This window comes from Sorex araneus, chromosome 8, assembly GCF_027595985.1.
Source record: "Sorex araneus isolate mSorAra2 chromosome 8, mSorAra2.pri, whole genome shotgun sequence".
In the NCBI taxonomy this organism is placed as follows: Eukaryota; Metazoa; Chordata; class Mammalia; order Eulipotyphla; family Soricidae; genus Sorex; species Sorex araneus.
The window spans coordinates 49601183-49669654 of NC_073309.1; the positions used below are offsets into that span (position 1 = coordinate 49601183).

The window sequence follows — 68472 nt, forward strand, 5'->3', positions numbered from 1 at the left end:
ACCCCAGGCAATGCATCTGGGATCATATTAGGTGCTGGGGATAGAACCAGGGTTGGTTGCTTGCAAGGCAAATACCTTTTCTGCTGTCCAATCTTTCTGGCCCTGGGTCTGACTCTCTTGAGATGCTCACATATAACAACAATAACAAAAACAAAAACGTCCATCAAGCAAGACAGAGGGAAGACAGTTCATTTTCTTCTGTGTAGATAAGGGTATTATGAAATGGGTGCATGTAGCCAAAAAAGTAGGAAACAACAGAGAGGTGTGTCAGGCAGTAAATTAATAAAAACATGACGTGATCTGGGGATTTTGCAATGTTCATGGTATTTGTCAGCTCTTATAAATATGTAGTTTGTCACTGGTTCATATTTGAAGTAAACACTCATGATCATACTCAAGTTTGGGTTTGTGACTTGTGGACTCTTTTTTTAAATTTATTTTTATTTTATTTTTTTAATTATTATTTTATTTTATTTTTGCTTTACCAGCCCCTGGACTCTTTTTTTAATCCAACCAAGTATTTATCAGGTGCAACCCCACTTAGCTTTAAATTATGCAGCATTCTGGGTAATATGGTCAGAGGTGTATTCCTTTTCTTCACCCCCTCACCCCCACCGTGTTTGGACCACACCCTGCGGTGCTCAGGGCTTACTCCTGGCTCTGCCCTCAAAGATCACTCATGCCAGGCTGGAGGGGGCGGTGGAAATTATACAGGGTGCCGAGGACCGAACCTGGGTCCCCCGCACGCAAGGCAAGTACCCCACCCACTGTACTACTTCTCCAGCCCCTGTATTCATTTTTTTTTTTTCTCTTTGGATCACACCCGGCGATGCACAGGGGCTACTCCTGGCTCTGCACTCAGGAATTACCCCTGGCGGTGCTCAGGGGACCATATGGGATGCTGGGAATCAAACCCGGGTCAGCCGCGTGCAAGGCAAACGCCCTACCCGCTGTGCTATTGCTCCAGCCCCTGTATTCATTTTCTTTTCTTTTTTTTTTTTTTTGGTTTTTGGGTCACACCCGGCAATGCACAGGGGTTACTCCTGGCTCTTCACTCAGGAATTACCCCTGGCGGTGCTCAGGGGACCATACGGGATGCTGGGATTAGAACCCGGGTCGGCCGCGTGCAAGGCAAACGCCCTACCCGCTGTGCTATCGCTCCAGCCCCTGTATTCATTTTCTTAAAGAACGTTCTTCTCCCTCCTCCACTAAATTCTATAAACTGTAGAAGTCCAATCAATGACTCATTCTTTAAAATAGTCTTTTCTCAAGCTGTGTGATCTTGGCCCTCGGCTTCTCTGAGCCCGTTTTCTTAAATGACAAAAGGAAGATCAGAGTCGCGCTCATATGTCTTGGGGTTGTTCAACACCGGAAAAGTGCTTACTGCAGGTTTGGAACACACAGATTGATGACAAATCTCTATCCATCTTCCAGGGGAACTTCTCCGCAGCTTCCGGGTCTGCGGCCAAGATCTTCCAGGGCGCAAGCGCGTCCGACTTTCTTTTCCCCGCCTTCCCTCCCGTGGGGCGCGGTCTACTAGCCGCCAGGAGTAATAGGCGGAGTCAAGGATTACTTCCGGGATCCGCCCCCTCTGGGTGACTGGCAGCATTGAGTAGCCAGTAGCGATAGGAGAGGGGACCGTCGGCCCAACCTACTTCGGAATACGGGGCGGGACAGGGTGACGAACGTCTACTTTAGCCAGTAGAAACGTGAACGGGAGTCAGTAAAAACCAATTATAAGGGAGAAGGCCGGATCCTGGGGCGGGGCTGGAGCTTCGGCAGTTGAACCGCTCACGAGGAGGGGTGTCTGTCGAGACGGTGAGACGCGGCGAGAGCTGCGGGTGCGCGGGCGGAGGTGGCGGACCTTGGGGGAGGGGATGCACCCGGGGAGGGTGGGCTGCGGAGGGCAGCTGACCCGGCTATTGTGGGACCAGTAAGGGGGCAGCCCTTTAATACGGATAGACGCGTTAGTGAGGAATGGAGGGGCAGAGCGCGGCATTGTGGGGTCGGGGGCTGCGTTTTGTATTTCGCGGAAGTGTAAAAAGTAAAGAGACAGAAGATGGCACCCTGGGCTCAGAGTAGATGTGCTCTGGTAATCAGGCCTGGCGATGGAATGGGGACGTTTTAAGGCAGAGGTGCTTCCAAACGCAGTGTATTGGGGCGAGGGTCCCTGCAGTGAGTGACAAGCTTTGATTGGGGGCAGCGCAGGTGAAACATCGGTATTGGGGGAAGGATGGAGAGGGCGTTAATATGGGCTGAAGGCATAGGCGCCCTCCAGGTGTTGGATGCGAGTTAACCCTCCAGTTTCCTAACGGCCCAAGGATGGTGCAGGAGACCTTTAAGTCTGGACCTCATATCAGTTCATTTTGGAGAGAGGGCACCTTTTTTCCCTTCTCTGGACGCAGCTCAGGGATCACCCCATGACTTGGCTTCCGGGCCGTTTTGGGGGGGTTATGTTCATCTTCTATATACATCTCTTCTGGACTCCAGACCCTCCAGCCAGTGGCTAGTGCCTTCTCTCCATGGAAACCCCCACACCCCACCCACTTCAGCTCTTTTTTCTTTTCTTTTTGGGTCACACCCGACGATGCACAGGGGGTTACTCCTGGCTCTGCACTCAGGAATTACTCCTGGTGCTGCTCAGGGAACCATATGGGATGCTGGGAATCAAACCCTGGTCGGCCGCATGCAAGGCAAACGCCTTACCCGCTGTGCTATTGCTCCAGCCCCAGCCAGCACCTGTTCTTACCTGTAGTATCAGCTGTTCCATCTGCTTCTACCACTGTGGGCTGATCCAATAATACGCCTGTCTTTGTACTATGTTCCCTCTGGAACATTCCCCCTATTTATCCCCCACAGCTTCTTCCTCACCTCTTCAGGTCTCTGGTTCAAATGTCTGTTCCAAAGTTTGAGATATAGAATAGCATGGGGAGGGCACTTGCCTTGCAAGCAGTTGATCCTGGTTCATTCCCCAGCACTGGAAGCAAGCACAGAGCAGCCCCTGCACCCCACTGGGTGTGATAGCGAAAACAAAAATAACAATAGTCCATTCACGGATAGGCCCCAGCTGACCACCCAGCTGGTCCTCTCCACCTGTGTCCACAGTGCTTGCGTTCACTGTATCTCGAAAGTGCCACTGGTGCTGGCTCTATGTGGGTGGGAGATGCAGCCTCAGCATGCCCCAGTGGCACTTAAAGGGTATTACTTCTGGGCGGGAGTGATGGTACATCAGGGACTGCATTTACTTCGCAACTGACCATCCTGGGTTCGATCCCCGACATCCCATATGGTCTCTTGAGCACAGCCAGGAGTAACCCAGGTGTAACCCCCCCCCACAAAAAAGGGGGAAGTATTCTACTAGACTCACTGTCTGTTTCTCAGGGGCTCTCAAGGTTGTTGAGCTGTGTTGGAAGGGACTTGGGTTGGTGTGGGGATCAGGATAGGTAATAAGCTGGATACAGGGCTGGAGAACATACACCAGGTAGGGTGCTTACTTTGTATATGGCTGACCCGGGTTCAGTTCCCAGCACCTCAGATGGTTACACAAGTATGGCCAGGAGGGAGCCCTAAGGACCGCATTATGTGACCCAAAATGAAATTTTAAAAATCTGAGCACGTCATGATGCCAAGGGCAAAAGATGTACACTCTTGCTTGGGGATGGGGGAGGGTCATGTCTAGGAGGTGCAGGTTTTGGGGCCAGACGACACAGTTCCTCCTTGGTAAATGGGGCGACACTCAGGATTCTGCATTTTCTTTGAGCACCCAGGCAGGCTTTGCTGAAGGTCTGTGGCCCCAGGCTGCTTTAGAACTGAGCAGAAGCTTGGTCACTAAGCACTCTGTTGGTCAGTGATGGCATCACTGGTAATAGAAACAGACCTTTCTCCCATCCTGGGAGTCAGGGAGGGCTTCCTGAAGGAGGGGCCATTGGAGCAGACACCTGGAAGTGTTTAGGATGAACTGGTGTTGGGGGAGAACCTTGCTTCCATGTCTAGGACCCCATTTCTTACTATTCCAGTACCTGAATCTCCATGTCTCCAGCATTCAGCAAGTTCCACGTTGAAGGCATGAGACCCCACTTGATTGGCACTGGAGGGACAGGCATAGAGCTTTTTGGGTGACTAGACCAGTCACCTTGGGCAGGGAATGGCAGTGAGTACCGAGTTGGGGAGACGGTGGGTTCCAGGGTGACCCTATGTAGTTGTCTATAAAATGGGACATGGTTCTGCTTACCTAATGGTGTGTCTGCTTGTATCTAAGGCAAAAATCATTTGAGGGCCAAAGAAATGGTACAGTGGGTAGGGCTTTTGCCTTCCCTTTGACCTAAAGGTTTTTTTTTTTCTCTTCACTTTTTGGGTCATACCTAGCAATGCTCAGGGTTTACTCCTGGCTCTGCACTCAGGAATTACTCCTGGCGGTGCTTGGGGGACCATATGGGATGCTGGGAATCGAACCCGGGTTAACTGTGTGCAAGGCAAACACCCTACCCTCTGTGCTACTCTCCAGCCCCTGACCTAAAGGATTTTGATGTGTGTACCATTCTGGGGTCTGCACAAGGCTGGGGGATTCTGTCTGACTAGTTTCCCCACATGGTACAGATAATGCACTAAAAATGGGATCAAGAATGCATCATTTTGGCTCAGGCAGTTTGTATATTGGGGGGCATTACGCCCATTGGGGAGAATCCAGGATGTTTATGGATGGGCTGGAATATGTGGGGGAGGGGCACAAACTGGTGGGGACTTCAGTGTGTGTGTGTGCAGATTGTACCCTAGAGGGGGAGATGATGATGTGTATTTGTATTTGGGGACCCCCCCACCAAGGCAGGAGACTCAGCTCTGTCTTTAGGGGGAGGGCTGTGAACTCTGCCATTTCTGGGGTCTGCAGTTTCAGGCGGCAGTGATGGTACCTTGGAGATGAGAGGGGGGTCACCTTACTGATAAATGAGGTGCAGTGGGTTGGAGATTGAGGTCAGGTGTACAGAGAAGGTGGGGTCAGGTGTACAGAGGTTGGGGGACACTCAGGGCTGGAGGGGTGGGCTGGCGGGGGCGGGGCCTCAAAAACACCTTGGCAGGTTGGCCAGCTGGTCTGTCAGAGAGCGTGATGGGTGCAGGTAGCAGGACTGAATGAGCGGGTGGGAGCTGATGTGCGTGGTGTGGGGAGGCAGTTAGTTCCAGGGACCCCAGACCTGGGAAGAGGGGCCCCAGGAACGTTTTCCCTTTGGGTTGAAAGTATATGTCGAAGGCCCCGGGCGTGGGGGCTTCTAATTTGAGAGGATAGGGGCCGGAGCGATAGCACAGTGGGTAGGGCATTTGCCTTGCATGCGGCCGACCCGGGTTCGATCCCCGGCATCCCATATGGTCCCCCAAGCACCGCCAGGAGTAATTCCTAAGTGCAAAGCCAGGAGTAACCCCTGAGCATCGCTGGGTGTGACCCCCCCCCAAAAAAAAACTGATTTGAGAGGATACTACCAGGTGTGGTAGGCTGAAGGGGGTGCTAGCCCAGAGGCTGAAAATAGAGGTGTGAATATGCAGGCAGAGTTCAAGCCCAGAACTCAGGTGGACGATGGGGAGAACTTGGGGGGCTGCTATGGGAGCAAAGGAGAGTGGTTGGGAGCAGGCGAAGTGTGTGGATTGGGGGAGGGTGTGTAAAGGGAGCGGTGAGTTCAGGACTCAGTGTCTGGGGGCCTCGGGAGGCTGATAGCAACTCGTAAAAGCGCTATTAGCGAAAGTCTGAATGGGGACGGGAAGGGGGGCAGGGCCGGGTCGGTAGTGGGATCCCCTTACTCCTAGATCTCCTCCGAGAGTGGAGCGCACGCTTGCAACGTGGGGGTAGTGATGAAGCCGCGGGGAAACGAACGCGTCCTTGCAGCCTTGGTAACCGGGACGGCGCCCCGCTGATTGGCTCGCGGTGTCTTCGGGGCAGGGCTTGGGCCTCCATGGGGTGGGGCCTGCGCTGCCTGGCACCCAGAGCGGCGGATGCGTGGACATGTGTAGCGATTTGTTTGCCCACTGCGCGGTTATTGTGAACCCCGATCTCGGGGTCCCCAGAGAATGAAGGCTCAGTCTCCAGAGAACGAAGGCTCAGTTGTAGGGCTCCCTTCACTTCATCTGCTCTCCCCAAGCACGGAGACCACTCCCCCAAATAAAGTTGAGTTCTTTTTTTTTTGTTTTTGGGTTCTTTCTTTTCTTTCATTATTATTATTATTAATTATTATTATTATTATTATTATTATTATTATTATTATTATTATTATTACTACTTCGGGTCCCACTAGGCGATGCTCCTGAGTTACTCCTGGCTCTGCACTCAGGAATTATTCCTGACAGTGCTCAGGGGACCCTATGGGATGCTGAGGATTGAACCCGGGTTGGCTATGGGCAAGCCCTAAATGCCCTCCTTGTTGTACTATCGCTCCCTAAAGTTCAGAGTTTAGATTTTGAAACTGAGAGGGGCTTGACAGGGTGACTGGACCGCAGGCAGGCAGTTGTCCTTGGACCAGTTCAGTGGGCTGGTCTTGGGGGTGGTAGTCTGGGAACCCCAGAAATTATTTCAACTGGGGCCAGACGGATAGCACAGTAGAGAGGGCGCTTATCTTGTACCTGGCCCACCCTGTTTTGATTTCCGGCATCCCCTGAGCCCTACCAGGAGGGATCCCTGAGTGCAGAGCCTGGAGTGAGCCCTGAGCAACGCAAAGAAAAAAACAAAGAAAAGAAAGGAATTCCTTAGGTGATACACCTGCTTGTTTCTTTGATTGCTCAGAGGACTTCTTAGATTGTTCATTTTTAGAGGTTGCTTTGGTGCTCTGGTGCTATTCCCAGCTCTGTGCTTTGAGGTCGCTCCCAGCATTGATCAGGGACTATGGCAAGAGAGGGGGCATGGAGTGACAATCAGGGGTCAGCTCTCTGCAAGGCAAGCACCTTAACCCTGGCACTATCTCTCTGGGCCCCATTTGTAGGCTTGGTTACTCATCTTTGGGTCTCCCAAGCAGTGCTCAGGGGAGCCTGGGGGCCACTCCTGCTAATTTTGAGGGGGGAAGGACATACCTGGCAGTGTTCAGAGGTTACTCTTGGCTTTGCACTGGTGGGCTCAGGGGACCCTGTGGGATGCCGGGGATAGAACCTGGGTTGGCCACATGCAAGACAAGCGCCCTCCCCAGGTGCCATCGTGCTTGCCCATTGTACATGTGTAGTTGTGCTGCTTGCCTGGGCTGTGCCCTCTAGTCAGAGCCCTTACACACCTGGCTGCATATTGGGGGCATCCTCTGTGGCACAGGGGGCTCCAGGCCAAGCTGCAGGAACTGGGCTTGGTGCATGTGGGTGGCACTGAGTGTTGAACTTGAGGCCTCACATATGCAAGGCAGGCACTCAGCCATCCCCTGGGCCCTGCTTGACAGGTGGGTACCTAACTGTCCCACTTGAGAGGAGGGGTGTACCCTTCCCCAGCATACAGGATGGAACATGCTTTGTAGACAAAGAACCTGGGGACCGAAGCAATTAATACAGCAGGGAAAGGCATTTGCCTTGCACGCAGCCAATCCAGGATCTGTCACTGGCATCTCATATGGTCCCCTGAGCACCCCCAGGAGTTCCTGAGCACAGAACCTGGAGTAACCCCTGAGCATCGCCAGGTGTGTGGCCCCAAAAGACAAGGCATCTGGTTCAGAGAGAGACAAAGTTGCTGGGTTTCTGTGTGCAGAGAGCAGCACCTGGATCTGAACCCGGGCAGTAGGGGTGCCCATTCTGGATGCCCCTAGAATCCAGACTGAGGGAAGAGGTCCTCTCCTTCTTCCATTCCTCTGAACTTAAAGATCTCAGCTCTGTTGGCGGAGGTGGGCCCTGATGGACCGTTATTCACTCATCCTGAACGATGCAGAAGACTCACTGATCACACCATAGCACCATCTTTCCCAGAGACCCTCTGAGAGGGGCTGCCTGTCCCGCTGCTTACAATCCCTGTCCCAGGGGCCGGAGCAATAGTACAGTGGCTAGAGCATTCACCTTGCACACTGCCAACCCAGGTTTGATTCCTGCCATCCCATGTGGTCCCCCGAGCTCGCCAGGAATGATCCCTGAGCACAGAGTAAGGCGTAAGCCCCAAACACTGCCAGGTATGGCCCCAAAACAAATAAATAAGCTAATGATAAAGATAAAAGCCCTACCTCTCCTGACCTTAGTTAAGCCTTCTACCATGGTTTCCCCCCTCCACAGATATTTGCTGAGTAGATGTGCAGATAATAACTAAAGGGTCTGGAGAGATGGTTCAGAGGTTAAGGCGCTTGCTTACCTTGCATGCGCCAGAGCCAGGTTCGATCCCTGGCACTGTGTATGGTCTCTTAGGCATGGCCAAGAGTGATCCCTGAGTACAGAGCCAGGAGTAGAACTTGAGCACCACTGGGTATGGCCCAAAGCTCTTTCCATGACAAAATATACATCAGAAGCCTGAGGATCCCTAAGTTACCAATAACAGAGAAAGAGCGATAGTATACAGGGCTTATACGCAGCTGACTAGGTTCAATCTCCGGCATCCCATACAGTCTCCCAAGCACCATCGAGTAGTTCCTGAGTGCAGAGCCAGGGGTAACCTCTGAGCATCAGGGTTATAAATAAAATAAAAATAAAATAGCACCGTAACTCTGTTGTCCCATTGCTCATCGATTTGCTCAAGCGGGTACCAGTAACATCTCATTGTAAGACTTGTTACTGTTTTTGGTATATCAAATATGCCACTCGTAGCTTGCCAGGCTCTGCTCTGTGGGCGGGATACTCTTGGCAGCTTGCAGACTCTCTGAGAGGGACGGAGGAATCGAACCTGGGCCAGCTGTGTGCAAGGCAAATGCCCTACCCGCTGTGCTATCGCTTCAGTCCAATAAAATAAAATAAAATAAATAAAAATAAAATAAATAAAAGTTACTCATAGCACCATCACGACACTTTGGCCAGTGATGACATATTTCAGTGGCTTGTTCCACACATGGTAACATGCAGGATACAGTTCTGAGTGTTTTTACTTGAGGGGTCACACCTGGTAGTGCTTGGGAATTACTCCCAGGGGGACTCAGGGAACCGTGCGGTGTTGGGGGGTGAAGCTGGGGCTCCTGCTCCTTTAATTCTTTTACCCATCTCCTCAACCTCTAAATTATTTATTTAAACAGAAATGGGGGGCCAGGGCCCTGGAGAGATACCGTAGCTATAGGGTACTTGCCTTGTACACAGCTAATCGGGGTTTGACTTCTGGCATCTCATATGGTCCCCTGAGTCCCACCAGGAGTGTTCCCTGAACAGAGCCAAGAATGATCCCTGAGCACTCTCAGGTGTGGCCCCAAAACAAACACTGGGAGGAGCTGTAGGGAGGCTGGAGAAATAGTGCAAAAATTAAGGCACATGGGGGCTGGAGCGATATAGTACAGTGGGTTTGCCTTGCACGCGGCTGACCCGGCTTTGATTCCCAGCATCCCATATGGTCCCCTGAGCACCGCCAGGAGTGATTCCTGAGTGCATGAGCCAGGAGTGACCCCTGTGCATCGCCGGGTGTGACCCCCCCCCAAAAAAAAAAAAATTAAGGCACTTACCTGCCTTGCATGTAGCTGACCCTGGTTTAATCCCTGGTGCCACACAGGGCCCCTCTGGCATTGGCAGAACTCTAGCCGCCCCTCTCCCCACACACATCTCCAAGTGCTTTTAAGTGCAGTGTCCTGTTGATTCTTGGTGACACGCACCAGTCACACTGGTGCCATTGTTATAGCCATTTTCCCGAAGAAGAAGAAGAGGTGGAGGCCTAGAAAAGTGGCGTTTCTTCCTGAAGGGGCCACCACTGGTAAGTGTGGGCACCGGGCACTGAGTTTCGACTTTCCAGTGTCCAGCCTGGGCTGTCAGTCTCAAGGGCTCTCTGTTGCCCCCTGGCCCTCACAGCGATACTGGCCATGGAGCAGCCGGCCAGCCTGCAGGTGGACTACATGTTCCGGGGCGTGGAGCATGCCGTGCGCGTGGGCGTTTCCGGCCAGGTGCTGGAGCTGGAGGTGGAGGACCGTATGACAGCTGACCAGTGGCGGGGACAGTTTGACGCCAACTGTGAGTGTGCCTCCCGCGGCGCTCCCCTCCCTGGGATCTTGCCCGCCCGCCCCTTCTCTTTTCGTTTTTGTTTTGGGGTCACGCCTAGTGGTGCTCAGGGCTTACTCCTGTTTCCGTGCTCAGGGATCACTCCTGGCGGGGCTCAGGGAGGGGACCATGTCGGGTGCCAGGGATTGAACCCGCCTCAGCCATGGGCAAGGCAAGCGCCCTCCCCGCTGCCTGATCACTCCGGTCCCCCCCTTCCCCCCTTCCCCTTCTACCTAGCTGGAAGCTCTCTGATGTGGGGGTGGGGTCTGACAAGATGTGGGGAACCACCCCCCTCAAGGATGCCTCTCCCTACTCAGTCATCGAGGATTTGACGCACAAGACAGGGAACTTCAAACAGTTCAACATCTTCTGCAACATGCTGGAGTCCGCCCTCACCCAGGTACGTGCCCCTGCTGGGGCTGGGGGAGTCTGCCCGCTGGGTTCCCGCTGTGGGGGGTAGATGCCCATGTGAAGCCAGCCCGACCCTTTACTTTCTCAATCAGGGATGGCTCAGGGTCATCCCCATTTCTTTTCCAATTGTCCCAATGTAAAGGGTTTGGGGCACAGAGAAATAGAACAAGGGTCAGTCCATTTTTTGCATGCGGCCAATGGCTGGCCCTGCATACATCTGGTCCCCTGAGCCCTGCCAGGGGTCACTCCTAAAAGAGTCCCTGAGCCCCCATGGGGTGTGGCACAAATTCTCCCCTCTCCCTCCCCCAAAAAAAGTCAAGTCAAGGTAAAGGGCATATTCTCATTCATATGATCATTCTGCTGAGGCAATTCAAGAGGCCAGAGAAAAGTAAAAATCACTCCTCATCTTCACACCTGGTAATATTTTTTTTATATCTGGGTGAAAAATTAACCCAGTGTTTCTCCATTTATTTGTTTGAACCATGTGTACGTGTGTGTGTTTGCAATTTTATATAGTTGATGTCTGCCCTCCGACATCCTATAACCTGCCTTTGTGACAGGGCCAGAGGGATAGTACATGGGTAGGATACTTGCCTTGCACAGGGCCAACCCAGGTTCAATCCCTAGCACCCTATATGGTCCTCCTAGTTCACCAGGAGTGATCCCTGAGCTTAAAGCCAGGAGTACCACCGAGCACCACCGAGTGTAGCCCAACACCCATTCCCCACCCCACCCCCCAAAAAAAAAGATGCGACAGTATTTCAAGAAAATGCTGTCATGTGAAGGATTGGCTGCTTGTCGTTTCCTGCATGTCAGTGGTGTGGATCAGAACGACAGTTCCCTGTCCTCTTGCTTATTTAAACATGCTTTTGTTTTTGTGGGTTTATTTGTTGATTTTGGGTGAATGAATGTTTAGGATCTCCTCCCAGCATGGTGTTTGGGGGTCCTTCCTGGCAGTGCTTGGGGGATCATGCGGTACCAGGGATTGAACCCTGTTTTTCCACATGCCAAACCTGTGCTCTGGCTTTTTTGAGCCACCTTCCTGGTCCTGGAGATACAATATAGACATCATTTAGAAACTCCGAACTCCAGTGCCTTTCTGGTGATACACTGAAGATGCATCCATGAGATCAGGATGATACAGCAGGGAGGGTGCTTGGCTTGCACATGGCTGTTCTGTTCACACCCCTACGGCACCCCCAAGCTAGCCAGTAGTAAGCCCTGAGCACCTCAGGGTGTGGCCCAAAAGCCAAAACAAAACAAACTCATGTTTGATGTAGAAAATGAGACTCTGGGCGGCTGGAGCCATAGCACAGCGGGTAGGGCGTTTGCCTTGCACGTGACTGACCTGGGTTCAATTCCCAGCATCCCATACGGTCCCCCTGAGCACCGGCAGGAGTAATTCCTGAGTGCAAAGCCAAGAGTAAGCCCTGTGCATCGCCAGGTGTGACCTAAAAAGCAAAAAGAAAAAAAGAAAATGAGACTCTGGGTTGGGGAGATATCCTGGCATGCATGAGGCCCTGAGTTCGATCCCTCCCCCATACTGTCTGACCCATCACTGCCGGGTGTGACCCTGGCAGGGTCCCCAGCACCAGTGGGCTCAAACAGCACTGCATTGCAGGGCCTAACCATTGAACTGTGTAGCCAGATTAACAGAGTATCACCTTGAGTGGCCCCCTGGGTTCCCTGAGCATTGCATAGGTGCCCCTACCCCACAAAATAACTCATATCCCCTTTTTTTTAATTTGGTGGTATCAAAAATCAAACTCATGACCTCACAAGTAAAAGGCAAATGCTCCAGCTCCAAGCCACACCATTATCCCCTACCATTATCCCCTTTCTATTCCCTACGAAAGTCTGTTAACACTCGACTGTCTAAGAGCCCTGGGGCCTGTTACAGCTCTTCCCTGCCTTAGTTTCTCTGTTCGTGATGTAGAGACAATAGTGTGTCCCATTTCATAGTGTTATAGAAGATGAGGTGAGTGGTTTGTGGAAAGTATACAGAAACTGCCTCCTAGTAGCTTCTGTAAGGCTTTTTTTTTTCTTTTTGGGTCACACCCAGTGATGCTCAGGGGGTACTCCTGGCTTTGCACTCAGGAATTACCCCCTGGCGGTGCTTGGGGGACCATATGGGATGCCGGGGATCGAACCCGGGTCGACCGCGTGCAAGGCAAACGCCCTACCCACTGTGCTATCGCTCCGGCCCCCCCCCTTTTTTTTTTTTTAATTAAAAGCTGGACATTTGTGGGGCCGCAGAATATGTGCAGGGCACTTTTTTTTTTTTTTTTTTTTTTTAGTCAGGACACTTTTCCTTGCACGTGGCTGACCTAATTTGATCCTCTGCACCCCATAGGGTCCCCTGAGCCCTGTCAGGAGTCATTCCTGAGTATAAACTCAGGAGTCAGCTCTGAGTATCACTGGATGTGACCCCAAAACCAAAAATTAACAAGCAAAACAAAAGAGCGGGGCTTTTGAGTTTATTGTCTTTGTTAGTGGTTGCCTAGTATTCCACTGTACATAGATGTTTGTTAGTGGTTGCCTAATATTTCACTGTACATGTGCTGCATGATTTAATTCATTGTTTGGGGCCTGCCTGCTCATTGGGGCCTGGGCTTCTGTCCCAATGATTTCTGGCTAATTGGACCAACAGTTCAATGCAAGGGCCCTAGGATGAAGTGCTGCTTGGGTCCCGTGATGCTAGGGAATGATCTGGGTCACCCAGTTGTGCTTGCGGACCTCCAGGGCTGCACTCACCTGTACCTCTAACCCCTATACTATCACTTTGGCCCCATAATTTATATGTTGAACTCAGTGCTTCCCAAACTTTTTATTTGGTGACTCTGTGATGCTCTTAAAAATTATTCAGGGGCTGGAGTGATAGCACAGCGGGTAGGGCGTTTGCCTTGCGCATGGCCAACCCAGGTTCGATCCCCAGCATCCCATATGGTCCCCTGAGCACTGCCAGGAGTAATTCCTGAGTGCAGAGTCAGGAGTAACCCCTGTGCATCCGCCGGATGTTAAATTCAACACTTAGGGCCAAAGCAGTAGTACAGCTGGTAGGGTGCTTGCCTTGCATGCAGCTAGCTGACCTGGGTTTGATCCCTGGCATCCCATATGGTCCCTCAAGCACCCCCAGGAGTGACTGCTGAATGCAGAGCCAGGAGTAACTCCTGAGCACTGCCAGGTGTGCGCAAAAAAAAAAAAAAAGCCCAAACAAAAAAGGCACTGAGGAGTCCAAAGAGCTTTTATTTTGCCAGTGCTATTATTGTTGGCTATGATCTATATTAAAACAAAAGTTTTTAAATATTTATGAACTCATTTAAAATTACAATAAGGGCTGGAGCGATAGTACAGTGGGTAGGGTGCTTGCCCTGCATGAAACTAACAGGGTTCAGTCTCTGGTACGACATAAGGTCCCCCAGACCCCACCAGGAGTGAGCACAGAGCCAGGAGTCAGGCCTGAGCACTGCTGGGTGTGGCCCCAAACTGAACAACAACAACAAACCAAAAGAAAAAAATCCTAAAAAACTATAACCTAATAATAGCAGGTATAAACTTGTTCTTGATTATCTAAGTATTCCTTTTATGAGTAATATGTTTTTCTAAAATGAAAGGAAGTGACATCCTGTTGTTTTCCATGTTTGCAAATCTGTGTCTTATCTGACTCCAGAAGGACCCAGTGGATTCTCACAGGCACTGCTGCATCAGGTGCTGAGATGGAAAATCCGTTTCTCCCCACGCTGTGTGGCTAGACAGAAGGCGAGGCCGCCCAGTCAGTGGCTCCTCTGCCGCAGTGTAGAATCAGCAGGCACCATTGCTAGGTCTTGTGTCTTCCGTGGCTCTTTACCTTTCACCCGTTTTCGTATCAGTATGGCTTTTGCTATCTGTGTGCATCAGCCAAGTGGGAATTCCCACTCTCAGAGGGGTGGAGTCCCTGCAGATGTTGGCACCCGAAGATCTATTTTTTTAATATCCTTATGTCAGTATCTCGGGGAAAGGCTGGGACTTTCAGAAGCTTCAGTGGCAGGTCTAAGTTAAACTTTTCCATAAGTCTCACTTTGACTTTGGGTTATTTTTGTTTCTTTGTCTTTGGGGGGAAGGTGTCACACCTGGCTGTGCTCAGGGCTTATTTCTGGCTCTGCACTCAGGAATTACTCCTGGGGGTAGGACTCTATGGGGTGCTGGGGATGGAACCTGGGTCTGCGGGTGCAAGGCAGCACCCTCCCCACTGTCCTATGGCTCTGTCTCCTGTCCCAGTTGCGTCTCCAGTCAGTTCTTCCCCTCATCTCCTAACAGAGCAGCGAATCAGTCACCCTTGACCTGCTGACCTACACGGACCTGGAGTCCCTGCGGAACCGGAAGATGGGGAGCCGAGCAGGCCCCCTGCCCACCAGGTCATCCCAGCTCAACTCCAAACGCTACCTGATCCTCATCTATTCCGTGGAGTTTGACAGGTGGGGCCCTAAGGCTGGCTTCCGAGCCTGAGAGGTGGGCAGAGGGAGGAGAAAGTGGTTGGTCCCCAGGTGGGGAGAGTATGAGGGCTTGCCTCGGGAATCCTCAGCTTTGGCATGTGTTTCATTAGAGATGCTTCTGGTTTTTGTTTTTTTTCCCCCCTTTGGTTATCCTAAAGTTCTGACCATTTGGCTTCATCCTTATTGCTTCTTGGTCACAAAATAACTGCAGGCTTCCAGGCATTGCATCTGAATCCAAACAAGAAGAGGGGCAGGACTGTGCTTGACTGTGGTGGCTCCCCATTCCATCAGGAAAGCAGAACTATTCCCAGGAGGCTCCTAGCCCCATTTCCCATGATCATAGGCCAGAGGCTAGTTGTGCCGGCTTGTGAACCTGTAATGGGGGTTGCTACCAGGGAGGAGGTGGGAATGGCCGTCTGGTATCAGGGAGACGGCGTCTGCCCCATCTGTGCGTTGCTCCTGGATTTTCTGATCCATCCTCTGAATAGTATCGTGTGGGGCAGTTCATCACGGTGCCCTACTTTTTCTCAGTCCAGAGATGACCCAGGTCAGGCCCCTGAGAGTCTTGAGTTTGAGAGGTGCAGCTATTGGGAGACTAGTGACCCCCCCTTGGGGTGAAGCAGGGGGCTTGGGGCCTGGGGCCTGGGAGCTCGCTCGCAGCTGCCCTAGAACCTGAACCCCAAGGCACAGGAGGACTGCGATGGCCAGAAGGTGGCCATGGCCTCCGGATGGACTCTGGCCTCTGAGACTTCGCGGTTCTAACCCTCCCCAGGATTCACTACCCGCTGCCCCTCCCGTACCAGGGCAAGCCCGACCCAGTGGTCCTGCAGGGCGTTATCCGCTCCCTTAAGGAGGAGCTAGGCCGCCTTCGAGGGCAGGACGGCCAGGACACTCGGGACAGCCGTGAGACGGAGATCTGGCACCTCCGAGAGCAGTAAGTGTTGAGGGACTGGAGGGTGGACAGGGGCATTTCCCAGCGTGCACCCCAGGGTTGCGGCTCTGTGATGCTGGGGACCAGGCATCCTTCATTTCTTTGGGACTTCTCTGCGCCTGCCTTGTGCTGGGGACACAGCCGCAACCAAGACAGCCCCAACCCCGTGCACAGGGAGAGACAGGACTCCCGTGACGGCTCAGGAGTTGGGGAGCCCAGAAGGGAAGAGTTGCGGGAGTCATGCAGTGCCGAGCCCCCGACCTCCCCTGCCTGGCACACTGTTGGCCGCTGCCAGCTCAGGACTGTGGGCTCTCTCTTCACTTTTAGATTGTACCCTAAGTGTTGGGGCCGAGGTCCAAGTGGAGAAGGGAGAGGGACGGAAGGGGGTGTGTGTCTCACACTAGCCACGAGGTGGCGCCCGCCGCCCAGCCGCTCAGGTCGCCCAGGGCTCTGACATCCCACGCTGGATCCCTGCTCTGTCTTCTTCTGAGTGAGCATCCTCAGCAGGAGGCAGCAGATATGAGGTGCTCCTCCCGCTGACGAGCCGGCTAGGAGGGCCAGGAGAGCAGACTTGGGACTGGCCCCTGGGGGGACTGTTGGAAGGCTGAGTGGAGCCATTCCCAAGGGTGGGGAAAGAGGACAGGCCAGATTGCATTTTGCATGGAGGCATGGCTGGGTGGCAAGAATGGGTAGAGGCAGGCAGGGTACCTGGGGGAGGCCCTTAAGGGCCCTAGAGAGCATGGCAGCCAAGGATGACAGGAGATATTGCCAAGGGGGCCGGAGCGATAGTACGGCAGGTAAGGCATTTGCCTTGCATGTGGCTGAGGCAGTTTCGATCTGTAGCATCCCATAGAGTCCCTGAGCACTGCCAGAAATAATTCCTGAGTACAGAGCCAGGAGTAATCCCTGCGCATCAACAGGTATGCCCCCCTCCCCCATTTTGCCATATCCTCCCCCTCAGTAAAGAGATTATAAGAGGCATTATCAGGGAACCTGAGCATCGAGAAAGTGGTGTGGTGCTCTGGGACCAGCACCCCGGCATCAGGCCTTAACCATCTAGCCCACCTGGTTTGGTATCCACTGAGGGGCAAGCCCCAACACCCCCTCGCTCCTCTGCAAACACTTCAGTGACTATCTGCAACATAGGAGGCCATCTCAAATTGGTTTCTTTTTTTTTTTTCTTGGGTCACACCAGGCAATGCACAGGAACTACTCCTGGCTCTGCACTCAGAATTACTCCTGGCGGTGCTCAGGGGACTCAGGGATGCTGGGAATTGAACCCAGGTCGGCTGCGTGCAAGGCAAACACCCTACTCGCTGTGCTATCGCTCCAGCCCCCCATCTCAAATTGGGGGAATCATTTCTTCTAGTTTCTCTCCCCTTCCTGCTTCCCCTTCTTGCTGCAACAATGTGTGTGGAGCCGGATGGGTTCACACACTGGGCCGTGTTACTCCTCCTCATTTAGCCTTAGTGCTCGCATATCCACCAAGTGCTCACCGAGGTATGCACACTTTAGTGTGGTGTACGCACACATGCTCCCAGGGATCACGTTTCGTTGAGGCACAAGCTGGGGTGGTAGTGCTCCCGGAGCAGGGGCAGTTCCTGCCGTGTGCACCCGTGTGGCTACACTTCCCAACCATGCTGCTCGCCTGGCTTTTTAGCCATAGAGCTCGTGGTGGAGAAGGCTACCCCCCCTATTCGGGATGCTCACACACACCTGGCTGTGATAACGCCAGAAATTGTTGGCAGTGCTGGAGATCCCAGACCTCAGGGCTTCCAGGTTCCAGTAGCGGAGGCGGGAGCAGAGGCCGGGCACATGTGGGGCTCCGGGGAGTTGAGCCTATGACCACACACTCCCAGGGCAAGCACTTGAACCCAGTTTACCATTCCACGTGGCCAGTGTCAGTTCATTCCCTTCCTCTTCCCTTTGTAGCCATGATGCCACGCCTGGCTGTGGTGTGAAGAGAGAGCGCACTTGGTTGTGGCCTGAGGGTCTCGAACAGCAGCGCACTTGAGATCAGCTTGGGCTTGAGGGGCGGTGACAGGGGCTGAATTCATGGCCTCACTGGCCTTAGCAAGGCAGGACCTTTTGTCACTGAAACCCTGTTAGAATACTTTCATTTTAACTTTTGTTATTTTATTTTATTTTGCTTGTTTTTGGGTCACACCCGGTGATGCTCAGGAATTACTCCTGGTGGTGCTCGGGGGACCACATGGGATGCTGGGAATTGAACCCGGATCAGCCACATGCAAGGCAAACGTCCTACCCGCTGTGCTATCTCTCCAGCCCTTAACTTTTGTTATTTTATTTTTATTTGGGTGGGTACTAGATCCAGCAATACTCAGGGGATAGTGTGGTGCCAGGGATCAGATCTAGGGCCCCTGTATACAAAGCACATATTTCCGGCCCTTTGAGCAGTTTCTCTAGCCCTATTCTTGCCTTATAAAGATTTGGGGGGGGGAGGTCCCATTGAGTGCTGTTCAGGACTTACTCCTGGCTGGGGTGTTCAGTGGACCATAGAGGGTGCTGGGAATTGAACCTGGGTCAGCCACATGCAAAGCAAGCGCCTTCCCTACTGTCCGATGCCCACTGTGGGAGCGCTTTGAACAAGTCCACCCTTTGGATATACAAATTGTGCTGCGGTGTATAACCTTGTGTGCACATTGTACTTTTGGTTTACAACTTGTAAGTGCTGAGGTGCTGCATTGTCCTCCTCTGAAAGCACTGCTCTAGGTATGCCATTGTCTCAGACAGGTGGCAGCGACCTGACCTGATTGGATTTGCATTTTATTTTATCATTGGGGGTGGGGAGGGCAGCAGGGGAGTCGAGGCACACTCTGTTCCTGCGCAGGAGCTACTTGGAGTCACTCCTGGGGACTGAATCCACAACAGGCAAGGCAAGAGCCATAACCCGGTTCTGCGTCTCTGCCCGGGTCTTGCAGGGGAGTTAGGGCCAGGACCCCTCCAGCTTGGCCATGAACGGGGGTGATGTGGCTATACCTAGGCTCAGTGGAAGAGATAAAAAAGGGGAGATGATGGAGGGCAGCGAAGTGCCCTTGGCCCCGGCCCCCCAGCGCTCTCTCTTCTCCCCAGGGTGTCCCGACTGGCGTCTGAGAAGCGCGAGCTGGAGGCGCAACTGGGCCGCTCGCGCGAGGAGGCGCTGGCGGGACGCGCGGCGCGCCAGGAGGCCGAGGCGCTGCGCGGGCTAGTGCGCGGCCTGGAGCTGGAGCTGCGGCAGGAGCGCGGCGCCGGGGCCCGCGGGTCCGGCCGCCGCAACCCGGAGTGCCGCCGCCTGGCCAAGGAGGTGAGGGGCCGGCGGGGATGGCTGACAGCTCGCAGGCCTGGGGCTCGGCCCAGACCTCTGCACCCCTGTCTGTCCTCTCCCGGCAGCTCGAGGAGGTGAAGGCGTCGGAGCGGAGCTTACGCGCGCGGCTGAAGACGCTTAATAGCGAGCTGGCGGCTTACAAGAGGGGGTGAGGGACCCGTGGGAGGGGAACCCTCGGAGAGGCGGACCCCAGCCGCAGGTGGGAGGGGGCTGCGGAAGGGCCTGGGTAAGGGGGGTGGGGCTCTGGGGTAGAGAGAACCGGAGGGAGGGCGGGGCCCGATTAAGGGGCGGGGCTCGGGTCTAGGTAATACGGGGGCGGGGCTAAGGTGCTTCTGGGCTTTAGATTGGGCGGCTAGGAGGGGAAGGCGGGGCCTGTGGAGATGGGCGTGTAGGTCGGAGCCCTAGGAAAGGATTAGGCCGGAGGCGTTAAGCGGAGGCAAAGGTGTGCGGCTGCCGCCCTGGGGAGGGGGGGCGGGGAGCTGGGTTATGTCGCCGACTTCCCAGGGACTGTAGGGCTCCCTCGGTGAGGCGGATCCGGTTAAGCGGGCATGTTTGGCCGTGCTGCAGGGCAGTGATCGAGGGATTATTGGTGGGGGGGTGCAGCCTGGGGGGTGCCTGTGCCGGTGTGCGGGGCTTGAGACCAGCTGTTCTGACGGGACCAGGGGGCCCTTTGCTTGCAGGAGACGGACCTCGCCCATGGTGCTGCCCCCGGCCCGAGAAGATCGCGCGTCCTCTTCCCGGGAGCGCTCCACCTCGCGTGGCCGCGGCCCTGCCCGCTCCTCGTCCCGGGAGAGTGGCCGCCGGCAGGGCCGCCCTGGCCGCCCCTCGCCCTCACCCACAGGTCTGTGCCCACCGAGCCTGCTCGTGCGAGGGGGTATGGCCGCGGGATATGAGGGCCCGATGTGTGATCCCAGCTGCCGCTCTTCCCCAAAACCCTCTCATCTTAGGTGGTCGCGCGCCCCGCTTCGACCCCACAGCCTTTGTGAAAGCCAAGGAGAAGAAGCAGCGGGAGCTCAGGATGAAGTTAGTGCCCTCGCCCTCTGCCCTGCCCACTGCCCACCCTGCACCTGGCCCGCAATCCCAGCCCGCTTCCTCTCTGTCTAGCCCTGGCACCTCCTTTTTGGTTTCTGGGTTACATCCAGTGGTGCTCAAGGCTTACTCCTGGCTCTGCACTCGGGGATCACTCCTGTGGGTGCTGGGGGACCCTCTGGGATGACGAGGATCGAACCTAGATCGGTTTTGCCTTCTGCACTGGAGCCCATGGCACTGCTTTCAGCTCTTTCATTTCTCTCCTTCCCTCTCCCTCCTTTCCCCCCTGCCTCCCCCATGATGGGTGGTGGGGGGGTCTCCTCGAAGCACCTCTCCCCTCCCCCTCCATTAGTAGGATGCACAGGGGGCATCTCCTTTTTCACCCTACAGGCAGCAGCAGCGGAACCGATTAGGCAGCGGTGGAAGCGGGGACGGCCGTGGGGACGGCCCAGTGGTCTCCTGGTCCCGCCAGACTCGGGGCCCTGCAGCCGGCAGTGGCCGAGGGGACAGAGGGGACACGGCTAACCGCTCCCGGCACCGCAGCTCCTCGGGTAACAGGGCTGGAGCACTGGGGCGCACGGGGAGTGGGGGGCGCAGGGTGTGGGACGGGCTTGGCATTTGAGGTGGGCTTGGGATTCGGGGCGGGGCGTGTGGGGCTCCGGGGGCCCACAAGCTTCTCCCTGTCCCCCCTGCCTTCCCCCAACAGTGGACAGTTTCCGCAGCCGCTGCTCGTCCATCAGCTCCTGCAGCGAGTTCGAGGATTTCTCGGAATCCCTCCCCAGAGGGTAACACTTGAGCAGGGGAAGGGAGCCCCAGGAGGCAGCTTGGGCTGGGCCTTAGAGCAGGGGCAGGGGGGCGCCCACAGAGGCCCCGCCCCCACCCGCCTTCTCTGTGATTCCTTCCTCTCCTCAGCTTGGGCCGCCACCGCCGAAAGCCTCCCAGCCCCACTCCCTGGTCCAGGTCCAACATGGTGAGTGCGGGAACCATCAGCAGCGCCCCCCCAGCCCCCCACCCTGCTGCCTTTGGGGGCTATCAGGCCACGGAGCTGCACCTGGACAGCATATGGAGACCACTGGGTGGTGGGTGGGGAGGGCAGAAGCAGAAGACGCTGGTCAGTAATAGCCCCTCTCAGCGGTGTGCCTCTCCCGTTCCTTTTTCTCTTTTCTTTTGGTTTTGGGGCAACACCCAGCGATGCTCAGGGGTCACTCGTAGCTCTGCACTCAGGAATTGCTCCTGGCGGTGCTGGTGGAACCCTGCGGGTTGCGGGGATCAAACCCCAGTGGTTTGATCCCCAGGGTGCGTGCCAGGCGAGCACCTTACTCAGGTCCCTTCCTTGACGCTGTAATGGCACCAAAGGGCAGCAGTGAAGGACGCGGTTATTTGCAAACTGGAGGAAGCGCAGGTGTCAGCCCTTAGTCCTGCGTTTCCCGTGGGCTTGCGGGGCGGGAAGGGGGGAGGGTGCTCGACCCCCTCTGTCTTCCCCCCCCCCCCCCGCAGAAGTCCACACCCACAGAACGGGGCCGCCAGCAGAGGCGCCTGGCCAGTTCGGGAAACTGGTTCCCCATGAAAGGTGAGTCGCACCCCCACATTTACCCCCTCCGCTGCCCGGAGCCTGAGGCTTCAGCCCTCTCCCTCCTTCCCCTCCCCCCAGAGTACAGCGCCGACCACCAGGTGGCTGACATGGCCGAAATTGACGCCCGCCTGAAGGCCCTGCAGGAATACATGAACCGCCTGGACACACGGTCATGACCCGCCAGGGGATGGACCAGCCAGGGCCCAGTGCAGCTGGACTTGACCTGGGGTGGGGCCGGCGTGACTTCCGGCCCCCCCCAACTGGTGCTCTTTGGGGTCTTGGGGTCTGACCCCCTGACCCTGCCCATCCTGTAAATAAATGTATTTACCTTTGGGATCCCAGCTCTAGACCAAAGGGTGGGGGAGGAATGGGGGGTGGGGGTATCCATTTGGGGCCTGGGTGTATTTCTGGGCACTCCCGTGACTGACAAGATTGGGGTTCAGACTCAGGAAAGAGGGGATGCTCTATTTTTTTTTTCTTTTTGGGTCACACCTGGCAATGCACAGGGGTTACTCCTGGCTCTGCACTCAGGAATCACCCCTGGCAGTGCTCAGAGGACCATATGGTATGCTGGGAATTGAACCCGGGTTGGCCGCATACTATGCTCCAGCCCCAAGAGGGGATACTCTAAAGTGGTGAAGAGGGGAGGGGAGGGCCTGGGTGATGCCTGGATGGTGCCTCTGAGCAGCCCTTCCTCAGAGGCTGTGTGTGAAGTGGGGGTGTCTTGCTGCATCCCACTGTGTGGGCAGAGCCCCCCAGCCGCCGTTGGTGACCTGTGGGGCGGGCACTACCCAGTTTTAGGGGTCGAGAGGGCCTGTGCCCAGACTCAAATCAGACCTGTGCGTGGGTGCCCGGGCGAGATCCCCAGCACCATGTGGTCCCCGGAGCTCCACCGAGGGCCCCAGACCAAGGAAACACGCGAGTCTGCTCTGCACTGTATTGAGTCCGGGCAGGGGCTCCCGACCTCACTCGCGGTAGTGCTTCCAGTTCCGGATGATCTCGTAGAGCTGGTCGCCTGGGGACAGCGTCGCCAGCACATCCCGGTGCCCCTTGACCTCGTAGTTCTTGCTCAGGGCCCCTCGGGCCACACCACAGTCCAGCAGGCTCAGGGCCGCCCGGATTGCCCGGGCTGGGGGTGAGCGCTCTGTAGAGACGGCGGGGGTCAGGGTGCTTATGCGTCTGACTGCCCCCGCTGCGCTGGGGTGCAGGACCCAGGGCCACTGCGAGCACTGCCCTCTGGGTAAGGGCTGCCTCACGCGTCCCGGCACCAGCTGTCCTTTAGGAGCGCTGGGCAGTGAGCTCTTAGCCAGTGCTCACAAGGAGCCTTGGGTTCAAAAGGGTCCCGAGCAGGAGGCAAGGCCCTGAGAAGCCTCTTGGTCAAGGCCACCAGCTGGTCTGTCCCGAAGCGAATGCACCAAACCCACCCCAGCAGCTGCCTCCACTTACCCATGTAGTTCCCCATGAAGGAGATGGCGATGGAGCGGGAGTTCCAGGTGGGCCCCGAGTGGTCACCCTTGTAGTTCCAGCCTCGGCCCTCGTACACAAGCCCATCTTCTCCGATCAGGAAGCTAGGGGTGCAGCAGAGGAGTGAATCCTGAAGGCCTTCCTGTAGGAGGAGACCTGGCCCCCCCCTCTACCAGCGCCGCCCTGATCCCTGACACTGTCACAGCTATTCCCGGCTCCAGCCCCCCTGTCCCTTGGTCCTCCACTGGTCTTGGGCCAGACGCAGCCCAGCTGGTGCCTTTTTTGTCATCAAAGCAAAGCTGCATGCCAGGACAGCCCCTACTCTAGGTGGGGAATGAGACATGGCACAGCCAGGGGACAGGAACATACACACACACACACACACACACACACACACACACACACACACACGCCCGCTTGCCCCTGCTGGCTTCCTGTGCCCCATTCCCAGCTGGTTGGGGGGACACTCCCATGATAGAATCAGGGACCCGACTGACATCATCTGCAGACATATCCAGCAAGAGCCCCCAGATTCCTATGCTGTGGGGCCTGATGGGGGGGGGGGGTGATACTTGGCCCTTGGATGCAATTAACATCCATTAATGGGGTGTCTGAGGGTAGAAGCAGACCTGTCAATTCCTTTTTGTTTGGGGGCCACACCCAGCGATGCTCAGGGGTGACTCCTGGCTCTGCACTCAGGGGTTGCTCCTTAAGGTACTCACGGGGCTCTTGTAGGGTGCCGGGGATCAAGCCTGAGTCTGCTGCGTGCCAGGAAGTGCCCTTCCCGCTCGGTCATCCCCCTAGCCCTGCTGTGAGTCACTGAGGCCCGGGTCTGCCCCTTCTACCCCCCAACTAACCCAGAATGTCCCGTGGGAGTGGGGTTTCAGCTGGGCAGCTTTGAGCCCCTCAACCAGAGAGATTCACTCCGTTCCCCACACAGTGCAATTCTGGGGGGCTCTGAACTACCACCCCCGCCCTCCAGATGGCAGCCTAAGTGCTTGGGTGATCCTGCATGGGAGGAGGAAGTTGGAGAGGGAAAGAGAGTGGGACCTAGGCTAGCAGGGAGGGTTGGGGGCACTGGAACCCCTGACCTCCCACCCCACTAGCCTTTTTTTCTGTCAGGTGACAAAGGTACCTTGCAGGACTCTGAAGGGACCACAGGAATTTCCAGGGTGTTGGGCCACTGCCCCTTCCTCCAGGGAGCCCCCCTGGACTAAGCCTTAAAGGGAACTCATTTTCATTCCTGCCTATGCGTGGCCCTTCCAGGTGACCCGGGGGAGAAAGGCAGACTGGGGGCTCGGGGAGGGGAGTTGAGGACTCTTCTTGCTCCTTCCCGGCCCGGCCCCTCTCCCCAGCTCCAGCCTGGGGGCGCTCGACACTCACTTGTAGCTCACGTCGCACCAGCCTTTCGTGCGCACGTGGTAGTTCTGCACGTTCCGGACCTGCTGCCCGCACAGGCTCGGGGAGTTGCAGTGGCTCCCGGCCGTGTGCGCCACCACGACGTAGCGCGCGGGCAGCTTCAGGCGCTGGGAGCACGTGGACGCCTGCGCCCCCCACTCCCTGCGGGGCACGATGGGGCCGCAGCAGCCCCGCGCCTCCTTCGCCTCGCAGAGCGCCAGGAGCGCCAGGAGCGCCAGGGCCAGCAGCGCGCGGCAGGGGGCCATGGCCGTGGGGTGTGCAGGGACGATCAGGGGCGCTCCGGGCTCTCTGCCTTTATGGACCCGAGGTGGGGGTGGGTGGGACCTGACGCCCCAGCCCCAGCCAAGCGCGACACTTCCCGGTTGGGTCCAGGAACGGGGGGGGGGGGGGGGTGGGGGGGAGGGAGGGGGAGATTCCAACTCCACTTCCTTCTGGGCACGGCTCCAACAGGATGAGGTAAGGTCGGGTCAGGTGCCAGGGGAGGTGGGGAAGGCCCCCCTGTAGCTCTGACCAGAGGCGGGGTGGGGATGGGGGGAGGTTGCTTGCAGGGCACTTCTGAACTGGTTCCCTCCTCTCCCGCCCACCTGGGGACCCCCCAATAGCGCAGAGGGGTGGTTTACTTGCACCTTGTTTCCTCTGCCCAGGGGGTTCAGGCTTGAACACCCCTTCATCCCAGGGAGCGCCCAGCGGCGTCCCCAGACGCCCAGGATTCATCAGTGATCTCATCACACGGTCCGGATGTTAGAATGTCTTAAATGCCATTCTAATTCATTTTATTGGCATTTGATTTTATTGATTTGGGTTTGGGTGCCACACCTGGTTTACTCCTGGCTCTGTGCTCAGGGGTCACTCATGGCGGGGCTTTCCAGGAGAGTCCAAGGTGCCTCCCGGGTTGTACTCGCTCTCCAGTGCCCGTTGCTTTTTTTTTTTTCCTTTTGGGTCACACCCAGCGATACTCAGGGGTCAGTCCTGGCTCTGCACTCAGGAATTACCCCTGGCCGTGCTCAGGGGACCATACGGGATGCTGGGAATTGAATCTGGGTCGGCCGCGTGCAAGGCAAACACCCTACCCGCTGTGCTATCACTCCAACCCCCCCCCCGCCCCCGTTGCTTTTTTTTTAATGTCTTTGGAGGGTTGGGTCAGGCCACATGCCGTCCTGCTAAGCAGCTGTTCCCAGCTCTTTGCTCAGGAGTGACACCTGGCAGTGCCCGGGCGGTAGACTTTAGACAGCTCGGCAGGTTTGAACATAGGTGGGCCACCTGCAGGGCAAATGCCTTCCTCCCTGGCCTCACCACGTTAGTATTAACTACAGTTTAGGGCAGAACATGAGAACGGGGGGCGGGGGGCCGCCTCAAAGCCACGAAAGAGTCACTCTTGCAGGAGCTCGTTGCCTTCAGAGGTTAAACTCTAGGTACAGTGGGCACACTGCCTGCTGCTTAGAACCTGCTTCTCCCTTCTGTGGTTTCTCTGTTTCCTCTATCACCTTCAGCAGATCTTTCCACACTCGGATAACAAAACCTCTGTTTAATAAAATCCACAATAGGGCAACAGTACAGCGAGGAGGGCGTTTGCCTTGCACACGGCTGACCCGTATTCGATCCCTGGCATCTCAGGTGATCCTCCAGCACCACCAGGAGTGATTCCTGAGTGCAGAGCCAGGAGTAACCCCTGAGTATCACTCGGCATGGTCCCCGCAAAAAAAAAAAAAAAAAAAAAAAGGTTTCCCAGTTGTTCTAGTGCGGTAATGAGGTTTGAGTCTGTTGTCAATTTCAACCCTGTCCCTAAGTAGCTGGATGGCCTTGACAGTATCTGATACCAGTGGCCACTTCCTTCCGGAAATGCCCCGTCCCTCTCATCCGTGTCTTAATACCTTTCTTGCTGTTCCTTCTACTTCTCTGGCTAGTCTCTGGCTATAATTTTCAGACTCTTTCTTCATTTTGTTTTTTGTCTTTTGGGTCACACCCGGTGATGCCCACGGGTTACTCCTGGCTCTGCACTCAGGAATTACTCCCAGCAGTGCTTGGCAAACCCTATGGGATGCCAGAGATCAAACCCAGGTCTGCTGCGTGCAAGGCAAGCAACCCTCCCCACAGGACCACCTCTCCGGCCCATTTCCTTTCTTGGTGACTGAACGGTACCCTTGCTTCGCCAGATGCTCGTATCCAGGTCACTGCCCCAGCCGGCACCAGAATGGAGATCCTGTGTGTGTTCTGTCCAGGGCGGAGATGAAATTGTGGGATTCTGGTTCTGTGTTTCCTCCTGCCCACGGGCACCCTTAAGGCAAAAATCCCCCAAATGCTCCAGAAAGCACGAACCATGCACCCTCAGCCCTCTCCCCTCTTCGAGTAAGGCAGACACGGAGTGGCCCTCTGGCTACCAATATTGGGCAACCAAATGGTGCCTTCAGCAACCCTTATTCCCTCCCGCTGGTTTTGGGCACGCCCAGCCACGCCGGGCAGGCAGGAGGGGCTCCACACACAGCTCCTGCCAACCCCTTCCACTCTCCCCCATGCCCCAACCCCTCCCGTGTCTGGCAGCTTACTAGCATTCTCCTGCAGTGTCTTGTCCAGTCTCTCCTGTGTCTCCTGCCCTTGGCTTCGCTCCCTGTCTCCTCCACAATCCCTGCCCTCCCCCCCTCACACACACACCGGCCCCCAGCAGGCACCCTGCTTCCTGTGAGGCTAGAGCTCAGATGCAGCTCAGACACTGGTCAGTGGGGTCGAGTTTTCACCGTCAGATTTGACTCACACCCGAATCATGCCAGAGATCCAGCCAGTGTTGGCCTGGTGCAAGGCAAAGGCCCAATCCACTGTGCTACCCTGCTGGCCTCCAGGAGTTTCCTCCCTCCCCCACCCCGCCCCCTCTGGCTTAGAGACACACATATGAAGGTGCTCGGGGCCTACCCGGTTCAGGGATCACTCGTGGCAGTGCTCAGGAGACCCTAAGTGGCTGACTGTGTATAAGGCAAGTGCCTTCCCTGCTCTACTGTCTTTCTAGAGCCCCCCTTTTTTGTTTTGGGGGCCACACCTAGGAATACTCAGGGGTTACTCCTGGCTCTGCACTCAGGATTTATTCCTGGTGGTGCCCAGAGGACTATATGGGATGCTGGGGGTTGAATCCCAGTCAGACGCGTGGAAGGCTAACGCCCTTCGGGATGTGCTATCACTCCGAACCCTCTAGCCCACCCTTCTGTGACTTCCCACGACTCCAGGTGAGGTCCAAGCACCTCAGCTGGCCTTGTCATGGGGGTCCTGGCCAGTCTCCTGCCATCACTCCTGACCCCTTTGACACTCTTTGTACCCTTCTGGCTACCTTTGAAACTGCCCTCCCTCCAGGCAGGGCATCTGGGTTTGGACAAGTCTTAAATAGAGGAAGCCTCAGGAATTTAGAAACTCAGGGGCCCTGAGTGATCAGACAGTCTAGAATGTTTGCCTTGACACAGCCAGGTTCAGCTCCCAGCACCCAATATGGTCCCCTGAGCACTTCTGGGAGTAAGCCCTGAGTACAGCCTAGGAGTAAGCCCGGAGCACTGCAGGGTATGGCCCCAACCACCGCTCTCCAAAAATAAGAAAGAAAGAAAGAAAGAAAGAAAGAAAGAAAGAAAGAAAGAAAGAAAGAAAGAAAGAAAGAAAGAAAGAAAGAAAGAAAGAAAGAAAGAAAGAAAGAAAGAAAGAAAGAATGAATGAAATTCAGGCACTGGGGTGAGAAAGACAGTACAGGAAGTAAGGTTGCACATCACTGAGCCGGGGCTCGATCCCCAGCATACCATAAGGCTCCCTGAGTCCACCAGGAATGGCCCATAAGCACAGAGCCAGGAGTAAACCCTGAACACCTCTGGGTGTAACCTTTTGTAAAAGGACCCTGTGTTTACTCATCACAGCCCCGAAGGGGACCCTGGATATAATCACTGGATGAGAGAGTAGAAGACTTCTTTTTTTAGAATTGTGTTTCTTGGGGTTCTGCTACCCTTGAATCAGGGTGCATCTCATAAAACATTAGTTCCTGGGCAACGGGCCTTTAATTACAAGCCTGCTCCTTGCTTTCTTTTTAAGTAAGAAGTCATGCAATGGACTCTCTGTAAATTTAATTATTTTTATTTTTATCTTACTTTTTTTGCTTTTAGGGTCACAGCTGGCTATGCTTAGGGGTTACTCTTGACTCTGCACTCAGAAATTACTCCTGGCAGTGCTCAGGGGACCATATGGGATGCTGGGGACCAAACCCTAGTCGGCCGTGTGCAAGGCAAATGCCCTACCTGCTGTACTAACTCCAGCCCCCACCCTATGGATTTTCGAAAGTTGAGTTTGAAAATACTTTATACATCTGCAGGGGTGCGGTTCACGTGAATCCCTGGCTTGGATCTAGAGTACTGCATGGGGTGGGATCTGGGGGTCCATTGGATCCATTCCTAAACACTTAAAACTTATCAGGGCTGGAGCTATAGGACCATGAGGAAGGTATCTGCTTTTCACGTGGCGTCTTATATTGTTCTCTGGGTCCCACCAGGAGTGATCGCTGAGCACAAAGCCAGGAGTAAGCCCTGAGTACTGCCGGATATGACCCCAAAAACAAGCAAAAGTTCTAACATATGAACTCCCTTTATTTCATCATTTTCTTTTATGTTTGCTCATTTGGGGGCTACACCAAGAAGTGCTCAGAGCTTACTCCTGTGCTCAGGGCTCACTCTTGGCAGTGCTGGGGGACCATATGGAGTGTGGGAGTTGAATCTGGGTCAGCCACGTGCAAGACAAGCACCCTGGACTGTCTCTCCTTAACCCCCAACCGTCTCTCCAGCCACCTGGCCAACCAACACCCCCGCCCCCACCCTCATGCCTTCCCACTTCCTAGCTCACTTAAGTAACCTCCATCCACAAGCCCAAGCACCCCTATCCTGAAGAAAATTCCCCTCCTTTTTTGGCCACGCCTGGTGGGGTCAGGGGCCGCCTGTGACTCTGTGCTCAGCTCAGGGACCAAACCATTGTCGTGTCTGCAGCTGCATGCAAAGCAACAATCCAGCTTATTATTTCCCTGGCCCCACAATGCCCTGGGAATTTCCTTAGCAGAATCAGGTGCTGGAAGACCTCCTCTGGGATTCAGAACTCTGGGAACCCCCTGAAATTGTGGTCAGGAACATAGAGTCTTTGAGAAGGAGGGCTCCTAGCTCCCAATTGGAAGTCTACCGCTCTCCTTTGCTAAGTCTACCCCTACGTCCTTCCTCCTCCCACTCGGAGACCTCCGGGCTTCCCACTTGCTTGTCCAGCTCCGTCCATAGCACCAGAGAGAGGAGCAGCACCAGGTTTAGGGGTGCGCTCCCAGTCTCTTGCGTCATGAAGACTGATCGGGCGCTGCAGCCTTGACACCTCAGTTATGGGGCACCTGTTGTGGGAGTCCCACCCACCTGACATATGTTCTCGAAGTTCAGCCATGAGCAAAACAGGTGTTTGCAACCATGTTCGGAAAATAATAAGCCAGGAACTTGCTTGTTTATTTGGGCCACTCCCAGCAGCACTCAGGGCTTACTCCTGGCTCTGCACTCATGGATCACTCCTGGCGGTGCTTGGGGAATATGTGGTGCCAGGGATCAAACTTGCAAGCTCCCTACCCGCTGTACTGTCGCTCCCGCATCAAGCCGGTGACTATTTAACTACACCCTAATATTGCACTTGATGACAATATTACAGGGCAGGCAAGGACGCGCCAACGTACGCCCGCGCACTTCCCGTCTTTCGCCGCCAGAGGGCGTGCCAGCCCCATTCATTCCCCCAGGGGTCTCGGGTAGCTCGGAGTGGGGCTCTCCCCCACGCTCCGAGAGAGGTTAATGTCGAAAGTCACAGCATTTCCGCCTCTCTCTGCCTCTGTGTAGACCCACCCACACGTGCCCAACCCCCACCTCCATACTTCCCCTCAACACTCCCCAACCCTGACATTGACATGAAGGACACAATGAAGGCTGTGCAAGGGCCCGGGGGAGCAGTGGAAGAATATGGAAGAACGTGGAGGAAAAGCCACTTTGCTTTGGAGAGAAGGCGCAGAGGAGCAAGGCAGGAAAGAGTAGTGGTCTTTGCAGTTTGACTACTGCCATGGAAACTTCTGGAAGCCAGTTTTTTCCTTTGTTTGGGGACCACATCCAGCAATGATCAGGGTTTACTCCTGGCTCTTCGGTCAGAAGTCACTGCTGGTGGGCTTGGGGGACCATATGGGGTGCTGAGGATCAAACCTGGGTCGGCCACATGCAAGGCACGTACCCTTCCCACTGTGCCAGCACTAGTACATATGGTGTCAAGAATTCGCATTAGAGGGACTGGAGCACAGCGGGTAGGCTGTTTGCCTTGCACACGGCCGACCCAACAACCCATATGGTTCCCCGAGCACCACCAGGAGTAATTCCTGAGTTCAGAGTCAGAAGTAACCCCTGAGCATCGCCGGGTGTGACCTAACCACCGCCCCCTGCAAAAGAAAGAATTCCCATTAGAGAGCGGGTAGGACTTTGCCTTGCACGCGGCCGACCCGGATTCGATTCCCAGCATCCCATATGGTCCCCCAAGCACTGCCAGGAGCAATTCCTGAGTGCAAAGCCAGGAGTAACCCCTGAGCATCTCTGGGTGTGACCCAAAAAGCAAAAAAGAAAAAAAAAAGAATTCGCATTAGGATCGCTACATGCAATTTTCTTCCCCTGACTGTGATATGAAAGGGTTAAATTGCAGCTGTTGCTCTGCTCTCCCTGTCCCCTTTGAACTAAGAGATGCCTTTTTTTTTTTTTGGCTTTTTGGGTCACACCTGGCGATGTGATGTGCAGGGGTCACTCCTGGCTCTGCACTCAGGAATTACTCCTGGCAGTGCTTGGGGGACCATATGGGATGCTGGGAATAGAACCCAGGTCAGCTGTGTGCAAGGCAAATGCCCTACACGCTGTGCTATTGCTCTAGCCCTGAGATGCCTTTTCTTTTTTATTTATTTATTTATTTATTTATTTATTTAGCATCACACCCGGCGATGCACAAGGGTTGCTCCTGGTTCTGCATTCAGAAATTACCCCTGGCGGTGCTCAGGGGACCATATGGGATGCTGGGAATCGAACCCGGGTCAGCCGCGTGCAAGGCAGATGCCCTACCTGCTGTGCTATTGCTCCAGCCCCCCCCATGCCTTTTCTTGATGTATTGAACCCACACTAGGATTCAGCAAAAAGAATTTTTTTTGTAGGTATGAACTACAGTGCCCGAGAAACGCTGAAAATGATGTATCTTAAGTTAAGATTTGATAACCGTGCACGGCTTCACATATATGAAAAGTGTTCTTGTATTTCTTTATTTTCCTTTAGTGGCACCTAAATGTGCACATTCTGTTTCTTGCATCTGCCGCGTCGGTTTGGTTTGTTCCTTGTGTATCTATGCAAATATCGCTTGATGAAGAAAACTGCTGATGGGAAAGTCAGAAACATAGCAGGGAGCTCAGAACAGGTAAACAAGGAAGCATCCAGTGCCCGTCTGGGAGCTGGACAGAGATGAATCGATCACAACCATAAAACTGATGGACCAGAGTGATAGTACGAGGAGGGCATTTGCCTTGCACGCAGCTGACTGGGGTTTGATCTTCCATATGGTCCCCTGAGCACCACCAGGAATAATTCCGTTTATTTAATTTTATTTTTATAAAGTTGTTCATGATGATTTATTACATTCAATATTCTAATACCAATCCCACCATCATTGCACCTTTCACCACCATTATTTCCAATTTTCCTAACCACCATCCAAGCCTGCCCCAGTAGCAGGCCCTAGGTAATTCATTTTACATTGCTTGTTGTGAATCGTTCACTAAAAATGATCAAAAAAAGATTTTCTTAGGAGAAAATGTATGAAGATTGTTGTGTCTCACCCTGGAGCCATTAAACTCTTGACTCTTGTATAAGAGATTACTAACAATCTATTACAGGTAAGCCTCATGTGTTAATATTTTTTCTTTTTTTTTTTTTTTTGCTTTTTCTGGGTAACACCTAGCGATGCACAGGGGTTACTTCTGGTTTTGGACTCAGGATTTACTCCTGGCGGTGCTCAGGGGACCATATGGGATGCTGGGAATTGAACATGGGTCAGCCATGTGCAAGGCAAATGCTCTACCCGCTGTGCTATCACTCCAGCCCCTCTTTCCCTTTTATTTCTTTTTCCTTTTCTTTTTTTACATCAGGGGATGCTGGGGGTTGAACTTGGGTCAGCTGCTTACAAGGCAAATGCTTTCATTTCTATACTATCTTTCCAGTCTCTTCTTTTCCTTTTTTTTTTGGGGGGGGGGAGGGAAGTTTTTCCAGATGGTGCTCAAGATGCCTGCCAGGGGTGGGGGGGACCCTCCTAGGCCCTCCCTTGGCCAACCAGGCTCTGAGACTCAGTGTGGGGGCTCACGAATGCCGGGCCGGGGCCCAGCTGGGGTGCTGATGGTCACCCGGGCAGTTCCTGGAGCCTTCGGGGCTACACCCAATGATGCAGGGGACCCTGCAGTGCTGCAGATCAAAGCTGAAACTGCAGAAGGGCCAGAACGATAGTCCAGTGGGGAGGACACTTGCTTTCACGTGGCCAACCCAGGTTCAATTCCTGGCATCCCCTCGAGTCCCCCCAGCACTGCCAGGAATAATTCCTGAATGCAGGGACCAGGAGCGATCCCTGAGCATTGCCGGATGTGGGCCCAAAACAAAAATAAACCATGTGGGACCTGCTGCATAGAAGGCAGTAAACTCCAGACTACCTCTCCCAGCTCCGTTTCCCCTCGGTGCCACTGTGACAGTTTACCACAGTGAAGCTAATCGGGCACCCACGGCCTCCTTGGGCCAGCAGGGGGCATATCAGAGAAAGAGACAAACACACACACACACACACACACACACACACACACACACTGTCCAAGGCCAAGGGTCCTCTGAGCAGCCAGGAGTGAGATCACAGGACATTTACAGTACAGCATCCACCCCCAGCCTGGTTCCCAGTGTGAGCTACTGTTAAAACTGACAAGATAGGGGCTGGAGCAATAGCACAGCGGGTAGGGCGTTTGCCTTACACGTGGCCGACCCAGGTTCGATTCCCACCATCCCATATGGTCCCCTGAGCACCGCCAGGGGTAATTCCTGAGTTCACAGCCAGGAGTAACCCCTGTGCAACACCGGGTGTGACCCCCCCAAAAAAACTGACAAAGATATTAAGGACTGAGATATTACGGAAGCTAGGAAGCGCATCAATGTTTAACAAGCACCAGAGTGATCGTACAGTGGTGAGGGCATTTGCCTTGCATGTAGCTGACCCAAGTTTGATCCCAGTCATCCCATATGATCCCCTGAGCATCACCAGGTAATTCCTGAGTATAGAGCCAGAAATAATCTCTGAGAATCTCCAGGAGTGACTTCAAAAGAAAAAAGATTAACAGATACAAGTGCCAGAGTGAGAGTGCATCCAGGAGGGCATTTGCCTTGCACTCATCTGACCCATGTTCAATCCCCAGTATCCCATCTGGTCCCCCAAGCACCACCAAGAGTAATTCCTGAGCACAAAGTCAGGAGTCAATCCTGAGCATTGCTGGGTGTGGCCCCCAAACAAAACAAAAACAACAGAAAAACAGGTACATAAAAAACAGATTCTGGGGTATTTATCTCACATTGCCAATCAGCAGACACCCTTTAAATATAGAGGGAGGTCATGACAGTTTCTTGTTCTATTCTGGCCTGGGTGCACGGTTCCGTGCCCTTACTTAAACTTGGTTTTTTTTTTTTTTTTTTTTTGCTTTTTGGGTCACACCTGGCGATGCACAGGGGTTACTCCTGGCTCTGCACTCAGGAATTACCTCTGGCCATGCTCAGGGGACCATATGGGATGCTGGGATTTGAACCCGGGTCGGCCGCGTGCAAGGCAAACGCCCTACCCGCTGTGCTATCTCTCCAGCCCCTTAAACTTGTTTTATACCCACGTCACTATCCCAACCTTGGTTTTTTTCTGTCAGGGAGAGAGTTTCTCTCATCTGAGCCTCCCCCACTCAGGCGAGTGTCCCTCTGGTTATTGAGTTATCTCCACAGTTCGCTGCAGAGATGTGTGAAACGAATTTGTGCTGCTTACCCGTCAGCACTGTAGTTTGAGAAGGGAGGGGACCCACTTCCCCAGGCGGTGTTTTCAGCACCAGGGACAGTTCCCAGCACAAAGTTTGAATCCGCGGTAGCGAAATAACTGGATGTGACTGGACTTAATTCCCCAGCACCACACGTCCTGCCCTGAAAAGTCCTGAGTGTGGCCCCGAGTTCTGCTGAGAGTGACCCCCCAGTGGGCGGGGCCAGAGCGATAGGACAGCGGGTAGGGCATTTGCCTTGCAAATTCCTGAGTGCAGAGCCTGGAGTTACTCCTGAGCATCGCTGGGTGTGGACCCATACCAAAAAACAGTAAGTTTTCTTTTTTCTGTCATAAGGAGTATGGGGTCCAGCTCAGGGGCAGAAGCACCTGCCTTGAGGGGCCAGAATGATAGTATAGCGGGGAGGGCATTTGTTTTGCATGTGGCTGACCCAGATTCCATCTCTGGCATCCCATATGGTTCCCTGATTCTTGAGTGCAGAAGAGCCAGGAGTAACCCCTAAGATTCACTGGGTGTGAAGAAGAAGAAGAAGAAGGAGGAGGAGGAGGAGGAGGAGGAGGAGGAAGAAGAAGGAGAAAGAGGAGAAGGAGAAGGAGAAGAAAAGGAGGAAGAAGAAGGAGAAAGAAGAGGAGAAAAAGAGGAAGAAGAAGAAGAGGAAGAGGAAGAAGAAGGAGATGTAGAAGAAGAAGAAGAAGAAGAAGAAGAAGAAGAAGAAGAAGAAGAAGAAGAAGAAGAAGAAGAAGAAGAAGAAGAAGAAGAAAGAGGAGAAGGAGGAGAAAGAAGAAGGAGAAGAAGAAGAAAGAGGAGAAGGAGGAGGAAGAAGAAGAAGGAGAAGAAGAAAGAGGAGAAGGAGAAGAAAAAGAGGAAGAAGAGGAGGAGGAGGGAGAGGAAGAAGAAGGAGAAGGAGAAGAAAAAGAGGAAGAAGAAGAAGAAGAAAGAGGAGAAGGAGGAGGAGGAAGAAGAAGAAGGAGAAAGAGGAGAAGGAAAAGGAGAAGAAAAAGAGGAAGAAGAAGAGGAGGAGGAGGAAGAAGAAAAAGAAGGAGAAGAAGAAGAAGAAGAAGAAGAAGAAGAAGAAGAAGAAGAAGAAGAAGGAGAAGAAAAAGAGGAAGAAGAAGAAGAAGAGGAGGAGGAAGAGGAAGAAGAAGAAGGAGAAGGAGAAGAAGAAGAAAGAAGAAGAAGAAGAAGAAGAAGAAGAAGAAGAAGGAAGAAGAAGAAAAAGAAAAAGAAGAAGAAGCGGGGGAGGAGGAGGAGGAAGAAGAGGAAGAGAAAGAAGAGGTGAAACATTGTTAGGAGGCCCAAGTCGAGATAGACTTCTAAGATCTCAGGGAAAGGACAAAATGAGATGTTACTGAACCCACCTGAGAAATCGGTGATTAATGGGATATTTTGATTGTGATTGTGATTGATTCTTTTTGGGTAACACCCAGTCATGCTCAGGGGTTGCTCCTGACTTTGCACCCAGGAATTACTCCTGGAGGTGCTGGGGGACCATATGGGATCAAACCTGGGTTGGCTGCATGAGAGGCAAATGCCCTGATATAGGCAGGTAGATTAGGGGAACCTCCCCACACACACGGCAATGAAATTCCTGGGGAGCAGTAAAACCACTTAGCCCTAAGGCCCTCAGGACCCACCTTGTGGCTACAGCAACTAATACCTGACAAATACCTTTACCTGGAGCTAGCCCAGACCAGAAAATCTGGACCCACCCAAGAGAAGATCCAGCAGGGGGATCAAAGGTCAAGAAAAGTTTTCAAAGAATACTACCCCGACTCTATGCCCTTGGCAACCAATCCAGCAATGGGCTCTTACCTAGCCAGAAGTCCCATGTGGGACAGCTTGGGAAAACCCTATAAAAACCACCTTGAAGGGCTGGGGCAATAGCACAGCAGGTAAGGTGTTTGCCTTGCACACGGCCGACCTGGGTTGTTCGATTCCCAGCATCCCATATGGTCCCCTGAGCACCGCCAGGGGTAATTCCTGATGGCAGAGCCAGGAGTAACCCCTGAGTATCACTGGGTGTTACCCAAAAAAGCAAAAACAAACAGACAAACAAAAAAAACCAAAAACCCTTGAACAAAGCAAGTGTGTGCATATGCTTCCCAAGATTATGTGCTGCTTGTGCCCGGTGGCTGAACACATGTGTCCCCCACATCTCCCCTCTTTAGATGTGTACTGGGGCTTTTTCCATCTCTGGAGAAGCCCGCATTTTTCTCTTGAGTGCTTTACTCCCTCTTTTCTCTCCCTCCTTCCCCTTCCTCAAAACCTCCAAGTATTATAAAATATTGTAAACTACCTTACAAAAAAAATAAAACCTGCAAGTAAAATCTTTTGCTTCATTGCATGTCTTCTAAAATTCTTTTCTGTGAAATAAGACACAGACCTGTAAGGGCTGGGTTGGGCCTTGAAAGTCTGACTTTCCTTTCCTGCAGAGCCTTCCCAGCCAGTCCCAGCCCCAGGGGTGACAGAGGTGGACAGAGGGAGAAAGTGACTGTCTCTTTCTTGTCTGCCTCACATATGTCACCCATGGGGGGCCACCAACTTCAGCTTTACCCGTTATACTATTTCTCTGGTCTCAGTTCTTTATTTTGTTTATTTATTTTGGCTCTTTGGGTCACACACGGCGATGCACAGGGGTTACTCCCTGCTCTGCACTCAGGAATTACTCCTGGCAGTGCTCGGGGGACCATATGGGATGCTGGGAATCGAACCCAGGTTGGCTGCGTGCAAGGCAATGCCCTACCCTCTGTGCTATTGCTCCAGACCCAAGTTATTTTAATAAGGTCCACCAGATGCATCAGTCATCTCTCTGATCAGCCCTTTTGTGTTCTTCTCGTTGACTTTTTGTTTAATCCCAAAACCCAAGGCTGTTGCTTTTTCTCAGAGATTACTTGCTGGGCCATTTCCAGGAGTCACGTGATGCCTTTTGTGTTTATTTCTGTGTCTGGCATGAGGTAGGAATCAGTTCACTCTTCCACACATGGTTATTCAATGATCTTCTGTTACTTATGAAAAGATCACATTTGCCCCCTCATGAAACTTCTCTGGAAAATTGGGTGATGAGGGACCAGAATGATAGTACAGCAAGTAGGGCATTTGCCTTGCACACACCAACCTGGGCTCAATCCCTGGCGTCCCATATGGTCCCCTGATCACCACCAGGAGTAATTCCTGAGATAAGAGCCAGGAGTAACCCCTAAACATCTCCAGGTGTGACCCAAAAAGAAAAAAAAAAGAAAATGGGGAAATGGGAGTGATTTGGCCTATTTCGTATTTATCATTTGGTTGATTTTTTTGTCTATCTTAAACCAATGGCACGTTGTGTTACTGGCCTCTTCTATACAATTTTTGTTCTTCTCATTAAAAATGACTTAGAAAAAAAAGAAAAAGAAAAAAAATGACTTAGGAGGGGTGGGAGTGATAAGACAGTGGGGATGGCACTTGCTTTGCATGTGACTGACATGTGTTTGATCCTCGACATCCCATATGGTCCCCTGAGCACCACCAGGCGTAATTCCTGAGTGCAGAGCATGTGGCCTTTACCAGACCCACCTTGGAGCCAGGTTTTGCAATCAGGTTTTGCAATGACTATGATGTCACAGTTTGGAGTCCTTGAGGTAGGACTCCTAAAATTGAATATACAATGGAAACCATCAGACAACGCTCAACTGTCATTGGTCTGAAATAAAAAAAAAAACTACGCCGGGGGCCAGAGAGATAGTATAGTGGGAAGGGCATTTGCTTTGCACAAGGCTGACCCGGGTTCAATCCCCAGAATTCCACTGGGTTCTCTGAGCATTGCCTGGAGTGGTTCCTGAGTTCAGAACCAGGAGGAACCTCTGAGCATCACTGGATGTCCCCCACTAAAACAAACAAACAAAAAAAAAAACCAGAAAGACAGTCTACTCGATCTGATGATGAAAATGCAGAAAAAACTGAAAAATCGATGGAGCACTAAATAACCAATTTATATGTATATTAACAAATGTGTGACAATACAAAAATACACAGTGAAAACACAGACTTTGAACCAAAAGAAGCAGAGTGGTTAGGAATGAGTCTAGATAAATAGGTTTTTCAAGCAACCTTACTGAAACGATATATATGGTGAAGTAAATTTTTTAAAAGGGCCTATCTAATAATTTCTAGGAACTATAGGTACCTGTACTAATGTCTCTATATGAAAAATATATTACATTTGTCTTTTTTGGGGGGGGTCACACCTGGCAATGCATAGGAATTTCCCCTGGTGGTGCTCAGGGGACCATATGGGATGCTGGGAATCGAACCCAGGTCGGCCGAGTGCAAGGCAAACGCCCTATCCGCTGTGCTATAGCTCCAGCCCTTTATCTTTGACTTTAAGGACCGCTGTGAAATAAAGTTGTTTCACCTGAAAAAAAAAATACCTTATTCCAGGGCCTTGGGCAACATTCAGTATATAAACTTGCAACAAAAATAAAGAATTGTTGGGTGTTTCATTTGGTTGCACAGAATCTCCCCATCACGGCGGGTAGAGAAAAGAGTTTTCAGCTCCTAAAAACTGAGATAGGCATCTATGAATGTGGAAAAGTCCAAAGTGTTTGCTTCCTCCCTCCCTCCCTTTCTTCCTTCCTAGCCCAGTGTTGTTCAGGGCCTTCTCCAGGCTCTGTGCTCAGAGATCACTCCTGGCAGTGCTCAGGGGACAGTATGCCGTGCCAGGAATCAAACTTGAGTCAACTGTGTGCAAGGTAAACACCTTACCTGTTGGACTATTCAGCCCTTGCAGTGTTTTCAATACCGAGTGATCTGTTTTGATTCAAAACAGAAATGTTTTGAATCAAAAAGCAAAAAGTAAAAAAAAAATGTTTTGGAGCCATTGGTATATTGGTATGAAGATTTTGTGCTCTTTTATTTTTTCCTAATACTTTTTCCCTTTATATATATGTGTGTGTGTGTGTATATATATATATATGTATATATATATATATATAACTGTCACTGTCATCCCATTGTTCATCAATTTGCCTGAGCGGGCACCAGTAAAGTCTCCATTGTGAGACTTGTTACTGTTTTTGGCATATCGAATGTGGCACGGGTAGCTTGCCAGGCTCTGCGGTGCGGGCAGGATATTCTCGATACTTGCAAGGCTCTCCGAGAGGGATGGAGGAATCAAACCTGGGTCAAACCCGGGTCGGCCGTATGCAAGGCAAATGCCCTACCTGCTGTGCTATCACTCCAGCCCATACACATATATGTGTGTGTGTGTGTGTGTGTGTGTGTGTGTGTGTGTGTGTGTATAATACTCAGTAGAACTTGGGAGGGTGGGGCGTGGGGTGCCAGGCAGGGATCCAGCCCGAGCTGGCAAGGCATGTGCTCACCTTCCTGTGTCCCATCCCTAGCTCAGGGGCAAGGGTTAACTCCTGGCACTGCTGCCAGGAGCGTGTGAGTGCATGTACCTGATAATGCAGGATGTTAAAGGAATCATCTTATCTTTTTCCTTTGAAAAAGCAGATGAGACTATCTCATCTCGGGGGAGGGTCTAGGCAGAGGCACGTAAGACTGTGAAGGTCCATCTTGCATTCCCAGAGGAGCCGCCATAACGGACTGTCATGATGCCAACAGGTACCTGAATCTATGGCTTGTGCTCTGGCGCCCTCGTGCGGTGGATATGGGAACGATGCCCTTAAAGTGCTTTCAGAGGGGTCCCGTGAGATAATAACAGCGGGTAAGGCACTCGCTTTACACACAACCGACCTGGGTTTGATACCTGGCACCCCATATGGTCTCCGGAACCTGGAAGGAGTGATCCCTGAGACAGGAAGGGACAGGAGTAAGCCCTGATGATCAGTTGTGTATGGCCCAAAATCCAAAAAATTAAAGAGCTCTGTGAATGGGTGAAATGCTTGCCTTATGTATTGTTTGATGTCTGGGTTCAATTTCTGGCCTCCCATAAGGTCCCCTGAGAACTGCTGGGAGTGATCTCTGAGCATAAAGCCAGAAATGTAAGCCCTGAGCACCGCTGAGTGTGACCCCAAAACAAACAAACAAACAAAATCAAATAAAGTGCTTTGTGACTGTGATTTAAGAACTGGCCTGGACCAAGAGAGGAAGATAGAAAAGAGGCAGAGGGGTGTGTGTGTGTGTGTGTGTGTGTGTGTGTGTGTGTGTGTGTATGTGTGTGAATGTGCGAGTGTATGTGTATGTGTGTGTTTATATGTATGTGTGCATTTATGTGTGTTAGTGTGTATGTGTGTGAATATGCGAGTGTATGTGTGTATATATGTGTGTTTATATGTATGTGTGTATTTATGTGTGTATGTGTGTGTTTATATGTATATGTGTATTTATGTGTGTATGTGTGTATATACATGTGGATGTTCGTATATGGTATGTGTGTATATGTGTGTGTGTCCCACACTGACCAGAAATGGACTATAGTTGAACCTGGACCCCCATGGCAAGTCCCCCTTCATCAGGGAGAGTCGGTTCTTCCTCCACGCTGACCTCTCTTCTCCCTCTACTTCTGTGCTGAGTTGGGTCTGAGCCGATGCCTTTGTCTTTCTCAAAGTCGATCCCCCTAAACCCCACCTAGGAAGGACCTCACTGTTCACGGTAGCGCGGTCGTGTCTAGGACCCATCTCCAGGTTCGGGAGAGAGACAGTCCCTCTGACAGGGCGTAGAGAGGCCTGGGCTCTAGGGCTGGAGACTGGGAGCATCAAGGGCCCTGGGCCTGCAGGAGAAAGTTCTGGGGGTGCCTCCTCTGGCACCCCAGGGCCTCTTCCCACCCCACCCGACCATGAGTACCACGGCCACCAGGGGGCACATGAACACGGTTCCCTCCGAGGAGCTGAGACGACTCCGTTTTGAAGTCCCTGAGGGTCCCCCTCCACACTTAGTGCAAAATGCCAAAACTTGGAGGGGCCCAGAGCCCCTGTGTGGCGAGTGTCGCATAGCCAGTTTGATGCCTGGGGCTGCCCGCAGGTGCTGAGCCCTGTCCTGGTCAGATCCCCAGCAAGCACTGCCACTCACAAGATGGACCTGGGTTGGGGCCAGAGCCATCGTACGGCGGGGAGGGCATTTGTCTTGCATGAGACCGACCTAGGTTCGAACCCCAGCCAGCATCCCATATGGTCCCCCAAGCACCGCCAGGAGTGATTCCTGAGAGCAGAGCAGGGGTAAGCGCGGAGCACCGACAGGTGTGGCCCCAGAACTACCAGAAAGACATGTGTATGGGCTGGAGAGAATTTCCAGGGGTGATCCTGAGCACAGAGGCAGAAATTGCCCCAGGCAGGACCAGGTGTGCCCTCCCCACAAATGAGCAACTCAGACTGGCCTGCGTGAGCAACCCATCACCCTCCACCGCAGAGTCCACTGAGACTTGAGATTAACGTGCTGCGTTTATTCGGCGTGGCGAAGATCACGGGCAGTGAGGACCCTGAACGCACTTATGTGTGGAAGGGGGAAGGAATCGGGCAGCGAGACGGGAACGTCCTGTCAGTGCTGCTGAGAAGCCCCCCAGGACCACGTAGTTATCAAAGCGCCCCCCCCACTTTTAAATGACATGAGTTTTCTGCTGCTGGAGAGAAAGGGAAGGATAAGCATCGCCACCTCCCGACCTGACACCCTGGGGCTCCAGTCTAAGGACAGAAGGAAATAATATCTCCTGAGAAACAGGTAAGGGGATTGGCGCCCGATCCCGGTCTCCCAGAGATCCAAGCTGTGGGGTAACTCGGAAAACGGAGAAGGAGACTTGGAGGGAGGAGGGGCTTCTCTGAGTCTGGATTGCAGTCGACGCCAGGTTCTTGTCTCTGGTCACTCAGAACTAGCTGGCCGTCCCGTGTCATGTCCTGGTCTTGATGCTGAAGAGAGAGACAGAGTCAGAGATGGAGAAAGGCAAGTGGAGGGAGTCAAAACCTTAACTTGGAGGAAGCAAGAGATTGACTTGGAGGAAGCAAGAAATTGACATGAAGTGGGGCTGGAGCAATAGCATAGTGGGTAGAGCGTTTGCCTTGATCGTGGCCCTAGGTTCGATTCCCAGCATCCCATATAGTCCCCTGAGCACCGCCAGGAGTAATTCCTGAGTGCAGAGCCAGGATAACCCCTGTGCATCGCCGGGTGTGACCCAAAAAGAAAAAAAAATTGACATGAAGTGGGCCAGCCGGAGAGGAAGCAGAAGGGGTCTAGAGCTGGTTTGGCTGCAGAGCTAGTACCCGACCTGTGTGAGCCCCGACTTCCATCCCTGGCACATGCCCGCCCAAAAACAGAGAAAAGAGAGAGTAGGGTGAACTGAATCCAGTGGATGGGCCACTTAGGCCCGGTGGGGCTCAGGGGGCTTCCTCTGGTGGGGGTGGGGGGCTCAGGACTTACCTGTGGCAAACCCTGTCTCCTGGTGTCTGGTCCGAGCTGCACGAGTGGCCCTTGATCTTCACCACAAGGGTGTCTACGTCTGGCAGCCGGCCGGGGCAGCACTGCTCGAAACAGACCCTGAAGGTGCAGTTGCCACAGCCCTGGGATCTGGACAGGGGCACCACGGCCTGGTCATGGCAGCAGTAATTCAGGGGGTCATAGGACTTGCCCCCGCACCGCTCCTGGGACTGGCACAGCAGCCAGTGAGAGTCCTTGGGGGACACTGCAGAGACAGCAGGACGGGGTGGTGGGTCCCAGCCCCTGGCCCCCGGGAGCTGCCCCCCACCCAGGACACCCTCCTGGCCTCACCTGGGACCCCGAGGGTGCTGAAGGCAGCCAGAGAGCAGACAGTGATCAGCAGCACTGTGGAGAAGGACAGGGTTGAGGGGCGTTCTCGGGGCACCCAGAAAGCCCTGCAGGGTCAGGAGTAGGCAGAGGGGTGGTCTCTGTGCTGGGCTGGAGTTTGGGGGTTCAGCCCTCTGTGCTCATTGGGATGTGGTGGGTGGACAGAGATGGGGTGCAGAGGAGGTTCAGGTTCAGGGGTCTGACAGGACAGGGCTGAGTAGACCAGGGGGTTGGTGACTTGGGGTGCATGACCCAGGGCTGGAGTCTGGAATCGAGGGGTAGGAATGGGGTGCAGAGTGAGGGGAGAGAGGAAGGTCTAGCTGGGGGAGGGCTGGCCATGCTGGGGGCGAGAGCGGCTGATCGGGGGCCACTTACCCAGGACGCAGCGTTGGGATGCCATCTGAGCTGGCGCTGTGCAGGCCGAGATGAAGGTGGCAGGCAGGTGCCCTGGGCTCTTTTATGCTGGCGCTGTGCAGGCCGAGATGAAGGTGGCAGGCAGGTGCCCTGGGCTCTTTTATACTGATTCAAGCCTACGGTGACGACATGAACACAACACTGAGCCCAGCCTGCACAGACACGCTGAGAGGCCCCGGGCAGAGTGAGGGGGTGGACGGGGTTGCTGTGAACTGTGTGCGTGCCCTCCACGTTTTTTTTCCCATTTGATTTTTTGGGGCCACGCCCGGCGTTGCTCCAGGCTCACTCCTGGCAGAGCCCGGGACGAGGCACGGTGCCAGGGATGATTCTGGGTGCAGCAAGCAACACCCGTTTACTGTCTCTCCAGTTCCCGTGTTTGCTCTTTGAAAGTTTTGGGGGTGGGGGGGCTTGAGCCTGGGCCTCGTGTGTGTGGAGCGACGCCCGCCTGTGCCCGGGCCTCTGCAGGGATCCCTGCAATGGCGCAGTCTGTCTGGGAGCAGGAGAAGGCGACTGTCCCCTCCAGCCACCTCCAGCTCACCCCACTCCACTTCAGCAAACAGGACCTCCAGGAAGCTCCTGGGAGACCTCCCCCCCTGCTCCCACCCCCCCCCCCCACCCCGCAGGCCTACCAGTCCTGACCGGTTCACTAACAGCTTCTCTGCAAGACCCCCGCCCCGGCACTGCCTCTCTCCCCCACTGCCGACCCCCTACCGCCCTCCCCACCCACAGCTCAGAACCTTCCGTGGGTTCTTGCTATTCAGCACGGAAGAGCTGGTTGTTCTGTTAGTTTTGTTTTGGGGGCCACATCTGGTGATGCTCAGGGACGATTCCTGGGTCTGCACTCAAAATTACTCCTGGAGGTGCTCGAGGTATTCGTGGGATGTCGGGGATCAAATCAGAGTCAGGGTCAGCCGCTGGGAGGACAGGCTCCCACGGACGGCTCCCGCCCCCCATTTTGGGTGCTATCATCACAGCCTGGCTTCCACCCACTACCCGAGTGGCTCCAGGCAGCTGAGTCTGGACGGTTCTGCCAAGCCCGGGGTGCAGAGAGCCGGGACCCTGGCCAGGATGACGGAGAGGCAAGATCCAGGGCAGGTCCCGGGCTGCTTGCATGAGCTGAGCTCCTCGCCAAACCCCCCACCTGCCCCACCCCCAACCTGGGTGAGCTGAGTCACCAATGGATGGGACAAGGAGGGGGCTGGGGATCACAGGCTGCGGCTGGGGGCAGTGGCCAGTCCTCAGATGTGGGGACACTGACAGTCACTCACTCACTCACTGAGCTCGGGGACTAGACATGTTCGCCAGAGCCCCTCTCCTGTCCGGGGCTCAATGTCTCTGCACAGTCCTGACGGCCCCCACTGCTCCCTGGGACCCCCACAATCGGGGCTCTGGGAGCCCTGTCAGGGGGTCCCTGCACGAAGTACAGGTCGGGGGGCTGGACACCAGGCGTGCAGAGGTCTGCTCCTGGGGTCACTCAGCCTCTCCTGGCACAGAAGGGTCCGGCTTGCTGGGCCCCAGCGCAGGAGCCTGAGCCCAGTGGGCATCGGATGGACTCAGGGACCCTGTCCCCGGGCCAAGCAAGACCCACTGGGTCCCTGAGCCAGTGACCTGGGCTGGGCAGCGCCTGGACTCCTGAGCCCAGACCAGCCCCGAGGGCTGGGGGAGGGGCTGACCTGCTCCCACACCTGCAGCAGACCCCGTGAAAGTGGGGGCGCTGCCCCTCCTCCTGCTGCCCCCACCGGCTCCCCCTGTGCCGGGAATGGAGGACAGACTCTGCTTCCTGCCAGGAGCACATGTTATTTCCACCTGAGTCAGCGATTCCCTCCCAGGAACTCAGAGGAATGTGCTGGAATTTCAGGTGAGCAGAGGAATGTCAGGTATGCAGGAGGGGGGGACTCCCTGAGTCAGCCCTGCAGGAGGGGGCCGGGGCTCCCCTGAGAGCTATGCAGAGGGGGGCCGGGGCTCCCCAGAACTCGGCTGCTGGCCAGGGAAGTGGCTGCACTGCTGATTCCTCCCAGCAGGCCTTGGCCCCGGCCCTCAGGGCAGCCCGTGACCCCTAAGGGCCCTGGGGAAGCTGAGGAGGGGCCGCCCAGGGCTCCCCCTGCTCACAGGGATGAGGAACCTTGGGGCGCCCCCGGGGCAGCAGCTCCGGGCAGTGTGTCCAGAGCAGCCCGGTGAGAAGACTCAGGGTGCCAGCACCTCTGCCTGCACCCCACTGTGATTGCCTGTGGGCGGGAGTCTGCTGGGCTGTGACCCCAGAGCCAAATCGGGGAGCTTAGCCCCAGACCCCGGGGGAAAGGCCTGAGCCCCCCAGCCTGAGCCCATGGGCAGGCCCTGAGGGGCCCCACATCTGCACGGTTCCATCTCTCCAGCTCTTGACGCACCCCCCTCGAGACCCCAGCTCCAGGGGCCTCTGCCCCATTCCCACACCTCCCCCCACCTGTGTGTGCACCACGCCCTGTCACCTGGCCACACAGACGGCCCCCCTCTGCGTCCCTCTCCTTCCAGCACCTCCGCTTCCCCGCCCTGGTTGCCGGTGGGGCCTGCGGGGAGCTTCTGTGAAGTGGAGAGGAGAAAGGGGGTCACAGTGTCCCCATCCGCCTCTGCCGCCCGGGTCCCAGGGTTACTGGGCTCTTGTCTCACCTCGAAGAAAAGAATTTCAGGAGTAGATGAGCAGTAAAGTAAAACAGATTTTATTTGGAAGATTTTGAAGGAAAGGAGGGCGAGAAAGCGGGAGAGAATGGAGAGAGAGTAACTCGCTCAAGAGAGAACATGGGCTTATCCAAGGGCGGAGAGGGCCCCCACACACATCCCAGCCTTAGACACGAAAGCATGAAAGAAGACAGCTCAGAGGGCCTGGAGCGATAGCACAGTGGGTAGGGCATTTGCCTTGCATGAAGCCAACCTGGGTTTGATTCCCAGCATCCCATGTGGTCCCCTAAGCACCACCAGGAGTAATTCATGAGCGCAGAGCAGAGCCAGGAGTAACCCCTGTGCATTGCCGGGTGTGACCCAAAAAGCAAAAATAAATAAATAAATAAGGGTCTGGAGCAATAGCACAGCGGGTATGGCGTTTGCCTTGCACGAGGCCGACCCGGGTTCGATTCCCACCATCCCATATGGTCCCCTGAGCACCACCAGGGGTAATTCCTGAGTGCAGAGCCAGGATTAACCCCTGTGCATCGCCGGATGTGACCCAAAAAGCAAAAAAATAAAATAAATAAAATAAAATAAAAAGCCCGTCATTATAAAAATAAATAAATAAGTAAATAAAATAAAATAAAATAAAGAACACATCTCAAGAGGGATGCGGGCGACACATGTGCTCAGGCACCACATGTGCTCAGCCATGTGGGCACAAGCAGCACATGGGCTCAGGCAGCACCTGCGCACCCTTCCTTGGTTCAAGGTGGCCTTTATAGGGTTTCTCCAACCTGCCCCCACGTGGGGCTTCTACCTAGGCAAAAGTCTGTTGCTAGGGAGATGGCCTGGGGGGGAAGGGTTGGGAGTGGTGGTCTACTTTGACGTTCCTTTCTGGGCCTTGTTTCTGCTGAGCTTCTCTGACTGTTGCTGGCGCCAGGTGAGGGCCTTAGCAGGCCTTAGCTCCTGTTTCCTGGAGGTTTGGCTTTTCCAACATCAGGGCTATCACTTCCCAGGAAATTTCCTGCCAGTGCCTTGCGAGGGGCCTCCCCTATCTGCCCGCCACCCCTCACTCGGCCAGCCTGGGGTGTACAAATCCGGGCCTGGCCCTGGGGCTCCCATGCACAGGAAGGGAGGGTCACCGGGGGCTGCAGTCCCCTGTGGGGCGGGTGAGTGTGGACGGGAACTGGAGCCACCCAGGGGCACTCAGGAGCAGGGGGCCCCCAGGGCCCCAGGCTGAGGGATTTGGCTCAGGGAGGAGCAGGCGGCCCCCTTGAGGGTGGGGAGCTTCAGGGGTCCCACCTGTGGATGTGTCCGAGTCGGAGCTGGCCGCTCCCTCTACTTCCTTCGTTCCCAGGCGAATGTCCCTGCCCATACTCACCCTCCCTGTGGGCCCTGCAGCCCTGCTGGCCCTTCCTTCCTATGTGAGGGACCCCCAGGGCCAGGACATGTGTGCCCCAGGGTGGCCAAGTGAGGAGGCGGCCTTGGAGCTCAGGAGCATTTGGGGGTCAAGGCGGGGAAGCGGAGGTGCTGGAAGGAGAGGGACACAGAGGGGGGCCGTCTGTGTGGCCAGGTGACAGGGCGTGGTGCACACACAGGTGGGGGGAGGTGTGGGAATGGGGCAGAGGCCCCTGGAGCTGGGGTCTCGAGGGGGGTGCGTCAAGAGCTGGAGAGATGGAGCCGTGCAGATGTGGGGACCCTCGGGGCCTGCCCATGGGCTCAGGCTGGGGGGCTCAGGCCTTTCCCCCGGGGTCTGGGGCTAAGCTCCCCGATTTGGCTCTGGGGTCACAGCCCAGCAGACTCCCGCCCACAGGCAATCACAGTGGGGTGCAGGCAGAGGTGCTGGCACCCTGAGTCTTCTCACCGGGCTGCTCTGGACACACTGCCCGGAGCTGCTGCCCCGGGGGCGCCCCAAGGTTCCTCATCCCTGTGAGCAGGGGGAGCCCTGGGCGGCCCCTCCTCAGCTTCCCCAGGGCCCTTAGGGGTCACGGGCTGCCCTGAGGGCCGGGGCCAAGGCCTGCTGGGAGGAATCAGCAGTGCAGCCACTTCCCTGGCCAGCAGCCGAGTTCTGGGGAGCCCCGGCCCCCATCTGCATAGCTCTCAGGGGAGCCCCGGCCCCCTCCTGCAGGGCTGACTCAGGGAGTCCCCCCCCTCCTGCATACCTGACATTCCTCTGCTCACCTGAAATTCCAGCACATTCCTCTGAGTTCCTGGGAGGGAATCGCTGACTCAGGTGGAAATAACATGTGCTCCTGGCAGGAAGCAGAGTCTGTCCTCCATTCCCGGCACAGGGGGAGCCGGTGGGGGCAGCAGGAGGAGGGGCAGCGCCCCCACTTTCACGGGGTCTGCTGCAGGTGTGGGAGCAGGTCAGCCCCTCCCCCAGCCCTCGGGGCTGGTCTGGGCTCAGGAGTCCAGGCGCTGCCCAGCCCAGGTCACTGGCTCAGGGACCCAGTGGGTCTTGCTTGGCCCGGGGACAGGGTCCCTGAGTCCATCCGATGCCCACTGGGCTCAGGCTCCTGCGCTGGGGCCCAGCAAGCCGGACCCTTCTGTGCCAGGAGAGGCTGAGTGACCCCAGGAGCAGACCTCTGCATGCCTGGTGTCCAGCCCCCCAACCTGTGCTCCGTGCAGGGACCCCTTTGACAGGGAGCTCCCAGAGCCCCGATTGTGGGGGTCCCAGGGAGCAGTGGGGGCCGTCAGGACTGTGCAGAGACATTGAGCCCCGGACAGGAGAGGGGCTCTGGCGAACATGTCTAGTCCCCGAGCTCAGTGAGTGAGTGAGTGACTGTCAGTGTCCCCACATCTGAGGACTGGCCACTGCCCCCAGCCGCAGCCTGTGATCCCCAGCCCCCTCCTTGTCCCATCCATTGGTGACTCAGCTCACCCAGGTTGGGGGTGGGGCAGGTGGGGGGTTTGGCGAGGAGCTCAGCTCATGCAAGCAGCCCGGGACCTGCCCTGGATCTTGCCTCTCCGTCATCCTGGCCAGGGTCCCGGCTCTCTGCACCCCGGGCTTGGCAGAACCGTCCAGACTCAGCTGCCTGGAGCCACTCGGGTAGTGGGCGGAAGCCAGGCTGTGATGATAGCACCCAAAATGGGGGGCTGGAGAGATAGGACAGAGGTGCGGGAGCTTGCCTTGCCTGCAGCTGACCCCGGATTGATCCCCAGCATCCCACAGGGTACCAGACTGAGACCACCAGGAGTGATCTAGGAATAATCCCTGAGCAACATCGGTTTTTTTCCCCCCAAAACCTCCCCTGCAGGGAGGTCGGGTGAGCGCATAGGGTTTCCCTCACAAGCAGGGGCGCTGGCAACCCCTAATATTCTCTTGAGATGGGGCATTCCCGCATGCCCACAGCACCCTCTGCATCTTTCTGCGGCTCCACTGAGAGCAGGGCTCGGTTATGGTGGAAATTCATGATGTGTATCTTTGGTGTTATAATTGATTTATCACATGTCCTCTAAAAAGATGGTTTTAGTGGAAAATTTTCAAAGATGCCCTCCAAGTCTGTTTTTAGGATGAACTTCCCTGTTGTAAGCAGAAACAAAAAATGATTTTACAAGCTGGAGTGGAAGTACAGCAGGGAGGGCATTTACCTGCATGTGCACAAGCCCTGTGTGATCCTCCGGAGGGGTGGGCAATAGGGACCCCCAAGTACTGCCAGGTGTAATTTCTGAGTGCAAAGCCAGGGGTAACCCTTGAGCATCACTGGGTGTGGCCGATAAAGCAGAAAACAGAGCAGAAAATGCTGATTTTAGGAAACTCCTTGTAACCATACCAAGAATCCATTGTGTGTGTGTGTCTGTGCACACATTCGTGTGTGTATATGTGTGTGTGTGTGTGTGTGTGTGTCCTGTGTTGCTTAACCATGAGAAAATGATAAGGAGGTCACAGTCTTACCCAGTAAGAACAGACTCTGGGACCCCTGAACTTTGTCTAAGGCTTCAGGTAGGTGCTTGCTGAGCAAGACCCCCTGGTCTGATGAGCTGGTGGGATAGAGACTCCTTGTTCCCCGCCAGGGATCGTCTCGACGAGCTTGATTGAGCAAACTCTCATTACAACAAATCAGGGGTCCTTACCTTCCCAGAGTGGCTATGCCTGGTGGGGATCCCCCAGGTTGGATTGGGGCGACTGGCTCCAGAATAAACCCCTAGACCCTCAGTCAGACATGAAGCACTGAGTCCCCTCCGGCAGGGGTGAATATTCCTTGAACTGTCACTGACTTCTTTTTCTTCTTTCTGGTTGTTTGATTTTGGGGTAACACCGAGTGATGTTCAAGTGTTACTCCTGGCTCTGTGTGTTAGGAGCTACTGCTGGAGGATGCTCAGGGGACCACATGGAGTGCCAGGATCTAACCTGGGTTGGCTGGTTGCAAGGCAAACGCTCTCCCCACTGTCCTATGGCTCTGGCCCCTGTCATTGACTTTGGAGAACGTGCAGGAGGTTGGGGGCTCCCAGAACAGAGGGACCCCCCTCTGGGGACCCAGGGGCTCTCATATGTCCAAGATTTGGGGGACCAGATCCACACCCAGGCCCTGATTCAGCCTTCAGCCTCCCAGAGATGGGACTCCAGGCCCCCAGGAAATGTGGGGCTCCAGGTCTCTGCACCCTGCTTTTGGAAAACATGGTTCAGTGCTCACCCCTTGCAACATATCGCATGAGAATTGGGGGGAGACCTCCAGGAGGACGAGATGGGGTGACACATCAGAAAGGGAGCCTTGGAGCAGTTTTGGGGATTTGGAGCTTTTTTTATCCTTCCTTAACCATTTGTGGTGACTCAGAAGGACAATAGCTCCGAGCTCAGTGAGGGACAATGGGGGTGACCTCACCACGCCCGCAGGGATGCCTGTGTGAAGCCAGTTCTATTTATTTCTGTTATTGTTATGTTTGGGGGCAACACCCAGCAGTGCTCAGGGCTTACTCCTGTGTCTGTGCTCAAGGATCACTTCTGGATGGGCATGGGGAGCCCTGTGGGGGGTCAGCGAGTGAACTCCGGTTAGCCAGCAGCAAGGCAAGACCCTTACCCACTGTCCTTTCTCTTTGGATTTCTGTTTTAGCTTTTTTTTTTTTCTTTTTGCGTCACACCTGGCGATGCACAAGGGTTACTCCTGGCTCTACACTCAGGAATTACTGCTGGTGGTGCTTGGGGGACCCTATGGGATGCTGAGACTCGACCCCGGGTTGGCCGCGTGCAAGGCAAATGCCCTACCCACTGTGCTATCACTCCAGCCCCTGTTTTAGCTTTTGTCTCTTTGGTTTACTTGTATCTACACTCAGTGTACTCAGGGCTTCCTCCTGGCTCTGCACTCAGGGTTCAAGATCGGCAGACTCGGGGCTGGAGTGATAGCACAGCGGGTAGGGCGTTTGCCTTGCATGTGGCCGACCCGGGTTCAAATCCCAGCATCCCGTATGGTCCCCTGAGCACCACCAGGGGTGATTCCTGAGTGCATGAGCCAGGAGTGATCCCTGTGCATTGCTGGGTGTGACCCAAAAAGCAAAAAAAAAAAAAAAAAAACCAAGATCGGCAGACTCAGGGGACCATCGGGGTGCCTGGGATCAAACTTGGGCCCGCCCTATGCACGGCAAGCGCCCTCCGTGTCAAACTGTCTCAGTGGCCCTGAAGCCAGTCACTACGACAGCCTGTGCCTGTGCCCAGCAGCACATGATCTAAGGTCTCTTGTTTCCGTGGCACAAATGCCTGCAGTGACAAACTCACTGTCAGAGGTGACAGACGCACCTGTCAGGCGTCTGTCCCCAGATGAGGTGCAGGGATAGTAGGAAGGAACTGGGAGGCAGGAGAAACGGCACAGCGGAGGGCACTGTCCTGGGGGGGGGCTGCAACTCAGCGCCCCCACTTCCTTCTTCATCAGCCCTCGGTCCACTCCTCCCAAAGCATAGGGACAGCGTTCGAGGACACACCTGTCACCACTTCTGTTTTCCCCACGATGTCATATTTGTGCCTCGTGAGTCACCACAAATGGTTAATGGAAGGACTGAAAGTGCCAGATCTGAGCTAATCTCCGGAGGAGCTGCCCCAGCACGCCCTCCCCTCCCCGGGACACCATTCCATCCTGCCCCGGGCTGCCCAGGGGAGTGGGGGTTGGCATGAGGCTTTCCACTTAACCTGGGTCTTTGCCAACACAGGGTGCAGAGGCCTGAAGCCCTGAATTTTTTTTTTTTGAGCCCTGAATTTCTAGGGATGAGGTCATTCCCAGGCGTGACAGGTCTCTATAGGAAGGTGCCAGTCCAGGGCTCGGACTGGAGCACGCCCCCACCATCTGGGTGGGGGGTTGATCAGGAGCTGCTGCAGTAAGCTGGGCAGGTCAGCAGGGCTGTGCTGCTGAAGGACATGGAGTTCTGGACATACAAGCATCCCTGACTCCCCAGAGGAGGTGCTCAGCCCTGGAAAGACCGTTTCTCCAGCACTCTCTGCTTTTTTATTTTTTATTTTTTTGGAGTGGGGGTTCACACTCAGTGATGCTTAGGGATTACTCCTGGCTCTGAACTCAGGTACTACTCCTGGTGGGTCTCAAGGTGATGTCGGTGGGCCCCACAAGTGACCTATGTGAAGTGGGGAGGAGAAAGACGGTCACTTTCTCCCCAACCGCCTCTGCCACCCAGGACCCAGGGTTACTGGGTTCTTGTCTCGCCTCTCAGAAAAGAATTTCAGGAGTAGACAAGTAGTGAAGTAAATAGATTTTTTTCTTTTGGAGGGTTTTTAGGGTGTGGAGGGGGAGAGAGTGAGAGAGAAAGAGAGAGAGTAACAGGCTCAAGAGAGAACGCGGGCTTCTCCAAGGGCAGAGAGAGCCTCTAGACACATCCCAGCATTAGACACGAAAGCATGGAAGTACACATCTCAAGAGGGGAGATGCGGGTGCCACATGTGCTCAGGTGCCACATGTGCTCGGCCACATGGCTCAAGCAGCACATGGGCTCAGGCAGCATCTGCGCGCCCTTCCTTTGTTCAAGGTGGCCTTTATAGGGTTTCTCCAACCTGCCCCCATGTGGGGCTTCTTCCCAGGTAAAAGTCCGTTGCTAAGGAGGTTACCAGGGAGGCTGGGAGTGGTGATGGTCTTCTTTGGGCTGAATCACTAAAGTTAGGGTATTCGAGGAATTTTCTTCATGGGGTGATCCAATCTCCTCAGGGTCTGTCACTCCTCGAGGTCTTATCAGGCCTTAGTTCCTGCTTCTCCTGTTTTCTGCAAGGTTGGCTTTTGCCATTCCTTGGGAGGGGCCTTCCCTATCCTGCCTACATCAGAGGGACCCATTGCGATGCCAGGGATCGAACCCCGATTGGACGCGTACAAGGCAAACTCCCTCCCTGCTGTACTATCACTTCCGCCCGTCTCCAGCACTTTCTCCGAAGTTCACAGCGGATGGGAATCAGCCCCAGGCAGAGGGCACTTGGTGCTTCATGCCTACCTGAAGGTCCAGGGGTGTGTTCTGAGCTCAGTCTTCCCAATCCCACCCAAGGGATCCCCACCAGGCTTGGTCTCTCTGGGCAGGTCAGGACCCCTAATGAAGGCGGCTGGACAGATCCCAGGCCCTGCATTCGCCTTGCTGGTAGAGCCGCAGATCCCGTTCTGTGAAGCTGACAAATGCTAAGGGCTGCCGTCCTGGCACCCTCTGCGGAGCTGCTTAAGACGGAGTCTTCCTGGGGCGCCTTGACCCCAGGAAACAGGCATGCATGTGAGAGTGTTCCATTTCAGGAGAAAATCAGGAAGTCAGAGGCTCTTGCGTGTGAGGCGGGAGACTCAGCGCTGCCGCGACCGCCCAGCAGGGGGCGCTCCTCAGGGGGAAGGAACCCGCCGTCCATCCTTGGCGGCTGCGCCCTGGATGGAGTTGGAGCGGGTCTTTCCAGGGCACCGGTGCTAAGCCCACTGGCACCCCAGTTCCCTGAGACCTCATGGCTGAGCCGAAATATTCACATTTTGGTATTTTCCCCCCTAAAATTCACAAGCGACTAGCTAGCCAGCCCTCAGGCTGGAGAAGCACCGTGTGCGACCCCCGCGCTGCCCGGCATTCTAATGTGATGGGATCCCGAGAGAACCAGCAGTAGGTCGGGGAGGGGACCTCGTAGGGGGAGTGGAAAGTGGGGCATCCGTGCTGAGAGACATAGAGTGAATCCACCTTGACAGAGATTAGGGGTTGTCAGGGACACGATTCAAAATCCTGGAGCATACTTTTTTTAAAAAAAAAATTTAAATTTTTTAAATTAGTGAGTCACCATGAGGGCACAGTAACAGATTTACACATTTTCATACTTGTGTTTCCCTCATACAATGTTTGAGCACCCCTCCTTCTACCAGTGTCCATTCTCCACCACCAGTGAACCCAGTATCCCTCCCACTTCCCAATCTCATCCCCCCTCCTCCTGCCCCCCCCCCCCCCCGCCGTGGCAAGGCATTTGGTTCTCTCTCATTTTGGGTGTTGTGGTCCGCAACAGGGGTATTGAATGGTCATTGTGTTCAATCTATAGTCTACTTTCAGCACGCATCTCCCCTCCCGAGTAGGTCCTCCAACCAGATGTTCCCTTCTCTATCTGAACTGCCTTTTCCCCCAGCATGTGAGGCCAGCTTCCAAGCCATGGAGCCAACCTCCTGGTACTTATTTCTACTATTTTTGGGTGTTGGTCTCCTACTCTGTTATTTTATATTCCACAGATGAATGCAATCTTTCTATGTCTGTCTCTCTCTTTCTGACTCATTTCACTTAGCATGATACTTTCCATGTTGATCCACTTATATGCAAAATTCATGACTTCATCTTTTCTAACAGCTGCGTAGGATTCCATTGTATAGATGTACCAACGTTTCTTTAACCAGTCATCTGTTCTCGGGCACTCGGGTTTTTTCCAGGTTCAGGCTATTGTAAACAGTGCTGCGATGAACATATAAGTGCAAATGTCATTTCGACTATACTTTTTTGGAGCATACTTTTTCTATGTATGAAATGCCTAGGAGTAACTCCTGGCTCTGCACTCAGGAATCACCCTGGTGGGCTTGGGGGACTATATGGGATGCTGGGAATTGAACCCAAGAGGGCTGTGTGCAAGACAAGCGACCTACCTGCTGTACTACGCTGTGGCCCTGGGTCCAATCTTTAATACCGTCTGATCCCCCTGACACCCTCAAAAAGGAAAACCCCCGCCCCCTCGTGCTATAGCCGGAAGTCGCCCTGAGCACTGCCAGGGGTGATGAGTCCACTGCCCTTCTCCTCTACTCCCATCCCCAAAAGGAATGCAGGTGGAGAGCACCCAGCGAGGGTACCAAAAGGCGCACAGCTCCAAGTGTGCCTGTCTAACGGTATCTACTTGTTTCTTCATTTGGGGGAGACGCCCAGCTCAGGGACTACATCTCGCTCTGTGCTTGGGGGTCACTCCAGCAGGTGCTCAGCAGGCCATTCAGTGCTGGGGGTTGAATCTGAACCTCCTCCACATGAACCCTGTACCCAGCATGTTGAGCTGTCGCAGGCCCAGCATGGGTTTATCTCGTTCCATATTGTCAATCTCTTTTTTTTTTAATTCTTTTTATTATTTTTATTTATTTATTTATTTTAAATTTTTTTTATTGAGTCACCATGTGGAAGGTTACAAAGTTTTCAGGTTTAAATCTCAGTTATACAATGCTCGAATACCCATCCCTTCACCAGTGCACATATTCCACCACCAAGAATCCCAGTATAGCTCCACCCCGCACCCCCACACCCCTAACCCCCCCACGCCCCTAGCCCCCCCACCCTTGGCCCCCCTGCCTGTGTAACTAATAAATTTTACTTTACTTGCACTTTGATTGCATACAATATTTCAACAAAACTCACTATTATTGTTTGGAGAGTCTCTCCCCTAAAGTCAGACCTGCTGAAAAGGAAGCATTAGATAATTTGTTTTCCATTGCTGAGGATGAAGAGGTATGAGGTCGAGTGACCACACTTAGCGGCCTCTCAGTTTTGGGTTTCTGTATTTTAGTATTTTAGTAACTAAGTCCAGAGAGATATCTGCCAGAAGTTGCATCGTTGCCAACTTGTACTTCTCAGTTACATTATATTCCACATATGAGTGCAATATTTCTATGTCTGTCTCTTTCTTTCTGACTCATTTCACTCAACATGATACTTTCCATGTTGATCCATTTATATGCAAATTTCATGACTTCATGTTTTCTGACAGCTACATAGTATTCCATTGTGTAGATGTACCAGAGTTTCTTTAACCAGTCATCTGTTTTGGGGCACTCTGATTTTTTCCAGATTCTGGCTATTGTAAACAGTGCTGCAATGAACATAGAAATACATATGCCATCTCTACTATACCGTTTTGCCTCTCCGAGATATATTCCCAGGAGTGGTATTGCTGGGTCAAATGGAAGCTCAATTTCTAATTTTTTGAGAATCGTCCATATTGTTTTCCAAAAGGGCTGAACCAGTCGGCATTCCCACCAGCAGTGAAGAAGAGTCCCTTTCTCCCCGCATCCACGCCAACACCGGTTGCTTTTGTTTTTTGGGATGTGGGCCAGTCTCTGTGGTGTGAGATGATATCTCATGGTTGTTTTGATCTGCATTTCCCTGATGATTAGTGATGTGGAACATTTTCTCATGTGCCTCTGAACCATTCGGATTTCTTCTTTAGGAAAGTTTCTGTTCATTTCATCACCCCATTTTTTGATCGGGTTGGCAGTTTTCTTCTTGTGGAGTTCAACCAGTGCATTGTATATCCTTGTTATCAATCCTTTATCGGATGGGTACTGCATAAATATCCTTTCCCATTCTGTAGATTGTCTTTGTACTTTGGTCACTGTTTCTCTTGAGGTGCAGAAGCTTCTTAGTTTGAGATAGTCCCATTTATTTATCTCTGTTTTCACTTGCTTGGCCAGTGGCTTGTCAGCTTTGAAGATACCTTTGGCTTCAATGTCGTGGAGGGTTTTGCCAACCTTGTCTTCAATGTATCTTAGGGATTCTGGTCTGATGTTGAGGTCTTTAATCCATTTTGATCTGACTTTTGTACATGGTGATAGATGGAGGTCTAAGCCCATTTTTTTTGCATGTAGCTGTCCAGTTTTGCCAGCACAATTTGTTAAACATGCTTTCCTTGCTCCATTTCGCCTTTTTTGCTCCCTTATCAAAGATTAGATGGTCATATATTTGGGGGGATGTGTCAGAGTATTCAACCCTGTTCCATTGGTCTGCCGCTCTGCCTTTGTTCCAGTACCAAGCTGTTTTAATGACTACCGCTTTGTAGTAGAGTTGGGGAGGTTGATTCCTCCCATTTTCTTTTTCCCAAGAATTGCTTTAGCTATTCGTGGGGGCTTATTGTTCCATATGAATTTCAGGAGCGCTTGCTCCATTTCTTTGAAGAATGCATATTGTCAATCTCTTGATCCTTCCATGCTACAGTTCACACAGGATGCAGGCAGGAAAAGAAAACTGTGCACATTGTGGGTACAGTAAGCATCCTGCCCTGTGCCTCCCCAAGAGGTGTCTCTTCATCTCATGCAATAACCCTGAATCCACACCTCTGCTACATTTTCTTCTTATCATCACTATTGGGCTGGAAAATCCCCCAGATCCCCGCAGCCACTGACTGTGTACCGTGTTGCTGCCTAAATAGTGAAGAGTCTCTGTGGGACTTGCTGCTGAGACTGGTCAGCCCACAGTGATGTTGTAGAGCTCTGAATAGGGCCTCTGGAAGCCGGGTGGGGGTGGGGGGTTTGTAATGGGTCTTGCATATTTCCTTACCTAGAATTTGGTTAAGTGGGAAAGGCCTCATCACAGACCAAAGGGTAATGGCTGAGGCATAAAATTGGCCACATCTGGGTCTGAGCAATAGTCCAGTGGGGAGGGAGTGTGTCTTGCATGCAGCCAACGTGGGTTCAATCCCTGATATCCCAGATGGTCCTCTCCCGAGCACCAGGAGGAGTGATTCCTGAATGCAGAGCAAGGAGTAGCCCCCGGAGCATCACTGGGTGTGACGCAAAAACAAACAAACAAATACAAAGTAGTCTCATCCTCTCCAGAGGCTCAGGAAAGAAACTGATGATCCTAATATATATTTCATAGGCTAGACATGAGGGTAAAAAGAAATAATTCGGGCTGGAGTGATAGCACAGCAGGTAGGGCATTTGCCTTGCACGTGGCTGACCCAGGTTCGATTCCCAGCATCCGATACAATCCCCTGAGCACAGTCAGGAGTAATTCCTGAGTGCAGAGCCAGGAGTAAGCCCTGTGCATCGCCGGGTGTGACCCAAAAAGCAAAAAAAAAGAAAGAAAGAAAGAAAGAAATAACTCATTGGTCCTGGCACATATGTAAAGTCAACCTATAAAGACTCAACTAGGATGACCTGTTCTTGTTTTGTTTCATCACAACTAAATGCTCACAAGCTTCTCTGGCTCTCTCTCTGGCTCTCTCTCTGGCTCTCTCTGACATTCTTAAAAAGGTCTGCGTATGTATATATTCTCGCAGCCACCCAGTCCAACCGCTAGAGGGCGTGCCAGGCTTAGGTTAAGACCTCACTCCCATCGCCTTGGGGTTCCCGGGTCTACTGACCTCAGAACAGCTTTATACTTTTGTTGGGTTTTGGACCACACCTGGCGGTGCTCAGAGCTTACTCCTGGCTCCGTGCTCAGGACTCACTCTGAGTGGGACTGGGGGGATCATATGCAGTGCCAGGAATCAATTCCAAGTGGGCTGCATGCAAGGCAAGCTCCCTACCCGTTGTACTATCTCTCCAGCCTAAACACCTTTGTTACTATTGGGGCTAGAGCAATAGTGCAAATAAAAAAATAAAATGAAATGAAAGAAATTGAGGAGGTGGGCCAGGGAGATGGATTTTAAAAATCTGCCGGCACGAGCTCTAGGTTCAATCTCAGCCCTGCATGGGTCCCTGAGCACCCCAGAACAGAACAGAAAATGGAGGGCGGAGATGTGGGTTTTAGAAAGACCCTGATAGTGGAGTCGATGCGCTCAATTGGGCACCAGGAGAACCTGGAATGAAATACAGGCTGTATCTTACCTGGAACGCGCTCAGTGGAGAGGGGCAAATACAAAACGTCCAAAACAGGCCACCAGGGGGCAGGCTTGGTCAGCTGTTCCCCACATTCGCTCCCTTTTCACTATTGAAGGTGTAAATTATCACAGACATTATTAGATCAGCGTTTCTCCTCCAAGGGAAATTACATGAATGGGGAGAGGGCACGACATGGATGGGGGGATCACTGGGAGGACAGGGGGGCACAAGAAGAAAACAAAGTTGAAAAGGGGCTATAGTAGGGAAAGGGGTGAGAAAAACTGCCCTCAACCAGGCTCAGTCAAACCCCAGATGCTGGTTTCTTGTTTTAGACGAATCAGAAGTTGAAATTGATGGGCTGGATCGATAGCACAGTGGGAAGGGCCTCTGCCTTGCATGTGGCCAACCTGGATTTGATTCCTGGCATCCCATAGGGTCCCCTGAGCACCGCCAGGAGTGATTCCTGAGTGTGGAGCCAGGAGTACCCCTGAGCATCGCCGCATGTGACCCTAAAAGCAAAAAAAGGAAAAAGAAATAAATGTGTAAAAAGGGTTAGAAGGGGCTGGAGAGAGAGTACTTTGGAAAGGCATTCACCTTGTATGCACCCAGCCCGGGTTCAATCCCCAGCACCCCATAACTCTGTCAGGGGCTATGTCACTTGAGTTCCGTTAGGAATGATCATCAGGAATGATCCTTGAGCACTGTGCAGGAATAGGCCCTGAGCACTGCCAGGTATAGCTTCCTCAAACCAAAATAAAGAAATAAATAAGGTTAGAAAAACACATTCCCAGGGCTGGGGAGGTCGTGTAACAGCAGAATGCCTGCCTCGATTATGTGAGATCCCCACTTCCATCTCAGATACCTCAAAAAAAAAAAAAACCCTCAGGGGTTAGAGCAATAGCACAGCGGGTAGGGCTTTGCCTTGCAAGCGCCCGACCCGGGTTCGATCTCCATATGGTCCCCTGAGCACCGCCAGGAGTAATTCCTGAGTGCAGAGCCAGGAGTAACCACTGTGCACCGCCGGGTGTGGCTCTGAAACAAATGAGAGTAGTTTTTAATGGTGCATACGAGCTTCGCAGTTAGGAGGCCTGAGTGTAGTCCCCAGCACCACGGAGGAGAGAGCATCATGTAAAGAACCGGGAGGGACCCTGAGCACTGACCAGTGTGGCAACATCCCCCGCAAACTGCATAACCATCATCTTTCCGTGAAACACAGAAGCGCACATTTTTCTTGCGCATGCGCACTCAGCCACGCCCAGGGCAGGGAGGGGGGGAGTAGATGGGGGAGGCCTGGGTCACCCCCTGGCAGCGACTCTGGAGATTGGCCCACAGCTCCCAGATGACCCAGCTGCTGAGGCCGCCCAGTGAGTTCTGAGAGCTGCATGTGGTCGTGTGGGGAGGTTTGGGGAGGACAGAGTGGGGGACCAGGTGGGCGCAGTCTGAGCAGCCCCCACATCCCTGCACCTAAGCCCGGAACCGCCTACCCAGTGGGCTAAATATCGCTAGCAGTGGAGAGCCCCCCAAAGTAAAAGAGCTATTCCACTCCAGAGGGCCCCCCCAACTTTATTGGCTTACTGACCCTTTTCAGAAGATTCCACTCAAAAATCTACTTTCTGGGGCTGGAGAGATAGCACAGCGGGTAGGGCGTTTGCCTTGCACGCGGCCGACCCGGGTTCAAATCCCAGTATCCCATATGGTCCCCTGAGCACGGCCAGGGGTAATTCCTGAGTACATGAGTACAGAGCCAGGAGTAACCCCTGTGCATCGCCAGGTGTGACCCAAAAAGCAAAAAAAAAAAAAAAAAAAGAATCTACTTTCTTTTTTAGTGACATACCTGGCAGTGCTCAGGGATTACTCCTGGTTCTGCAATATGTGCTCAGAATTCACTCCTAGCATGCTCAGGGGGCCAAAGGGATGCCGGGAATCGAACCTGGGTTGGCTGCATGTAAGGCAAGCATCCTCTCCTCTGTTTTATCACTCTGCAGGGAAATCTCTCCGCTTTTAAGCAAACAGGATGCTGCACCCCACAACTGCACCCGAGGCAAGCCCCTCCCGCCCATCATGCTCATGCCCCCTAGGGGGCGCCCTCACCCACACTGGTCTCCCGTTTCCCACATGCATTTCTGGCTGTCTGATGGCTTCCACTGGGATTGCTAACATTCTCCTTGGTTCACTGGCCTGTTTGTAAATGGATTGTTTAGCCAGTCAATTACTCGGGCAAAAGTATTGCCCCGAGGGAGTGTCCTTCCACAGTTCCTTGTGGCCTTAATCCCATCTTCTTCTCCTGCAGGCTGGCAGGGAGAGAGTCACTTTACCAAGCCCAGTGACGGACGTGACCCTTCAAGGCCTTATGAAGTCCTGGCCTGTATCGAGAGGGGGGTGTAGGGCTGGAGCCAGAGGACAGTGTGCTGGCCGTTTGCTTCGCACATGGCAAGCCTCGGGTTCAATCATTGGCAGTCCATGGGGTTCCCTTAGCATCACCAGAAGTGATCCCTGAGCACAGAACCAGGAGTAAGCCCTGAGCATCGCCAGGTGTGGCCCTAAAACAAACAAAAGAAGGGAATGTAGACAGAAAACAATAGTCTAGTCTGATGAACAGAGGGTCACTTAATTTTTTTTTTCTTGGCATTTTGGGTCACACCAGCAATGCTCAGGGGTTCCTCCTGGCTCTACACTCAGCAATTACTCCTGGTGGTGCTCAGGGGACCACATTGGAATGCTGGGGATTGAACCTGGGTCAGCCACAGGCAAGGCAGAGGCCCTCCCCTGCTGTCCCATCACCCCAGACCCAGTGTCACTTATCTTTTTGTTGTTCCTTGGGGGACCAGACCTCGAGGTGCTCAGGGCTTCCATCTGGCTCTGTACTCAGGGATCACTCCTGGCAGGTGCAGGGAACCCTCTGTGTTGCCAGGGATCAAACCTGAGCCGGCCACGTGCATGGCAAGCGCCCTCCCCGCTGTGCTGTGGCTCCGGCCTGCAGGGGCTATTCTTGAATGTAGAACATTTTCCAGACACGACTCTTGGCATCACAGAGAAGTCAGGCTTGCCCTGGATCACACCGCAGGGTAGCCGGGGAGCTGGGGCTGAGCCCAAGCCGCCGGCTCCAGACTGCTGGACCATGGCCCAGTAAGGCAGTCAGGCTCGGAGCCCGTGTGTGTGTGTGTGTGTGTGTGTGTGTGTGTGTGTGTGTGTGTGTGTGTGTGTGTGTGTGTTTTGGCCGTGGTGGTTGGGGGGTTTGCAATGTTCCTTGGGAGGAGGAATGTGAGGGATTTAGGACAACACTTGGCACAGGACCCAGGCCTAATGCCTGGGACTGATTTTTTTTCCACCCGCTGATTCCAGGTCAGCCCCGGCTTACGTATACAGGGATTTTCAACCCCTGGCAGTGTTCCAGGAACATGGCTTCTCTCTCTAAACCCACAATATTCCAATCAGAGTCTGGCAGCAGGAAAAGTGGGGCTAGACCCCGACAGGCGGCTGGAGAGAGATTAGAGAAATTGTCCTCGAGCTGAGGGCAAGAGGGTGTGGAGGACGCTTCTCGGATGGGGGTACATGCCTAGTGCCAGCGTTTGCTTGCTGCTCGGCATTTCCTATCTAAGAGACCAGCATTTCTTTCTTTTTTTTGGGGGGGGTCACACCCGACGATGCACTGGGGTTTCTTCTGGCTCATGCACTCAGGAATTACTCCTGGCAGTGCTCGGGGGACCATATGGAATGCTGGGAATTGAACCTGGGTCGGCTGCATGCAAGGCAAACACCCTACCCGCGGTGTTATCGCTCCAGCCCCAAGGAGACCAATGTTTCTTGTCCAGTGCTCCAAGGCCTCTGCACCACCTTCCCTGAGCTGCTCTGAGCTCCCAGATCCTGCTGGAGGGAGAATGTGGCAGAGGCTGTCACCCCTCTCCCCCAACCCCACCCCAAGCGCCAAGATAAGCACCCAGCATGTTCATCCTTGCCCCTTCCAGTCAAAAACGGAGTCAAGAGGCCTGAGAGGGAACTCAGTGAGCCACGCATGACAAGCTTTGCACACTGCCAGCCTGACTGGAACACGGGCACTGCCGGCTTTTCTCTGAGTACTGCCACATCCACTCCTGAGTACAAGGGAAAGAAGGAAGGAAGGAAAGAAGGAAGGAAGGAAGGAAGGAAGGAAGGAAGGAAGGAAGGAAGGAAGGAAGGAAGGAAGGAAGGAAGGAAGGAAGGAAGGAAGAGAGGGAGGGAGGGAGGATGAAAAAGAGAAGGAGAGGGGCCATGACAGATAGCAGGGAGGGCATTTGTCTTGCATGCAGAAGACCCAGGTTCATTCCCCGGCATCCTATATGGTCCCCTGAGTATTGCCAGGAGTGATTCTTGAGTGAATCCCTGAGCATCACCAAGTATAGTGCAAAAACAAAAACAAAATAGAGAGAGAAATAGAGAAAGAAGAGGAAGGAAGAAAAGAATGAAGGGGAAGAAAGGAAAGAAGGAAAGATTGACGCAAGGGAGGAAAGAAGGAAGGAAGGAAGGAAGGAAGGAAGGAAGGAAGGAAGGAAGGAAGGAAGGAAGGAAGGTAGGAAGGAAGGAAGGGAGGGAGGGAGGGAGGGAGGGAGGGAGGGAGGGAGGGAGGGAGGAAGGATTGAAGCAAGGAAGGAAGGAAGGAAGGAAGGAAGGAAGGAAGGAAGGAAGGAAGGAAGGAAGGAAGGAAGCGAGGAAGGGAGGGAGGGATGCGGGGAGGGACACACGGGGAGCTCCAGCCCTTTCGGCTGCTCCCTGGCCCTGTGAGCCTTTTCCTTACCCAGAGCCGGGCTGACTCTCAGTCTGTCTTTGCTGGTCTTTGGCTCCTCTGCGCTACAGCACCGGCACCATCGAGAGGCAGCTTCCGGCAGCCCAGAACTCTGCCCGGCTCCCCAGTGCTCCCAAGAGATAGCCCAGGCTTATTATTTTTCCCTCCTCCAGCAGTGCTCGGGGATTACTCCTGCCTCTGCTCTCAGGAATCACTCCCGAAGGGGCTCAGGGGACCCGATGGGGTGCCGGGCTGGAACCCAGCGAGCGCCCTTCCCACCATACTCTTTCTCCCAGCCCAGGCCTTTTGCTACTTGTTTGGAAGGTTGTTGGGGCTTTATTTTGTTTGACTTTGGTTTGGGGCCACACCAGCCGTGCACAGGGCTGACTCCTGGCTCTGAATTTGGAATCACTCCTGGTGGGTTTGTCTGCATCTCTCTGTGGTGCCGGGGTGCCGGGGATCCAACCCTGGTGAGCTGTGTGCGAGGCAAGTGCCTTAACCCTGGTACTGCCTGTCTGGTCCCCTGTTTGAGAGGCCTGGGTTGGATCCTATCGACCAACGCTCAGAAGTAATCCGTGGCCGTGCTAATGGATGAAGCCAGAGACGACACAAGACACCGGGCAGTAATTTCCTGCAGAGATGCATCTGGCAATGCTTGGAGGACTGTGTGGTGTCTGGGACCGAACCAACGGTTGCCACATACAAAGCATGTGCCCTGACCCATGTAATCTCTCCAGCCTGAAAGTTCATTAATTAATTAATTTATTTAGTGTGTGTGTGTGTGTGTGTGTGTGTGGTGGGGGAGGGAGTGGGTGGAAGACACCTGGTGATGCTCAGGGTTTACTCCTGACTCTGCCTCAGGGATCACTTCTGGTGGTGCTCAGGGGACCTAAGGATGCTGGGGATCGAACTCAGGTCTGCACATGCAAGGCAGGTGCCCTACCCACTGGACTATTGCTCCAGCCCTTCAAGCCTTTTAGAATAGTGTTCAGATCTAGTCTGGGCTCAGCCTGCACATCCTTCCACAAGCCAGGTCCTAGCGCAATTGAGTCTCTCTCTCTCTCTCTCTCTCTCTCTCTCTCTCTCTCTCTCTCTCTCTCTCTCTCTTTCTGTTTTTGGGCCAAACCCAGCGGTGTTCAGGGCTTACTCCTGGCTCTGTGCTCAGGAGACCCAACAGAGTGCCGGGAATTGAACTTGGGTGGTTGTGTGTACTATCCTGCCGTCCCCAAATCAATTCTCTTTTGCCACCATCTACTGTATTCGAGTCCCTCTGCCCTGGACACTTTGTCCCCAGCCCTCTTCTGACAGCCTGGCTTCCACCCAGCTCTCACTGCCCCTAGGGGCTCAGACTAACTCAACATTTTAATTTGAAAAGCTCTGCAACCCCTCTCCTGCTAAACTTCCAGGAATATAACTTGTCTCTCTAGACAAACAAGCACAGAATTTATTTCTGTTTTTATTTTTGGTGGTGGTGGGGTTGCATCACATCCAGCGGCTTTCCGGGGCCATTCCTGGCTCTGTACTTAGGACTCATCTCTGGCAGTGCTCAAGAGGCCATAGACAGTGCAGGTGATTAAACCTAGGTCAGAGCCAGAGCAATAGTACAACAGGTAGGGTGTTTGCCTTGCACACAGCCAACACAGGTTCGATCCCTGGAATCCCATAGAGTCCCCTAAGCGTACTGCCTGAGTGCAGAGCCAGGAGTAACCCCTGAGCACTGCTGGGTACGGCTCAACGAGCAAAAATAAAAAACCAAAGCCCAGGTCTTTGGATGCAAGATAAGTTTCTTACCCGGGATACTGTCTTGCTGGCCCAAAAACAAATCTTTTTTTTTTTTCTTTTTGAGTCACACCTCACGATGCTCAGGGTTTACTCCTGGCTCTGCACTCAGGAATTACTCCTGGCAGTGCCTGGGGGACCACATGGGATGCTGGGGATTGAACCTGGATTGGCTGCATGCAAGGCAAATGCCCTTCCCGCTGTGCTATCACACTGGCCCAGAACAGAGCATTTAAAGTCAAAATTGGAAACCAGGTCAGCCTACACATTTGTTCTGCTACCTTCGCTGCCAGGAAACAATCTTGAAGCCAATTTTCATGCTAGATCACGTGTGTCTGGTGCCAGTGTGTACACAGAGAAGTTTGGGTTCTATTTTATTATTATTTTTTGTTTGCTCTCGGGTCACACCTGGCTGTGCTCAGGGCTTACTCCTGGCTCTCTGCTCAGGGATCACCCCTAGTGGCACTTAGGGGACCTTTGAATCTGGGGATGGAATCTGGCTCTGCTGCACGCCAAGGCAAGAGCCCTTCCTGCTGTATAATAGGTCCGACCTCAAATTTGAGTTTTATTTTTAGCATTGGCCAAGCACCAAGTTTCCCTGGGTCTTGTACATCCCCCAGATTGGCTGTCAGCTAGGATCCCCGACTCCCAATCAAAGGAGAGGCTGCCTTCCTTGTGGTCCGCCGCCCCTCACTCCTGCTCCTGCCCTCATGCTCTCTCCAGCTTTCATTCTTTAGTGAAAACCTCTTTCCCTCCTCAATCTCTGACCAACAAGTGTCTTCTACTTTTTTTTTTTTTGGTTTTTGGGTCACACCCGGCGATGCACAGGGGTTACTCCTGGCTCTTCACTCAGGAATTACCCCTGGCTGTGCTCAGGGGACCATATGGGATGCTGGGATTAGAACCCGGGTCGGCCGCGTGCAAGGCAAAGGCCCTACCCGCTGTGCTATCGCTCCAGCCCCATGTCTTCTACTTTTTTGACTTGTTTTCCCTTTTGGGGGTGTGGAGGAGGAATGGACCATACTTGGCATTATTCAGGACTGACTGTTGGCTCAGAGATCACTCCTTTTTGTTTGTTTGTTTGTTTGTTTGTTTGTTTTTTGCTTTTTGGATCACGGACTGGAGCGATAGCACAGAGGTAGGGCATTTGCCTTGCATGCGGCCAACCCGGGTTTGATTCCTCCGTTCCTCTTGGAGAGCCCATCAAGCTACCAAGAGTATTCTGCCTGCACAGCAGAGCCTGGAAAGCTACCCGTGGTGTATTCAATATGCCAAAACCTGTTAACATAAGTCTCACAATAGAGACATTACTGGTGCCTGCTCCAGCAAATCGATGAACAACGGGACGACAGTGCTACAGTGCTACAGTGCTTTTGAGTCACACCCGGTGATGCACAGGGGTTCCTCCTGGCTCTGCACTCAGGAATTACTCCTGGCGGTGCTCAGGGGACCATATGGGACCCTAGGAATCGAACCCGGGTTGGCTGCATGCCAGGTAAACACCCTACCCGCTGTATTATCGCTCCAACCCCAGGTGGGTTACTCCTTGAGTCAGGAATTACCTCTGGGATGCCAGGGATTGAACTCGAATTGGCCAATGCAATGAAAGCAACCTTCCCGCTGGACTAAACTTCCACCCTCTGTCTACTTCCGCTTCTCCTTATCAGAGTCAAACCAGTTTCACAGACATAGCTGCACCTCCTGCAGCCCTGGCTGTCTTCAGCCTCTCACTTTCTCATGTTCCACCTGCCTTCACCAGTAAGATTCCTCAGCTTTCCTGTTTTCCCAACATTCTGTTGGTGCAAACGGTTGAAATCAGCCCACTCTGAGCACTCAGTAAATAAACATACCAATATTGAACAAGAATAGCAAGCACTGGGGTAGGGGCGGGGGGGGGGGGGATGAGGCCAATATTAAGTTGGAGTTCAGGTGTGGCCGGGGCCAGGCACCACATGCCGGAGTGGAATGTTTCTTTTTCAAACTTGCTCTTCTGCCTTCCTCTCTGTTGGCTGTCAACTCTTAAAGTCCTTTCTTGGTGGCAGGATGAGCACCATCAGCTCGAGACACACTACTCCTGATTTGGCAAGGCCAGAAGGAACGACAACTCTTTCCTGACAGAATTGATTGGTTAAGTCTCATGCCTTCTGAGAACCAACTCCTGTGACCAGGGCAATAGACAGAGCGATTGGCTAGGGTTTCACCACCGACTCTCCCTGGAGCTGGGGAGGGGCTCACCGTCATGGTCAGCCCCTCCCAAACGAAGCAAACGGAGAGGGGAGAGGTATGGTTCCCCAAAAGAAAACTGGCTTGGGGTGGTCTGCGAGATAGTACAACGGA

At 53.8% G+C, this 68472-nt stretch overlaps 3 protein-coding genes across 6 annotated transcripts; 1 reads left to right on the top strand and 2 right to left on the bottom strand.

Moving 5' to 3' along the window:
• Positions 1–1746: 1746 nt before the first annotated feature.
• Positions 1747–22172, top strand: CCDC61 (coiled-coil domain containing 61). 4 transcript variants are annotated; one of them, XM_055145751.1, is made up of 15 exons: positions 1747–1818; positions 9743–9814; positions 9910–10068; positions 10413–10495; positions 14803–14960; positions 15751–15912; positions 19003–19213; positions 19300–19382; positions 19915–20075; positions 20182–20257; positions 20654–20814; positions 20970–21048; positions 21176–21233; positions 21761–21833; positions 21915–22172. In XM_055145751.1, exons 3-15 carry the CDS (start codon positions 9921–9923, stop codon positions 22010–22012), a joined length of 1551 nt encoding a protein of 516 aa, XP_055001726.1. In that variant the 5' UTR covers positions 1747–1818; positions 9743–9814; positions 9910–9920; the 3' UTR covers positions 22013–22172. The 4 variants fall into 4 exon arrangements, with proteins under 4 accessions (XP_055001726.1, XP_004607776.2, XP_055001727.1 ...); XM_055145752.1 differs by having other exon boundaries at positions 1781–1841; XM_004607719.2 differs by lacking the exon at positions 9743–9814 and having other exon boundaries at positions 1767–1818.
• A 629-nt stretch (positions 22173–22801) lies between these two features.
• PGLYRP1 (peptidoglycan recognition protein 1) lies at positions 22802–24964 on the bottom strand. The gene is made up of 3 exons (XM_004607808.1): positions 24684–24964; positions 23283–23404; positions 22802–22980 (listed from the first exon to the last, which is right to left on the bottom strand). Exons 1-3 carry the CDS (start codon positions 24962–24964, stop codon positions 22802–22804), a joined length of 582 nt encoding a protein of 193 aa, XP_004607865.1.
• Positions 24965–42637: 17673 nt separating this feature from the next.
• On the bottom strand, positions 42638–47977 carry LOC101537717 (insulin growth factor-like family member 1). The gene is made up of 4 exons (XM_004607807.1): positions 47905–47977; positions 43513–43566; positions 43165–43426; positions 42638–42656 (listed from the first exon to the last, which is right to left on the bottom strand). Exons 1-4 carry the CDS (start codon positions 47975–47977, stop codon positions 42638–42640), a joined length of 408 nt encoding a protein of 135 aa, XP_004607864.1.
• Positions 47978–68472: the final 20495 nt, after the last annotated feature.

What these genes read in the sequence shown, in the direction of transcription:
- PGLYRP1 (XM_004607808.1), bottom strand. Translation starts at nt 24,964, where the DNA reads ATGGCCCCCTGCCGCGCGCTGCTGGCCCTGGCGCTCCTGGCGCTCCTG. An exon ending in TGGTGCGACGTGAGCTACAA is followed by an intron (nt 23,405 to 24,683) that starts GTGAGTGTCGAG and finishes CTGCACCCCTAG; the next exon opens with CTTCCTGATCGGAGAAGATG. An exon ending in CTTCATGGGGAACTACATGG is followed by an intron (nt 22,981 to 23,282) that starts GTAAGTGGAGGC and finishes CCGTCTCTACAG; the next exon opens with AGCGCTCACCCCCAGCCCGG.
- LOC101537717 (XM_004607807.1), bottom strand. Translation starts at nt 47,977, where the DNA reads ATGGGCAGGGACATTCGCCTGGGAACGAAGGAAGTAGAGGGAGCGGCC. An exon ending in CGACTCGGACACATCCACAG is followed by an intron (nt 43,567 to 47,904) that starts GTGGGACCCCTG and finishes CCTTCTCCACAG; the next exon opens with TGCTGCTGATCACTGTCTGC. An exon ending in CAGCACCCTCGGGGTCCCAG is followed by an intron (nt 43,427 to 43,512) that starts GTGAGGCCAGGA and finishes CTGTCTCTGCAG; the next exon opens with TGTCCCCCAAGGACTCTCAC.
- CCDC61 (XM_055145751.1), top strand. Translation starts at nt 9,921, where the DNA reads ATGGAGCAGCCGGCCAGCCTGCAGGTGGACTACATGTTCCGGGGCGTG. An exon ending in TGGAGTCCGCCCTCACCCAG is followed by an intron (nt 10,496 to 14,802) that starts GTACGTGCCCCT and finishes ATCTCCTAACAG; the next exon opens with AGCAGCGAATCAGTCACCCT. An exon ending in GCCGCCGCCTGGCCAAGGAG is followed by an intron (nt 19,214 to 19,299) that starts GTGAGGGGCCGG and finishes CTCTCCCGGCAG; the next exon opens with CTCGAGGAGGTGAAGGCGTC.